Raw genomic sequence first — 65,236 nt, 5'->3', positions numbered from 1 at the left:
ATCTAGTCGGGTGCTCTGGAGAAAAATAAATCTCAGAAACATATATAAAGCTCCGGCACTCCTTAGAAGAAATAGCAAAAAAGTCTCGGGTGGTGCTGAATACGTTTTTTATTAAATCAAGAATGAAGTCTGTCCCATATAACGTTTCGGTCTACATCAGACCTTTATCAAGGGATCTATCAGACTAGAGTACTGTAGAAATGAATATGCACCAACGGACAATAAGCGTAATCATCAGTTGCGTCTGACAGTAGGATAGGATACTGTGATTATGTAACCCAGGTAGTTTTATCACGTTAATTCATGAGCAATAGGAAGAGACTCGTGTCTTACACCTTGGGGGCAAGATACTGTTTGTACTCTGCGCATGTGCTGGCGGGCAAAGAAAGGAGGAGGGGGAAACCCAATTCTATATGTAGGGTATTAAGCCCAAAGAAGTAGCCTGAATAATCAGGGTTGAAGTCACAATCACAGTCGTTCTTGGTCAGGGGTAAATCCCATATATTCCCAATCGAGCAATAAGGGATATTATATGGCTGTCATATCGAATGTATGAACTTATTATACTGTGGAAAGGCACAGTGGCAAGTCTTCAATAATATCAGATGAAGAATCATATGTTCTAGGTACTAGGCAACCGTGCCAGCTGCAGGCTTAAACAGGTTAAAAAACCGTGGAGATTCGTCCGGTGAGGGATAGTGGACATGTAGCCGGCATTGGACCGTGCCTGTGTCCTGGTGGATGTGAGTAAACCGGATACTCCATTATCCCTCACCGGACGAATCTCCACGTTTTTTTAACCTGTTTAAGCCTGCAGCTGGCACGGTTGCCTAGTACCTAGAACATATGATTCTTCATCTGATATTATTGAAGACTTGCCACTGTGCCTTTACACAGTATAATAAGTTCATACATTCGATATGACAGCCATATAATATCCCTTATTGCTCGATTGGGAACATATGGGATTTACCCCTGACCAAGAACGACTGTGATTGTGACTTCAACCCTGATTATTCAGGCTACTTCTTTAGGCTTAATACCCTACATATAGAATTGGGTTTCCCCCTCCTCCTTTCTTTGCCCGCCAGCACATGCGCAGAGTACAAACAGTATCTTGCCCCCAAGGTGTAAGACACGAGTCTCTTCCTATTGCTCATGAATTAACGTGATAAAACTACCTGGGTTACACAATCACAGTATCCTATCCTACTGTCAGACGCAACTGATGATTACGCTTATTGTCCGTTGGTGCATATTCATTTCTACAGTACTCTAGTCTGATAGATCCCTTGATAAAGGTCTGATGTAGACCGAAACGTTATATGGGACAGACTTCATTCTTGATTTAATAAAAAACGTATTCAGCACCACCCGAGACTTTTTTGCTATTTCTTCTAAGGAGTGCCAAAGCTTTATATATGTTTCTGTTTACCCAAGTTAGTCTAAAGGCCGCTTTACATGCTGCGATATCGTTACCGATATTGCTAGCATGCGTACCCGCCCCCATCAGTTGAGCGTAAAGGGCAAATTGCTGCCCGTGGCGCACAACATCACTCAGACCCGTCACACTACTTACCTGCCTAGCGACGTCGCTGTGACCGGTGAACCGCCTCCTTTTTAAGGGGGCGGTTCGTTCAGCGTCATAGCGACATCACTAAGCAGCCGCCCAGTAGAAGCGGAGGGGCGGAGATGAGCGGGACGTAACATCCTGCCCACCTCTTTCCGGTGAGGCCGCAGGTATGGTGAGGTTCCTCGTTCCGGCGGTGTTACACATAGCGATGTGTGCTGCCGCAGGAACGACGAACAACATCGTACCTGCAGCAGCAACGATAAATGGGAATAGGGGAACATGTCAACGAGCAACGATATGGTGAGTATTATCGCTCGTTAACGGTCGCTCCTGCGTGTCACACACAACGACGTCGCTAACGAGGCCGGATGTGCGTCACGAATTCCGTGACCGCAATGACATCTCTTTAGCGATGTCGTTGCGTGTAAAGCGGCTTTAGGCTCTTTTTACATAGGAGAAATTTCTCTGCTCATTATTTGCATTTAGTTTATTTTGTTATCTGTACTCTGTGATTAACCCCTTCACCCCCGGCCACTAAAACACCCTAATGACTGGGCCATTTTTTGCAATTCTGACCAGTGTCACTTTGACAGGTTATAACTCTGGAACGCTTCAACGGATCCTGGCGATTCTGAGATTGTTTTTTCGTGACATATTGTACTTCATGTCAGTGGTAAATTTAAACCGATAATTTTTGCATTTATTTGTGAAAATTTAGGAAATTTTACAAAAATTTTGAAAATTTCGCAATTTTCAAACTTTTAAAATTTATGCCCATAAATCTGAGAGATATGTCACACATAATAGTTACTAAATAAACTTTCCCACTTGTCTACTTTACATCAGCGCAATTTTTGAAACAAAATTTTTTTTCGTTAGGAAGTTAGAAGGGGTCAAAGGTCATCAGCGATTTCTCATTTTTGCAACAAAATTTAGAAAATAATTTTTTTTAGGGACCACATCACATTTGAAGTGACTTTGAGAGGCCTAGATGACAGAAAATACCCAAAAGTGACCGCATTCTAAAAACTGCACCCCTCACTCTGCTCAAAACCACATCCAAGAAGTTTATTAACCCTTTAGGTGCTTCACAGGAACCAAAGCAATGTGGAAGGAAAAAATGAAAATTTTACTTTTTAACACAAAAATGTTACTTTAGCCATTAAAATTTTCATTTTCACAAGGGAGAAAAGAGAAAGTGCACCCTACAATTTATAGTGCAATTTCTCCTGAGTACGCTGATACCCCATATGTGGTAAAAATCAATTGTTTGGGCGCACAGCGGAGCTCGGAAGGGAAGGCGCGCCATTTGAATTTTTGAACGCAAAATTAGCTGCACTCATTAGCGGACGCCATGTCGGGTTTGAAGACCCCCTGAGGTGCCTAAACAATAGAGCTCCCCCACAAGTGACCCCATTTTGGAAACTAGAGCCCTTAAATAATTTTTCTAGATGTTTGGTGAGCACTTTGAACACCTGGGGGCTTCACAGAAGTTTATAACGTTGAGCTGTGAAAAGAAAATTATTTTTTTTTTTACCACAAAACGGTTGCTTCAACTAGGTAGCTTTTTTTTCCACAAGGGTATCAGGAAAAAATGCACCATAAAATGTTTTGTGCATTTTCTCCTGAGTACGCAGATACCTCATATGTGGTGGAATTCAAATGTTTGGACACACGGCAGTGCTCGGAAGGCAAGGAGCGCCATTTGAATTTTTGAGTGCAAAATTAGCTACACTCATTAGCGGACGCCATGTCGGGTTTGAAGACCCCCTGAGGTGCCTAAACAATGGAGCTCCCCCACAAGTGACCCCATTTTGGAAAGTAGAACCCTCAAATAATATTTCTAGATGTTTGGTGAGCACTTTGAACACCTGGGGGCTTCACAGAAGTTTAGAACGTTGAGCCATGAAAAGAAAAAAAAATTTTTTTTACCAAAACGGTTGCTTCAACTAGGTAGCTTTTTTTTCCACAAGGGTATCAGGAAAAAATGCACCATAAAACGTATTGTGCAATTTCTTCTGAGTACGCAGATACCTCATATGTGGTGGAAAGTAATTGTTTGGGCGCATGGCAGGGCTCAGAAGAGAAGGAGCGCCATTTGACAGCAAAATTGGTTGGAATCATTAGCGGACGCCATGTCACGTTTAGAGACCCCCTGAGGTGCCTAAACAGTGGAGCTCCCCCACAAATTACCCCATTTCGGAACTAGACCCCTCAAGGAATTTATCTAGATGTTTGGTGAGCCCCTTGTACCCCCAGGGGCTCCACAGCAGTTGATAACGTTGTACCGTGAAAATTATTATTTTTTTTTTAACCACAAAATTTTTGTATCAACCAGGTAGCTTTTTTTTTTTACAACGGTATCAGGAAAAAATGTACCATAAAACATATTGTGCAATTTTTCCTGAGTACGTAGATACCTCATATGTGGTGGAAAGTAATTGTTTGGGCACATGGTGGGGTTGAGAAGAGAAGGAACGCCATTTAACTTTTCAAACGCACAGACGCGGTGCACTGATCGGCCGCTGCAGGACGCATGGTCGGATGAGATACAAAAAGCGTTGGGGATACGGAAAAAAAAAGGTCACGCCAAAAATTGAGCAGGGATGCCGATCCGTTATGTGCATCCCTGATCAGCGCTTGGCGGGACGCACGGACGGATGTGATACAAAAAGCGTCGCAAATACGGGAAAAAGTCACGCCAAAAATTGAGCAGGGATGCCGATCCGTTATGTGCATCCCTGATCAGCGCTCGGCAGGACGCACGGACGGATGCGATACAAAAAGCGTCGCGAATATGGAAAAAAGTCACGCCAAAAATTGAGCAGGGATGCCGATCCGTTATGTGCATCCCTGATCAGCGCTTGGCGGGACGCACGGATGGATGCGATACAAAAAGCATCGCGAATACGGAAAAAAGTCACGCCAAAAACTGACCACGGATGCAGATCCGTTATCTGCATCCCTGATCAGCGCTCGGCGGGACGCATGGACGGACGCGATACAAAAAGCGTCGCGAATACGGAAAAAAGTCACGCCAAAAATTGAGCAGGGATACAGATCCGTTATGTGCATCCCTGATCAGCGCTTGGCGGGACGCACGGACGGATGCGATACAAAAAGCATCGCGAATACGGAAAAAAGTCACGCCAAAAACTGACCACGGATGCAGATCCGTTATCTGCATCCCTGATCAGCGCTCGGCGGGACGCACGGACGGACGCGATACAAAAAGCGTCGCGAATACGGAAAAAAGTCACGCCAAAAATTGAGCAGGGATGCAGATCCGTTATGTGCATCCCTGATCAGCGCTTGGCGGGACGCACGGACGGATGCGATACAAAAAGCATCGCGAATACGGAAAAAAGTCACGCCAAAAACTGACCACTGATGCAGATCCGTTATCTGCATCCCTGATCAGCGCTCGGCGGGATGCACGGACGGACGCGATACAAAAAGCGTCGCGAATACGGAAAAAAGTCACGCCAAAAATTGAGCAGGGATGCAGATCCGTTATCTGCATCCCTGATCAGCGCTTGGCGGGACGCACGGACGGATGAAGTGTAAAAATGGACAGGATACAAGAAAAAAAAAAAAAAGTTATACTCACAGTACTAAGAGGATCACTGACCAGAAGAGCTGCAGAGGAACAAGAAGGCAGTGAGATGGACAGCTTTACACCAGCAGCAGGCAGGACGTTGGACAGATCAGCAGAAGGACCCAGCGATGGAGGCAGATGTGATCGGGCCAGTGAAGACCTCGGACGACCCGTGAAGGCAGGTAAGAGGACGTCGGGGGGGGCAGAAGGGGATGGGGAGAGGGGGGGACAGAGGGGGGGGCAGAGGGAGAGCAGAGGGGGCGGAGAAGCAAAGGCAGAAGGAAGGAACCTTGGAAGCAGAATAGAGATGACAGAGGAGGCAGGCAGATCGCGTGGGTAGCAGATCGGGATGCCGGGGGGCAGATCGGGGCGTAGGGGGCAGATCGGGGGGGGGGGGCACGGGCAGGGGCCTTCACGGGAGCGCGCAGGGGCCTTCACGGGAGCGCGCAGGGTCCATCGCGAGAGCGCGCAGGGAGCGGAATACTTACCATTGGAGCAGGAGCGGCGGTGACATCAGAGGCGGCGGCAGCAGCAGCGGTGGTGTGGTACCAAAAGTACCAGCCACTCCACGCTGCAGACATGTTGGGGGAGGGTCCCCAGACCAGGACAGGCCTGGGGAGGGCGGCCATCCGCAGATCAGACCGCCCCACTGCACACTGATTGGAGCGATTGCGCGTCATAGCACGATCGCTCCAATCAGTGCTGCAGGAGCTGGGGGGCGACATGTTGGAGATCCATCTATGATCTGCTGTAGCTGCTACAATAGATCATAGCAGGATCTCACAGTATCGCACTAATTCGGGCATTATTTTTGCCGAAATTAGTGCGAACGATGTGGTTGGCGGTTCAGATTTGAACAGCCAATCACATCGATCGCCTATGGGGGGTGGCGATGCCACCCCCCCTGGGGTCAAGCAACGGTCCCCTGCTGTAAGAAACAGCAGGGGACATCATTTGAAAGCCGTTGCTATGGCCACGGCAATCAAATGAAGTTTAGGCCGTAAAATTACGTCCCTGGTCGTTAAGTCACGTTAAAATAGGACGTAATTTTACTGCCCGCGGTCGTGAAGGGGTTAATTGATTGGTCATTATTGTTTTTTTCTCCTGTGTTTCCCATGATAGTGTATGGAATGTATTTTTAGCCTATTTGTATAGGACTACTCTTGTATAGCTATCATTTTCCATCTTTTCTCTGGAGGTTAGAATACGGGGCACTGCTTTATTGTATGCAACTCCCATATACTTTTTACATTTGTTATAGTGTTTTTAAATGTTTTAATCTGTGTTTGTGTTTTGTTGTCTTTTATTAATAAATAAAATATGTTGTTCTTTGATACTTTATCGGTGATCCCAAAAAATTATTGCACGCCACTTTTCTTTTTGTTTTGTTGAAATTATGTTTCCAATCTTCCACTGTCCACTTTTCGTACATTTTTTGCAAACTTAAGTCAACGCTTCTTATGATGATATTGAATTTAAAGTTTCTTCACCTGTTTTTGGGCCACCACTCAAGATTTGTGTGACGTGCACCACACAGTGCCTGCATGGACGTCTGTGATCTCACTATTACAAAGCATTTGAACACTTCCACTGTCGTATTTGTCGCGCCAGAACTGATAGAGCTTGTGATAAGCCAACTTGTTGACTCCAATATTTTGCCTGGACGTCCAACTCTTAGCTTTTGAACGGATGGATGGACTTTATTTCTTATTCAACCAACTGTCATAGCACCCACATGATGCAGTTTAGTATATTTCTTGGTTGAGAGACCGCTATCAATGAGCTGGATGATGCTGTTCCTCTTTTCTTGGGAAATCTTCATGGCTGCTCCTTGATTCGAACCAGTGACTTTCGCTTGGGAATCAACCTAATAACACACTGAGCTATTAGGAAATGTGAATAACTAATCATATGCTAAATAGTAGAAGTCAAATTTATGTATGAGATAGCCAAGATGATTGTCTATAAAATGAAGGTTGTCACACGCTCAAAGTTGATGGTGAAATATTGAGGCTGAAAGTCAAAAGTTCAAAACATTATTACCCTTTTGCTCTTCACTCTATAAAAGTTCACGTTGTCATGGTTATTGGGCTCACATGCATTGGTCAATACATAAGCTAACTATGTCGTAGTACATGCAGAAATTCCACAATGTCTTTACGCAGGGATGCGCACCAGTAATGTGAAATAAGAAGAGCAGTCTTCTTCTGCCCAGCCTGGCCAGCCAATTTAAACAAGTGACCCCACTTTAAAACTAGCTTCCTGTCGGCTTCTGCAAGAAGGTATTTCCTGATGGAACCCGAGATGAGCTCTCTGGAGCCACAGTAAACATCTTGGTGGGCGTTCAATATCATTAACTCGAAGTTGCTCACAGGCACATCATTAAATCTTCACCACCTGCAATAAAAAATATAAATAAATAATAGGCACAGATTTCTTTACATTTAATACGTACATTTTTCTTAATATTAGTGTGCCAAATCATTCTTATAGTTTAATCCAGCAGGTATGCGACAATTCATCTTAAGTATCCATTTAGCCATAAGGCCCATTTACACACAACGATATCGCTAACAAGATTCGTCGGGGGTCACGGTGTTAGTGATGCACATCCGGCCTCGTTAGCGATGTCGTTGTTTTTGACACCTTTTTGCGATCAGTAACAATCGCAAAAAGGTGTCAAATCGTTCGTCGTGTACACGTTCATTTTTTAAAAATCGTTCCTGATTTGGAACCCAGGTTGTTTGTCGTTCCTGCGGCAGAACACATCGCTATGTATGACACCGCAGGAACGAGGAACAACATCGTACCTGCGGCCGCCGGCAATGAGGAAGGAAGAAGGTGGGCGGGATGTTCCGGCCGCTCATCTCTGCCCCTCCTCTTCTATTGGGTGGCCGCTTAGTGATGCCGCTGTGACGCCGAACGAACCTCCCCCTTAAAGGAGAGATTGTTCGGCGGCCACAGCGACGTCGGTGAACAGGTAATTGCGTGTGACGCTGGCGTAGCAATATTGTTCGCTATGGCAGCGATCACCCCGTGACGCGCCACCGACATGGGCGGGTGCTTTCGCTCGCGACATCGCTAGCGATATCGCAGCGTGTAAAGCTTGCTTTACACTTCCTAACCAAATACGTCCAGTCACCCCCTCACAGGGGCAAATTAACCCTCTCAATGCCATGCACCATTAGTGTCTCAACATTACCTCCGTGTACATCATGGAAATGTCTAGATAAACCAGACATTGATCTTGATATTTCCTTTATTTTTGGTACCGCATCTTTAATATGTTCCGAAAAACGTACCTTTAACTTACTGATAGTAGATCCCACATAAATTAGATCACAAGCTATACATTTAGCAAGATACACTATGTGTGTAGAATTACAATTAATGAGGGTCTTAATCTCATACTTCCTAGATGAATTAGGGATAAAAAAAATCTAATATTCACCATATGTGTACACAAACCACATGGATGGTAGCCACATTTATAACTTCCAACTGTGCCTAGCCAAGTTGAAACATTAGTATCATTCTCTATAAAGAGACTGGAGAAAGTATGTTACCTATACTAGTAGCTTTCCTAGTGGAGAATCGTACACCCTTAGATAAAATATCTGATACAATATGGTCTTGATGCAATACAGGTAAATGTTTCCGAACAATGTTCCGAATAGTGGGAAAATCACTTATAAAAGCAGTAACAAAGGTAACAAAATCCTTATTCCTATCATTTCTACACTTAGATCTATTGCTATCCCCATAGACTAATTCATGTCGGTCTCTAGTAGCAACGATATCCCGAGCTCTATTAAGTAGCGCATTATTATAGCCCCGATTTTTTTAGTTTATTTGTAATGTTTACACTCTCCTGACCATAATCCATACATCGTGAGCACCCTCTTTTAGCCCTTATATATTCGCTCACTGGGATATTTTTATTACATGTGCAGGATGTAAACTCGCTGCATGTAAAAGGGATTTTCTACTCACTGGTTTTTGATACAATTTGGTATTAATTTTACCTGCATTACCATCCCCCTCCAAATTAATGTCAAGGAATGGTGTAGCATTTCCATGTGCAACAGAAACAAAATGAATAACAATAACAGTAACAATCTTGAGCGGAACATCCGACAGGGTTTCAAATGGGGAGTCTACAAGGGCATCAAGAACGAGATTTAAATCCCAGGGAGGCATACGAGGAGAGGGGACAGGGGCAGTTCTAGTACAGGACCTAATGAACCTGCTAATCTACATATTCTTTGTAAGGTTCTGATTATATAGTGCACCCAGGGCCGAAACTTGTACTTTCAAAGTGCTAGTAGAGAGGCCCAATTCCAACCCCTTTTGAAGGAATTCTAGGATAGCCGGGAAGGGAGGAGGGCCCCCTATTTGCGCTCCTGAAACTTCCTCCAAACACTGCCATAAATACCGGTGGTTACTGGCTTCCTACTCTTATACAGAATCTCTACTAGGTTCCCCGAGAATCCCTGAGCTAAGAGCAGCTGCCTTTCAAATGCTACGCTGTTAAGTGTGGGGCTGGATCCCTGGGGTGACACACTGGTCCCTGGACTAGGAGATCTGTCTCGTCTGGAAGTATACAGGGGTCTGATGTTGACAGCTTCTGAAGCCAATAAAACCAGGCCCTCTTCGGCCAGAAGGGAGCGATGAGGATGATGTGGGCTTTGTCTTCCCGAATCTTATGGAGCACAGCAGAGATGAGGATTAAAGGAGGAAAGGCATACAGAAGACCTTGGGACCAGGGAATCTGCATGGAATCTATAGCCAGGGGACAGTCTCTGGGATTGAGGGAACAGAACTTCTCCATCTTCCTGTTGGCCCTGGTCGCAAACAAGTCCAATACTGGAGTTCCCCATAGTTTCGTGATGAGACGGAACACCCGGGGGCTCAGAGCCCATTTCCCTTGATTTAAGTGATGTCTGCTGAAGAAATCGTCTTCCTCGTTGTCTTTTCCTCTGATGTGAAGCGCACTCAGGGAGAGAAGATGAGACTCTGCTAATTGAAAAATCTCCATTGTGAGAGAGAGGTTTTGGGGATCTGGTTCCCCCTTGGTGATTTAGGTAAGCCACCGTTACCTTGTTGTCGGAGAGAATACGAACATGCTGACCAGTCAGATAAGGCAGAAAGCCTCTGAGTGCCATCTTCACTGCTGTGAGCTGCCTGAAATTGGAGGACTGACTTCACAGATGGCCGTCCCATAATCCCTGTAAAAGGTGATGTCGCAGATGACCTCCCCAGCCTAAATGACTGGCGTCCGATGTGATGGTATCCGTGAGTCGGGTTTTCCACAATACCCCTGTGGATAAATGAGTCAAGTCCTGCCACCAGGTTAGGGAATGCAACATGTCTGGGTGTAAATGGATCTTGTGATCCAAAAAGCCGTCTGACTGCCGCTGCCAGGCTACGACGTCTATCTGACAGGATCGCACATGTAGTTGTGCCCAGAGAACAGCGGAGATGCAGGCTATAAGAGACCCCACTAGTGACATGGCTTGTCTGAGGGTCATGACCGGTTTTCGTATTGCCGAGGTGACCAGATCTTTTACCCTGTTCTTTTTCTCCTGTGGGAGAGAAGACAATTGTCTGACCGAATCCAGTATCAGGCCTAGGGAGGATTGACACTGCAGGGGTTGAAGTCTGGACTTCTCCTGATTGATGATCCACCCCAAGTCTTCAAATATGGACAACACCTTTCTGATATGCTGTCTGCAGAGATCCTCTGACCGACTCACCACCAACAGGTTGTCCAGGTAAGGGAAAATAAGGATCTGATGGACCCTGATATGTGCCATCACCTCTGCCATAAGTTTCGTAAAGATCCTGGGTGTCATGGAGAGACCGAATGGTAAGGCCCTGAATTGGTAATGCTGTAGGGTGTCTCCTTTCTGAAGAGGGAATCTCAGGAACTCTTGATACGCCTTGTAGATGGGGACATGGTAATAGGCGTCCTTTAAATCGAGTATCGCCGTGAAACACCCTGGATACAACAGTCTCACTGTGGATTTGATTGTCTCCATCTTGAAGGGGCGCTGCGCTAGGTGACGATTGAGACTTTTTAGGTTGATAATCGTCCTGAACGACAAGTCTGGTTTCCTTTTGAGGAATAGTGGGGAATAGAACCCCTGACCTGCGTCGTCCCCTGGGACCTCCTGTATCATTCTCTTTGAAAGGAGGGAGTCGATCTCTGACTCCAACGCTCTCCTTTTCTCTTCCAGGCACATGGATGTTACAATAAAATACCCCTGAGGGAGCGAGTCCAGATGTAATTTCAGACCGTCCGAGATGATCTGTAAAATCCATGGGCTGGAGGAAATCTTTTCCCAGGAGGGAAGGAAGAGAGAGAGCCTTCCCCCTACCGGGATGATGGCGTCCTTGGGGACCCTTTGGCTTGGTAGAAGAGAATGCCCTAAACATAAACCCTGAAGACTTCCTTCTATCCTTGCATGAATCCTGGTTTTTGGGAGGCTTCTTATGAAAAAATTGTCTTTTCCGAAAATGTCGGTTACGAGGGAATTGAGGTTGGATAGCCAGAAATCCTTGTTTCTTATCTGCTGCATTAGACAGATCATCCAGCTGTGAGCCGAATAAGTAGTTTCCCTCACAAGGCATCCCACACAACATGCTCTTGGATTGCACATCACCCTACTGGCTCTTCCCGCTGGCGTGATGCGGTGCCAGTCGGGGTAATAGCAGGATTAGCAGCGGCGCACAGCTGCTGTTAAACCCAAGGTTAGTGTGATGGTACAGGCGTCTATCAGATACCTGCATCACACAAACCTGTAAGTGACAGTAAATAAACACAGACACAGAAAACAATCCTTTATTTGGAATAAAGTACAAAACACGCCCTGCTTCACCTCTTTATTAACCCCAAACACCCTGCAGCTCCGACGTAATCCACAGGAGAAGTTCCACGCCGCTTCAGCTCTGCTACATCTGAACATCACAGAGAGCGGCACGACCGACCGCTCTCTGTGAGCTCCAGAGAATGAATGAGCTGTGCATTGAGCGGTGACGTCACTCAGGTCATTTGCGGTCACAGCTGGAGGTTCCCACGGTCCTTCATCTGTGATCGCAGGTAACCTGACCTCAGGTGGAGGTCACTGAGTTCACAGACCTGCATCTCCTAGCAGAAAAAGCGCAGTTTTTTTGGCCAAGAGATGCAGATTTTATGCTGAAATTTTTATACCATATTCCTGCATCCAATCTACACCTCCTAGCAAAAAAACGCGGTGTTTTGACGCAATTTATATGCCGCGGGTTTTTTTCCACGATTTTTGCTGTGGTTTCTTGCCAGGAGGTGCACATTTGGTGCTGAAATCGCCTGCACCAGCTTTCAGCACAAAATTTCCACCTGTGGCAGAATTTTTTTTATTTTTTTTTTATTTTGGGGGGCCAAGGGATGCAAATTTGATGCTGTGATTTTTACACCATATTCCTGCATCCAATCTACACCTCCTGGCAAAAAAGCGGTGTTTTGACGCAATTTTTATGCCGCGTTTTTTGCCGTGGTTATTTTTCCGCAATTTTTGCCGCGGATTCTTGCCAGGAGGTGCACATTTGGTGCCGAAATCGACTTTACCAGCTTTCAGTAACAAGTTTCCACCTGTGGCAGTATTTTTTTTAATTTTTTTTTCATTTTTGGGATCCAAGGGATGCAAATTTAGTGCAGGTCTGATATCACCCGGCACAGCTTGCTGCTGTCTGAACATGAGCGTGCATGTACCTAGAAACACATGCATGCTCCTGTCAGAAGTGTGCAGCAGTGCCGGTGATGCGCTGTCAGACTCGTTCGGGTCTGACATCACCCGGCACAGCCTGCTGCTGTCTGAACATGAGCGTGCATGTACCTAGAAACACATGCACGCTCCTGTCAGAAGTGTGCAACAGTGGCGGTGATGCGCTGTCAGATTCATGTGGGTCTGACATCACCCGGCACAGCCTGCTGCTGACTGAACATGAGCGTGCATGTACCTAGAAACACATGCACGCTCCTGTCAGAAATGTGCAGCAGTGCCGGTGATGCGCTGTCAGATTCGTGCGGGTCTGACATCACCCGGCACAGCCAGCTGCTGTCTGAACATGAGCGTGCATGTACCTAGAAACACATGCACGCTCCTGTCAGAAATGTGCAGCAGTGCCGGTGATGCGCTGTCAGACTCGTTCGGGTCTGACATCACCCGGCACAGCCTGCTGCTGTCTGAACATGAGCGTGCATGTACCTAGAAACACATGCACGCTCCTGTCAGAAGTGTGCAGCAGTGGCGGTGATGCGCTGTCAGATTCATGTGGGTCTGACATTACCCGGCACAGCCTGCTGCTGACTGAACATGAGCGTGCATGTACCTAGAAACACATGCACGCTCCTGTCAGAAATGTGCAGCAGTGCCGGTGATGCGCTGTCAGATTCGTGCGGGTCTGACATCACCCGGCACAGCCTGTTGCTGTCCGAACATGAGCATGCATGTACCTAGAAACACATGCACGCTCCTGTCAGATGTTTGCAGCTGTTCTGCAATGTCAGACTCGCGGGAGTTCCTCACAAGTGTAACTGCGGCGTAGAAAAGAAACGCTTGCTTTTTTTTTTTTTTAAATAAATAATAAAAAAAAACCCGACATGCGGTCCCCCCTAATTTTCATCCCCAGCCATAACGCCGGCTGAGGGCTGGTATATCCTCAGCGCGCAGCCGCCCGGTATTGCCGCATCTATTAGATGTGACCATACCGGTGTGCGATACCGGCTCTTCCCGCTGGTGTGATGTGGTGCCAGTCGGGGTAATAGCAGGGGTTAATCGCGGCGCACGGCTGCTGCTAAACCCTAGCTTTGTGTGATGGCACAGGCGTCTATCAGATACCTGCATCACACAAACCTGTAAGTGACAGTAAATAAACACAGACACAGAGAACAATCCTTTATTTGGAATAAAGTACAAAACGCTTCACCTCTTTATTAAGCCCAAACACCCTGCAGCTCTGATGTAATCCACAGGAGAAGTCCCACGGCGACACATACATCACTGCTACATGTCAGAGCGAGCAGCTATAGAGAAGACTGTCCGCTCTGAGTGTAGCCTATTACTGAGCCGCGATAAGCGATGACTGCGGCAGAGACTGTCACAGGCTGGGGGCGCGTCAGCCTGCAACCAATCACCGCTGAGAGGACGGCCGGTGGGCGGGGAAAACACGAAAGCTGTGTGATTGCGTGCATAGCACAGGATGTGAAAGCGCAACCCGGAAGCAGTGTGCCGCCATGACAGAGTCTCGGTAAGTATGAAACGCTAATTTATTTATTGGTTTTTTTTCATTTTTATTAATTGCCGATTCCGTATTGTGCAGCCGGAATCCCGCGCCCGAGTCGGGCCCGGAAATAGTGCTGAAACCGCGTGAATCCGGACATTTACAGTCCGGGCCCACTCAGCACTAACTGCTGACTGATTTTAACCAAACGGCAGCTGTATTCCAACCAAATGCATACAACTCAATGTATTACTTTGGCACAAGATTCTAATAGCAACAGCGCTGCTGCGCTTGCATAACAAACATATATATCCCCAAGGCACCTTTTCCATCTACTTCTATGCTTCAGTGCACATCATCCCTCACCCTTCAGTCACCCATTATACAGCAACTTGACTAAGACCCTGGTGGGTCGAAACGTCGTTGGATGTTGCTTGATCACCTGTTTAAAATAAATGATTTTTCACCTTCTTGAAAATTTACATATTGAGTGCAGTGAATCTATTATTATATTACTTTGGATGGCAGCCATAGCTAAAGTCGAACCAGTAGGATTACAAAAGTCACTGTAGCTCAGGCCTCATTATTGTCAAAAAACAAACATGATTAGCTATACCAATTCAAGGCCAGGCTACATGCAACATTATTTGCCAAGATGCATGTCAAAACCCTATTTGTTATCCTCTTTCAACATTAATATGTAAATTAACATTCTGGTAAGGGGTCTGCATGTGTGGAGGGCACCCAGGTTCTGAGCTCTGTGTGTGACTGATGCAGGCTATTAGTCAACCCCTTAACCTTGACGCGATCATGGGAACCAATGGGTTATGACAGTTTGACATCTGCTGTTGACCCCTGACACTTATCTCAGTACTCTTTGGAACTCATCTGTAGTCTGAGCTCCATGGGAGACAGATTTTCACTTTATACTGCAACAGTGGTATTGCAGTGTCTATATATATAATTGCCTTATTCTGTCTGTTTGTCTGTCTGTCTTGATCCAAAATGACGTCATTACAGTGACAACTGTCGCATTGGCCGCTTGGCCCGGCCCCGCCCCCCGCACGTTGCCCGCTCGGCCACGCCCCCCGCACACTTTGCCCGCTCGGACACGCCCCTGCACACTTTGCCCGCTTGGCCACTCCCCCACACACTTTGCCCGCTCGGCCACGCTTCCTGCACACATTGGGCACCTACACACCTCCCCCCAGGACTACTCCACCTATTAGACACTTCCCCCCCCCGGACTACTCCACCTATTAGACACTTCCCCCCAGGACTACTCCACCTATTAGACACCTCCCCCCTGGACTACTCCTCCTATTATACTCCTCTCCCCCCAGGACTACTCCTCCTATTATACTCCTCTCCCCCCAGGATTACTCCTCCTATTATACTCCTCTCCCCCCAGGACTACTCCTTCTATTTTACTCCTCTCCCCCCAGGACTACTCCTCCTATTATACTCCTCTCCCCCCAGGACTAATCCTCCTACTATACTCCTCTCCCCCCAGGACTACTCCTCCTATTATACTCCTCTCCCCCTAGGACTACTCCTCCTATTATACTCCTCTCCCCCCAGGACTACTCCTCCTAGTATACTCCTCTCCCCCCAGGACTACTCCTCCTATTATACTCCTCTCCCCCCAGGACTACTCCTCCTATTATACTCCTCTCCCCCCAGGACTACTCCTCCTATTATACTCCTCTCCCCCAGGACTACTTCTCCAACACACACACTGCAGAAAACATACCTCCCCCCAAAACACACACCCACACAAACCACGCAACACACACAGCACCACACACACACACACACACACACACACACACACACGCAACGCTGCAGACACACAGGTCTGCACAAAAAATGCAACACACACAACGCAACACACAAACAACACCGCTCTCACACACCCCCACACCCAGACAACACCCAGAACATTTACAGCGCCCTACACAAACACTTTGTCAACTACACACAACAACATATATATATATATATATATATATATATATATATATATATATATATAACAGAAATCATACATTAACTACATAATAAATTCTAGAATACCCGATGCATTAGAATCAGGCCACCTTCTAGTATAATTAGAGGAGGGATATTCCAAAATACCATAACAAAAGTAGGGGTGGGCCCAGATTTTTCTGGAACCCAGCCCTTTTAGCACAAACTCATTAGCTTATTAGAAAAAGAGAACAAGAGTTTTTATAGTGCAAATAACAAATTTTTATTCGACAATGGTGGGGAAACAATCCAAACAGTCATTAAAAACATATAAAAACATTAATGACGGTTTGCCCCTACATAGGACATGGTACAAAATTTAAGATGTAAGAGCATGAGGCGTATAAATGGCACGTACTCAGGTGCAGAAATAACCCTTGGGTATTATACCGACAGTCTACAGTGGTCTGCACTTAATGCCAGACTTCAGAATGCATATGTATAGGGCATGCAGATATAACACATTCATTTGTACAAAGACACTATATAAACGCCTTTAGCATGCTACCAGGCATTTGAAAGTCATGCTGTCAGACAAAATCACTGTGGTATGGAGTCACAACTGTGATTAAATATAATTCCCATTAGGAGCCTGCACATATAAATACCAGTGCCTGTAACGCCCGGTACCAGTCCAACCAAGTGAGGGGGGGCTCCGCCAGTAACTGCAGCCTCTGGAAGACCTACGTACGTTTCGATATTAAAGGTGATTAATCTTCATCAGGGAGGAGGCATCCTAATGGGAATTATATTTAATCACAGTTGTGACTCCATACCACAGTGATTTTGTCTGACAGCATGACTTTCAAATGCCTGGTAGCATGCTAAAGGCGTTTATATAGTGTCTTTGTACAAATGAATGTGTTATATCTGCATGCCCTATACATATGCATTCTGAAGTCTGGCATTAAGTGCAGACCACTGTAGACTGTCGGTATAATACCCAAGGGTTATTTCTGCACCTGAGTACGTGCCATTTATACGCCTCATGCTCTTACATCTTAAATTTTGTACCATGTCCTATGTAGGGGCAAACCGTCATTAATGTTTTTATATGTTTTTAATGACTGTTTGGATTGTTTCCCCACCATTGTCGAATAAAAATTTGTTATTTGCACTATAAAAACTCTTGTTCTCTTTTTCTAATCACCTTCTAGTATAGTATAAAGAGGGGACTTTTTTGTAGTAAGCAAAGCATCATGTGTATATGAAATTGGTATTAACTCATTACCAATATCCATCATACATGCACAGCACAAGTCGGTAGCGGGTGTATGGAGAGTGCTCATGGTGAGCTTGCCCCATACCCAGCAGATGATGGCTGTGAGTTACAGCCAAGACCTGCCTCTAACAATTGAGGGTGGAGCGAAATGCTGCCTACGATTGTTAACCTGTTAAATGCTGCTGTCAAAATCTGATTGCAGCATTAACAGCACATAGACATAGTGGTGCATCATTCCACGCGCCCATCGACGTGTCTGTGACATGATTGCAGGTCACCGATAGGTTGTTATAACAGCCAGAGGTCTGCAAAAGACTTCCGTGTTTGTCATTACGGAGCTAGAAACCCTGTGGAAAGGCTTCAAATGAGGCAGTGATTCTTACTATTTTTGATGCCTTGTGACTATTCATCTTCCTCTTGATTTCACTCCAGAGGTTTTCAATGTTTTCGAGGGCTTCCACCTTGGAGTGTGGTAGATGACACATCTGAGTGTTTGAGTCTCAAGTGAGTCCCAGAAACAGCTGAACCTTGGATGGGATTAACCTGGACTTTTCTGTGTTGATCAACCAGCCCAACTCCCGCTGGGAGGCTTGCACCTGCCGCAGAAGGGCTGCACAATGTCTGAAGTGCCCACAATCAAGAAGTCGTCCAGATAAGGAATTAGAAGGACTTCCCTCTGACGCAGATATGCGGATACTTCCAATATTAGCTTTGTAAATATTCTTGGGGCGATGGCCAGACCGAAGGGGAGGGCTTTGTATTGAAAATGGCAGACCCGACTGCCCATGTGTATGGCTACTCTGAGGAAGCATTGGAAGAGAGAGTGGATCGGGACATGATAGTATGCATCGCTTAAGTCTATGACTGCCATGTGACATTGGGGATACGGATATTTCACAATGGACCTCACGGACTCCATCTTGAAGCTGTCGATGCGAAGGAACTGGTTGAGGGTTTTCAGGTTTATGATGGTGCGATAGGACCAGTCGGGCTTCCTCACCAGAAAGAGGGTGGAGTGGAATCCGTCCCCTTGTTCTTGTGTGGGAACTTGCATCAGAACCTCCTTGAAGAGGAGGTGTTTGATCTCTGCTTCCAAAGCCAGCTGTTCCGCAGGAGAACGACATAGAGGGGTAACCAGGAATCGTTGAGGAGGAGGGTGATGGAAGGGGAGCCGGAGGCCTGATTTTATTAGGCCCAGGATCCATGAACTGGATGAAATCCTTTCCCAAGCCGGAAGGAACTGAGAGAGTCTCCCTCCGATCTGGGAAAGCGAGTCACTTGGATGACTTATGCTGATCTTTTGAGGGCCCCTTGAACATGAACCCCTTTCCCGGTTTCTTTCTCTCGGACCAGGTATTCTGATCCCTTGGCTGGGTATTCCAGCGAACTGGCTTCTTCCGAAAGGACCGCCTTGATGACGGAAAGGGAAAGCCACTTTTCTTGTCGCTAACCTTCTCCAGGATGTCATCCAGGACCGGCCCAAACAGATATTCCCCCTCACAAGGGATATTGCAAAGTTTAGACTTAGTTTGCATATCCCCCGGCCAGCATTTCAACCAAAGAGCTCTTCTAGCCGCATTAGAGAGGGACGCTGACTTAGTGGAGCCCGCCGCTCCTAGTAATTAGGAGAGGGAGGAAGCAATCTCTTCCTTAGGTGCCCTTGATCTAAACTGGTCTTCCAGGTAATCTATCCATATAGTCAGGGATCTAGCCGTACACGTAGCAGCAATGGCGGGTCTCAGTCCTCCAGCAAAAGCTTCCCAGGTATTCTTCAGGAAGTGATCCGCCTTTTTATCCAAAGGGTCTTTCAATGAACCCATGTCCTCAAATGGTAAGGCAAATTTTCTAGACGCCTTAGCGACCGCAACATCCAATTTTGGAGCCTTATCCCAGGTGGAGCAGGAGGCCTCCTCAAACGGATATTTCCTTTTAAAGGCGCCTGGAAGGGAACGCTTACCAGGCTTCTTCCATTCCCTGGTAATTAAAGCTTGTACTCTATCCACCACTGGGAAGGAGCGCTGTTTTTTCTGCTCCATGCCCCCGAACATCCAATCCTGTATAGATTTTTCAGGTTTCTCATCTGGGATGCCCATAGTGGTTTGTACCGCCTTTACCAATTTCTTCATATTTTCGATCGGGAAGCACTGTTGACCTCCTGAGTCGCTATCTGAAGAGGAGCGGGAAGTAGAGCCAGGGGAAATCACATTCCCCATCAGAATCCTCGTGGGTAAGCGAAGGGGGTTTAGAAGCCCCAGAGCTCTGCGCCCCAGACAGGGATTTGAGGGAATCCCTGACCTCTTCCCGTATGATGGAATGGAGATCGGAGGTAAATCCCGGCTGTTCCTCTGACAGTCTGCTGAATGCAGCCCCTGCACAGCCTCTTAGTCCAGGAACCGGATAATTCCTTACTACACAAGGCACATTCATTATGCCTAGACTTGGATTGACATTTCTTAGGTCTATCAGGATCCTAGGAAAAACACAGAGAAGACAACTGTCGTTTAGAAGCGGGAATCAGGAGCCATCACTCACCCACAGATACTATACTGGGTCAGCAGGGACATCATCTGACTTCCCTCCTTTAGAGGGTCTTTTTCTGTCAGGGTCCTTCCGCTTGCAGGACCGATCCTCAGTCATCCCACACTTGGCTCCAGTGCCGGTAACACTGCCATCCCGGCTACCTTGTCTACTGCCGCTTCTGGGAGGCAGTATCTGGATCAGAGGTAGGCTTTGGAGAGGAGGGTGGATCCCCTCTCTCGTGGTGCCATCATGTGCGCTGGAAAAATAAAATCTTTAGAAATCCTATGCTAATGAGCAAGGGCACTAGTCCCCTGGAAGTTAGTTCCCATGGCTTATCTGCTCCATTAGCATGTTAGTTCGACCCTGAATGTCCAGTGTCACAGCATGATCTCACTCACCTCTCTGCCGCTGCATGCGCATGAGCCCGGAGTTCCAGTCATGCGCACTATGAAGCCAGGTGTACGTGTCCTGGCTTCAAACTGAAGTAATGCGCATGACCCAAACTCCAGGGTCCAGTGACAATGGCAACAGAGGTGAGTGAAATCATCCTCTGACACTGCACATTCATTAGCATTATGCTTATGGGTGCATATTGCACCTGACAGGTTCTCTTTAAATTTAAGAGATGCAGTATATGAAAGGACTGCACAATTCACTTTTGGTAAAGTATTAATATTTATGAAAAGATATTTACACTTATGGCTTTGCATGCAAGCTAGGATGTCATTTGGAAGACATGCTATAAACTTACTCTCTACGAGTATGGACAAAGGGGAGATCTTCCCTTATAACCAGGCAAATGTTAAAAGGGAACATCATTTTGTTACCTGATCTGAGATCAGCATAATGTAGGGGCAGCGATCCTGATTCCAGTGGTTTAGGACTTACTGGACTGCTGAGTAGTTTGGATAACATTGATCAGCAGTATAGCATTAGATTACTATTTGGCATGCTGCCTTGTATTCCAGTATATTTATGAGCTCTGTACAACTGCAGCAGAGAAAACAGATTTTAATCAAAATAAACAGCTCAGTAAGTGACATGTTAGTATTTGGGTCTCTATTATGCTGCTCTCAGATGAGGTAGCAAACACCCACTGACAGATTCCCTTTAAGTGAACAATGACAGTTCATCACCTGTTATGCTTGCTGAGTATCAGTGGAGTCTGTCCTTATACACCTATCACCAGTGGTGAAACAGCAGGTTACAGGCTCAATGCAGAGTCTTTACAGATCCAGAGAAGGACCTGTAGACTTGAGCCTGCTGAGCTCTGCTTGCACAGCCCATGCTGGAGCTACAGACTTCTGAGTAGTATCATGCATGCCATGTGTGGGGGTTGGGTCTCAGGAACCAAGCCTCCCTCAGTCATTAAAACTATAGCTACAATCTCACTGGCTAAAGTAGCATGTCATGAGTAACATTACACACTGCTAATTCAAATAAAGACATTGTATTTCTAAGTCTCTTGCAAGTGTAAAGGGTGCAAAGTTTATTTTTTTTGGTATTTTACAAAATTTGATCCCCTGGTTGCTTCAGATGTAAGCTTTTAGAGTCTGAAATGGAGATCTCCAAGCTCCTGTATGAAGATTTCCCATTCCTCCCACCATGTTTAGATCTCTAGTCATTCGCTAGGTTTTATTACCCACAGATTGCTATAGGAGCACCATTTTAGGGAGTCAAGTCACAATGAGTGCAAGTTAAAACCAGATCTTACATTTGAGCAACTAATGTTTGTACACGACAGACAAGTCAATGCAGCATTTTATTAATACAAAAGTAGACAATATAAAGTTAGTGTACATAGTGTAACATTGATACCATATTTGTGAAGATACAAAAAACATCCAAGAGTAAGACAAAAGTCCAATGTTAGAGACAACTCCTTTCACATTTGACAATCTGAGGACCAGTAACTGGCATAGACCAAGGTGGAAGATGCAAACTAAGGCAAGTAATTTAGTGGTATTTGCCCATTAGGCACTTCATTTTTAGTCCTCTTTAACTGAATCTCCCCCATCTTCTTGCTCCCCATGTTGGCTACTTGCCAGTTTGGGATAAAATGGACCTACCAGCCAATTTAGTGGAGTGTTGTTTATGAAGTAGTCCATAACATCATCCATGCCATCCTTTATTTTAGTGAACATGTCCTTAGTGGCGGTTAAGAGGCTGTCCGATATTTCTCTGAAGGAAGAAGCAGAGTGGAAGTTTTGATAGATATCTGCAGCCATGGCACTAATACTCTGAGCCTTGCTCTGAATATTTTGTGGAAGTCCTTGGACACTGGAGACCAGAGACAGACATGTGCTTTGCAGGTGATGAGTGAGACTACGGGCAATAGTCAGTGTGCGGGATTCCATTTGCTGTAATGAGAAGACGACATGTTATATTTCCAGTATACAGATGATGCCTAGCATAAGACTCGAGTGTCATTACCTCTGCACCCTCAGTTTCCCCACCAGCATCTTCTCCAGTTCCTTTCGTCCACTCCACCCACTTGCTGAACATCTTCTCTTGAGCATCATGGATCTTCTGATTTGCACCATTCATGTTTTTTCTTGCATATTCAATCTGAAAAGAAAGTTATTTATGTTCATGGAAGACAGGTGTGATTATATGCACTACATCTGGTTTTACACCAGTATGCATTTTCCCCCTCAGGAAGTACATGTGGGTGTAAAGCCCTATTAGTACTTCATGTCAACAATAAGGGAGCTTTGCCTATGACAGGCTTTTTGTACATGCCTACAGAAAGTAGGAGAGTCCCAATTTGATGCTTTATACCTGGAGATAAGGTTAAAGCATTGTAGGCTTTACAGTCCTTTATTTCTAGAACCCGCTACTCCTGTACATGGTGGTGGCCTCTAAAATTCAAATTAGGGGCTGATCTGCAATACAACCTGTAGAAATGGTGTCTTCTGGTGGCAGGGAAAAGATTTTCTGAACATATGAATGAGTGAATCTAGGCTTGTATTGCAATGCTTCGTCCTAAATACTGCAAGATATCTAATCTGCAATGTATAGCTTTTTGGCTCAATTAAAGTTTGTCACTCCACGAAAGTTAGTGACGATGTTTACAAGTACATGTACTAACCAGGTCAAGTGTGTTCTGGAGCTGAGCAATGGCTTCCTGACTCCTGCATTTGGCATCCTTCATCCTAGTCAGGGCCTGTTGGTAGACACGCTTGCGGGCCTTTGTAGAGAGGGATCCCAAGCGCACATAGTAGCCAGGCTTATCTTGGGACACAAAGCCTTCTGTTTCAGTTGCTTCCTTGGCTATAATAAGAGAACTTTGTTATGCTCATATTTAACAGCTTGGATACACTTTGTGGAGTCAGCAATATAAACCTTGTGGTTTACTACTTGTCAGGACACCCTTAGCTTCTTCAGCAGAGTTGAACTATAATGCAGTTGCTTAAAGTAAGCCAGGTGAGCTAGTATTTTGGCTACGCCAGCAAATGCGGCTTATTCTGTGCATACAAGTTAAGCAGTTTGGCTTACCAAGTTCTTCATCTGTTGGTGGCAGGAATTGTTCCAGAAGACATTCAGACCTAGTTAGTGCAGAGTCCACACGGTCGCTCATGATCTTCACTACACAGCTTCCAAGAACAGTATTAATGCCGCCATTTACAACAGCCTTAGTCATCTCCACACTGTCCTGCACAGCTCCCTTGGTTTTATCCACTACTCCTGTGATACTATGGATAACAGCATCTCTGGCACCAACAACTGCTTCTGAGGCAATAGCCACAACCTAAAAATATACAAGATGGGACCTCTGTAATCTGACAGTAGGTGAAGGGAAATTTAAGGCTCTGCATGATTTTATCTGCTTACCTTTTCAGGAGGCTGATACAGAATAGGCAACCTTTCCTCAATCTTGTCCAGTCCAATACAGCCAATGTTGTTTGCCAGAGCAACTGAGGAAATTAGATTTAATACAACAGTCATTGTATATAAAAGCTAGCAAAGCTCTTGTGGGAAATACTAGGTATATGGTGATATTTGGCCTACTTGCCACACTAGGAGAAAATTACTGACATGTCTAGAATGGCACACCTCTATGCACTAATGCCACCTAGTTATACACATCTCCTGATATTACTACAAAATACCTGGGATTGTATTGTCCCATGTCATCCCTCTGAAACTCAACCACAACTCCCATGATTGCTGTTTTGGCAGGGGGGTGGTGGTCTATATTGCAACCATCCTTACTATATTGCCAATCATGTTTACCTGCATCTTAAACATTAATAAATCCATATGGTATAGATTTTAGTCCCAAATACTGTATATACATTAGGGGTTTACCCAATCCCACCAAGTAAAAAACCACCATCAAAACGCTAAACCTACTTTGAGGCTCAAGTTTCTGCAGGATTGGCATGGCGCTGGTGATGGCCACCGAAGTGATGCTCTTCACACTTTTCTCTGCGATGTCACATACAGATTTCAGGTAGTGATGGTTGTCTTTAGTGGTCACATAGGTGGAGGACACCATGTCATATGTAGAGCTCACAAATGGGAGGTTTATCAGCCTTACCACCACATTCTAGGGATGGAACATGGGAGAATAAAAGAAAAACACAGACTGGTCATGTAAAACAAACATTTACTAGCAATTGTACTTTGAGAAATTCAGAATTGCTCATTTTCAACCTTTGCCACAACACAAAATGGTTCATGGCAGAAAAGAATATAAAAAAATGTTCCTGTGCTGAGAGCCTTACAAATGTATGCCTGCCATGTACTGTGTAAGTCCCTGTGCGCACTAGAAAATGGACCTTCATCCTCTGAAAGATTACTGCACCTGTGGCAAAAAACTGCAGCAAGCCGCAACCGAAAACCGCGTGTGGTTTTACCCGGAATGTCCCTGCGTTATTTTGATAGCACGGGGAGATGCTCACCTGTCCCTGCTCTGTCCGTGGTGCTGAAGTCTCCAGCGATGCTTGTCCCATGTGGCTGTCTTTGGCGCTCTGCTACTTATGACCCGACCCAGCTGAGCATAACTGTATAGACATGAGCCAGTCTGGAAGCAGGAGACCAGCATCCAGAGGCAGCCTCGCTTGAGAAGGCGAGTACAAGATCAGCAGTGACTTCAGTCAGCTGATGTGCAGTGACAGCTGGAGTCCTGCACCTGTCAGCGCAAAGCGCATGAGTGAAGCGACAGCTGATCTCATGCGGCTCACTTCACTTGCAGCCTGACCCTCACAGTGAGCAGTCACGGTCTATGGCGCTCTGTGAGTGTTAGGTGTAGCAGAGCTGGAGGAGTCATGGGACCTTGTGTGGATTACGTTGGACCCGGAGGGCTGTTATTGGTGGGGTTAATAAAGAGGTCAAAGAGGGGGCTTTATTGTCTTTTCACATAAAGGATTTTTTCATGCACAGCGTTGACCTCACCAGCACCATGCTAGTACCCACCCATAATCTTGTGCCTGCACATTTAGCTCACTGGCACGAGCAGCTATGTTTTCTGCTCTGGCCGCAATATGGCAAAGCAAGCTGCACGAGCAGATCTAACTGCACAGGCACAAGATATGAAAATGTGACGAGGAGGAAGACTGAGGGAGTCATCCCATCAAAGAAGGACGACAATCAGCAGCAAGTGGGGGATAAAGAAACAGAAAATGAGCCCGCCCATCTGGGCTACCAAGGTAATTAGTATACCTAACAGCCAAGTTTTATAAAGTTATTTTTGGGGGTCTAGAAGGGGAGGGGGGGGGGGGAGAGGGGGGGGGTTTGGGGGGAGTCAGGGCCAAGGTGCACCTTCATAGAATGCAGCCCAGGAGCTGCAGAAGGTGATTTTTAGTTTAAAGGGAACCTGTAAACACTTTTTGGCATATAAGCTACGGCCACCACCACCAGGCTCTTATATACAGCATGTTAGAATGCTGAATATAAGAGCCCAGGCCACTGTGAAAACAAAAACACTTTATAATACTCAGTCATACGGTGGGCCATATGGGAGTCTCCGTTCCCCGGTGCCACCTCTTTTGGCCATCTTTGTCCCCTGTCTGAAGCCTGTGTGCATGACGCGTCTACATCATAGACACTCACCGATCCTGTGCAGGCGCACTAAAGTACTTTGATCTGCCCTGCTCAGGACCTGAATGCCGGCGAGTGTGGATGACGGACGCATCATGGCTAGAGAAGGACAAAGATGGCTGAAAGAGGCAGCCCCGGTACTGGAGAAGCCCGTATGGCTCACCACACGACTGTTAGGAAAGTAGTGTTTTTTTATGTTGTCACAGCGGCCTGAGCCTTTATATATACAGCATGTTAGAATGCTGTATGCAAGTCCGGTGGTGGTGGCCGCAGCTTATACACCAAAAAAGTGGTGACAGGTTCCCTTTAATAAAGCTCCTACTATTACAATAGGTGGCCTGGACAGCACTATATGAGTGTACACCACATGGATAAGTATTGTAGTTTACAAGGACATTCAGGGATGGCTGCAACCTGCACAAGTGTAAGGAGTGCACAATGTAACTGTACAGTCTTCACTTATGCAGTAAGAAAAACCCATGGACACTGGCTTTGTAAAATAGGGTCTCCATCCCAGTGGGATGTACTTCTAGTGCTGGGCAGTCCACCTGATCTGGTAGTATGGGCACCAACAATAGGCTGTAAGCCAGACACTGCACCCGTGTGTGGCAGGCCCAATTCTAATACCCAGCAGCAATGCCCTCCAAGATCTGCTAGGTTGTGAGGGGCCTGTCATCTGTATGTTGCACCAGAGTTGACTATGCCCTTTATCATGGGGGTCTGCAGCACCCTACAGTGGTTTAGCTTACTGATCTGTATTTACAGTTACAGCTGCCTTTTCCCTCTGCTAGTTTTGAGATATGGTCAGTGAGTTTCCATTAGCTGCATAGATGTATAATGGACAATTTATATACACACACTTCTGTAGAGCCCATTACATCTCCAAAACCAGCCATAAAGTCAGTCACTGAAAGCAAACCGCACTGAAAGCTACATATCTGCAACATCCCCTGCCAGAAGTGGCCACTCCAACAGATCCTGTGCACCCGGGACAAGCACCAGCAGATGGCAGATACCAGAGAGCCAGTGCCTCGCACAGTGCATATACCAGGGAGACTGAGGAGCCACCTACTGCTGCACTAATAGTGAGGGGCTCAGACCCCACAGTAAGGGGCAGAGTATAAGCTCCACTACATCTGCCCCCTCCATGCCCAATATATACCAGGGTGGAAACATTACCTGCTGCTGCTGCTGTTCCACTGTCTCAGCCATGTTGCTAGGAAAATACCTACAAAAAGTAAAGCACACGGTCATCGCCGAGAAAGAGCAAACACCACCAGAGATCTCTCCTCTAATCCCAGCACGGGCTGAAGCCGCCACCCACCTGCTCACTACAGCCACTGCCTGCCAGAGAGGAATGAGTCAATGAGCGCTCCTCGGGCGTCTGCGCTCTTATAGGCGGATAACCACGCCCACCTGACTATGCGCGGTCTCCGGAGGCTCCCTGCAGTCAGCTGACTGGTGACGTCACAGTCTGCTCTCCTGACTGAGGGCGGCTGTGCGCGGCGTGCAGGGGTCACGGTGTGACTGACAGTTGTGTGGTGAGGCCGGTAACGGGGGCGTGTTATGTGCTGGAGGAGCCTGTACACACGGCAGTTATTGTGGGGATAGTGGGAGTGGGGTCTGGTGTAATGTATGTATCACTTCTCCCTGCACACAGGGCATTAGAGCCCCATACACAGGGCAGTTATTGTGGGGATAGTGGGGATAGTGGGAGTGGGGTCTGGTGTAATGTATGTATCACTTCTCCCTGCACACAGGGCATTAGAGCCCATACACAGGGCAGTTATTGTGGGGATAGTGGGAGTGGGGTCTGGTGTAATGTATGTATCACTTCTTCCTGCACACAGGGCATTAGAGCCCCATACACAGGGCAGTTATTGTTCCCACAGTGGGGATAATGGGAGTGGGGTCTGGTGTAATGTATGTATCACTTCTCCCTGCACACAGGGCATTAGAGCCCCATACACAGGGCAGTTATTGTGGGGATAATGGGAGTGGGCTCTGGTGTAATGTATGTATCACTTCTCCCTGCACACAGGGCATTAGAGCCCCATACACACGGCAGTTATTGTGGGGATAGTGGGAGTGGGGTCTGGTGTAATGTATGTATCACTTCTCCCTGCACACAGGGCATTAGAGCCCATACACAGGGCAGTTATTGTGGGGATAGTGGGAGTGGGGTCTGGTGTAATGTATGTATCACTTCTCCCTGCACACAGGGCATTAGACCCCCATACACAGGGCAGTTATTGTTCCCACAATGGGGATAATGGGAGTGGAGTCTGGTGTAATGTATGTATCACTTCTCCCTGCACACAGGGCATTAGAGCCCATACACAGGGCAGTTATTGTGGGGAGAATGGGAGTGGGGTCTGGTGTAATGTATGTATCACTTCTCCCTGCACACAGGGCATTAGAGCCCCATACACAGGGCAGTTATTGTGGGGAGAATGGGAGTGGGGTCTGGTGTAATGTATGTATCACTTCTCCCTGCACACAGGGCATTAGAGCCCCATACACAGGGCAGTTATTGTGGGGAGAATGGGAGTGGGGTCTGGTGTAATGTATGTGTACCGCCCCCGTGCGAGCAGCCGGGCCGCTGCCGCTGCTCGGATTCGGATCCGCGGTCGCTCGAGGGGTCTCCGGACCCGAGTGTAGCGCGGCCACCTGATTAAAAGAAGGGGGGGGGAGCTATGTACAGGGGTTTTTTGTAAAGTTCGTGACACCACCCACGGTGCGTGGTAATGTGAGGGACTGCCGCTGGGGAGCCCGGTGACGATGGTGTGGCAGCCTGATGTTTAACCCCTCCGTGGGTAGGGGGTTTGTGTCCCGAGGCCTGTTGATGATGGATGGTGTTTGGGTGCCGTTGGGGGATAGGTACAGGGGTTTTCAATGTACTCAATCAGTCCCAAATTAACCACACCGACAGCTTGTAAACCAAGGTTCTGAGTACCACTGTAGCCAGCGGAGAGCACGCCTGGATCCGTGCCCTTGGTGTTGCTGTTGGTCTGTGGCCCTATCCCTGGCACCTTAGTGTCGATTGGACCCGTTGGTTTGAAACTCTCCGAGTCCCGTTCACCCTTTTGGCTAACGGAGTGAGCTTGCTCTCAGGGTACATGCGTAGGATTTCTTTGGACTGTAGTGGGAAAGTCCTATCCCATCGGTGCGCTAGTACCCCGATTTTGGAGCGGATTGGGGATGACACTTGAAGTCTTCACCCCCGTCGGGTAAATTACCGAAACGCGTGAAGCTACTTTCCGGCCTTGGGTCCACGTACCCCGTTGTGCCCTGGCCCCTGCCCGGTGACAGCTCAAGGCCGCCTGCTGCTCTCCTCGGCAGTTCGTGCCCCTTGATACTGTCCCCTGCGACCGTTCTAGCTCCTACCAGGTCCAGACCAACGTCTGCCACCTAGTATACAGGAGCTCTCCTCCGTGGCCTCTCCTCATGAGAGCCACTTCACCTCCTCTCTCCTTCACTCTGAACTCTCAACTGTCACTGTCCTCACTTTCTCCTTACCAACCCCCCATGTGGGCGGCCCTATTTCCTTCAGGCTCCCCAATGGTGTGTCTGGTAGGTTCAAGTGGGAAGTGTTCCTAGGATTTTGGTTGTCCAAGCTGTTAGCACCACCAAAGGACCAGGATACGTAACCAAGGAGGGTGGATACTGTGCAAAAGGGCAGATTGCACAATACCCTGTGACAACCTGATAGGCCAGGGCGTCACATTCCCCCTTGGTTAATCATAGCTCGTCCGCGAGCTACAGAATGACAGAGGTTTACTTTGTTTTGCTGGAACTGCAAAGAAAAACATAAATTAACATACTTTTATTTAACGGGTCCATCCCACACAGGGGAGGTAATGCACTTAACGTTACTAAAATACTACTTTACTTAGAGTTCATCGCCCAACGTTGGGACGCTACCGGTTTTTATGGTAACGGAGTCTCAACCTACTCCGTTGCAGCCCCTTCCTGCAATAGTCCAGTCCCAACGTCTCGGATCCCAATAACCCGCCACCCAAATAACCTGTTCACCCTGGAAACCTAAAGTGTGTCTGTGTCCGGGTTAAGGTCCCGAGTGTTGTGATGTTGACGACTCTGGCTAGCACAGGAGGTGCAACTATTATACAAGACACAAGTTTGTGTTGGTCACGCCAGTCCTGTGACCGTGGTCCATTTTTACTTAAAATATATATCAACTGAACAGAGTCCATGTACTGGTGTACATATTTTGACATTTTTTCTAGAAAATATGGTAACTTTCACTCTTTTCATTAAAAACTGGTTGATTCACTAACATTTTCTATATGAAAAATAAACTGTGGAAAATAACAAACGAAACACCGATACCTAACATTCTATGGCATCGCAACTGTTAGTACTGTAACATGTAGTTCTCTATCACGGGCGGCAAGCTCCCGTCGTCGCCGGTCTCGGGTTGCAACTTCGGATTGTAATTGGTACTGCTGTCGTTCACAGTAGGGGGCATCAGCATCCGGTCTCAGCTCTCTATCTGGCTCTGGTTTGATTTGAACTCTGGCGGTCCCAACAGCCGTTGGAATGCTGCGCGGTAGCGGAACAGGCAGGCATCTTGGTTCCGCTGCCGCTGGTGTAGACAGATTAACTGACTGCTCCACAGCCTGGGTTGCAGGGTCTGGGTGCTCCGCCTCTGAGGACGGACCCGGTGATGCGGCCGGGTCCGGTCTGGCCGGTATCTGGGGGACTTCTGCCATGCCTGGAATGAGGGCCTTGCTCTGGATCTCTGCAGCTGGAGACTCTGGTAAACATACTGAAGGCTCCGCTGTCGGGGTTGGTGGGGGCAGCTCGGCGTCCGCCGAGGACGGGGTAATCGGCTGTGGAGCGCTCACCGTGAGCGGGGACGGTCCGGATCCCTCAGCCACTTTGGCCGGATTTGTGCAATCAGCAGGGACTGGGTAACCGCTTACCCTCTCTTCACGTGGGATTTTAATCTAACGGGCTCGCACCGCCAACGCCAGGCTCCTCATTTCTTCCCTCCAGTGGTTCAGAATGAAGAGGAATTGCATCCGCATCTTCTGGCACAGCTGCTCTGTTTCCTGCTGTATCCATGCCGCAGTCCCGGGGTCAGCACACTCCGCGGACCAGTCTCGCTCTGCCATCTTGCCACTGCATCTTCCAGGAACGTTGTGACAGAGTCCTGGCGTTCCTGCTCCACTTCCGCTAGTAACACATTCTGGCCCGCCCCCTCGGTCTTTTCGCAGCACTCTCTTGCTGACCGTGGCCCTCTGGGAACTTCCAGTTCCGGCGGGGCTTAATCTTCGTGTGCTTTCTCGAAGAAGACGGGTTTTGCGTGGAAAAATGGCGGAATTGGCGGGAAACAGAATTTTGACTCGCGGTCTTCGGCTTTCAAGGCACACGTCACCCAGATATGTGGGTCCTGCTCGTATCCTGTTCGCCAGGTTTGTTGAGGTGTACCGCCTCCGTGCGAGCAGCCGGGCCGCTGCAGCTGCTCGGATCCGGATCCGCAGTGGCTCGAGGGGTCTATGGACCCGGGGGTCGCGCGGCCACCCGATTAAAAGAAGGGGGAGCTATGTACAGGGGTTTTTGGAAAGTTCGTGACGCCACCCACGGTGCGTGGTAATGTGAGGGACCACCGCTGCCGTTGAGGAGCCCGGTGACGATGGTGTGGCAGCCTGATGTTTAACCCCTCCGTGGGTAGGGGGTTTGTGTCGCGGGGCCCTTTGATGATGGGTGGTGTTTGGGTTCCATTGGGGGATAGGTACAGGAGTTTCCAATGTACTCACTCAGTCCCAGATTAACCACACTGACTTGTAAACCAAAGTTCTGAGCAACAATGTAGCCAGCGAAGAGCACACCTGGATCCGTGCCCTTGGTGTTGTTGTTGGTCTGTGGCCCTATCCCTGGCATCTTAGTCTCAATTGGACCCGTTGGTATGAAACTCTCCGGGTCCCGCTCACCCATATGGCTAATGGAGTGAGCTTGCTCTCAGGGTTCACGCGTAGTATTTCTTTGGACTGTAGTGGGAAAGTCCTATCCCATCGGTGCGCTAGTACCCCGATTTTGGAGCAGGTTGGGGATGACACTTGTAGTCTTCACCCCCATCAGGTAAATTACCGGAACACGTGAAGCTACTTTCCTGCCTGGGGTCCATGTACCCCGTCGTGCCCTGGCCCCTGCCCGGTGATAGCTCAAGGCCGCCGGCTGCCCTCGGCAGTCCGTGCCCCTTGACACTGTCCCCTGAGACCGGGTTCCAGCTCCTACGAGGCCCAGACCAACGTCTGCCACCTAGTATACAGGAGCTCTCCTCCGTGGCCTCTCCTCACGAGAGCCACTTCACCTCCTCTCTCCTTCACTCTCAACTCTCAACTGTCACTGTTCTCACTTTCTCCTCACCAACCCCCCATGTGGGCGGCCCTATTCCCTTCAGGCCCCCCAATGGTGTGTCTGGTAGGTTCAAGTGGAAAAGTGTTCCTAGGATTTTGATTGGCCAAGCTGTTAGCAACACCAAAGGACCAGGATCCGTAACCATGGAGGTTGGATACTGTTCAGAAGGGCAGATTGCACAATACCCTGTGATGACCTGATAGGCCAGGGCATAACATTTGTATCACTTCTCCCTGCACACAGGGCATTAGAGCCCCATACACAGGGCAGTTATAGTTCCCCACAGTGGAGATAATGGGAGTGGGTTCTGGTGTAATGTATGTATCACTTCTCACTGCACACAGGGCTTTACAGTCCCATACACATTAGATAGCTGTAGTGATGGGCGAGCGTGCTTGATCGAGTATTCGGGTGCTCAGGCACGTTTGTTACTTGTCTGAGTATCGCAGATTCTTGAGCACCCTACTCCAGTCCCTGCCCAGCATGTTTCTCGGCTGCTAGACAGCTAATAAACATGCATTGATTGTCTGCCATTATCAGTAATGCCGTAGCCATGTTAGCTACTGGCATTACTGTGATTTGCCGGCTGCATTTTGTCATCTGGTTGTATTTGACACCCGGGGGCTCAATGCTTGGCACACTCTCCTTTGGAAGTAGTTTAAGGAGAGATTGTCTACGAGAAAGGTTAGATTAGAGCAGGGTGTGTAAGCATGTACCCTTTAGTCCCCTTTCATGTGGCAAAATGGGCGTTTTTAGCCTTGGTTAACCTAAAAAACAATGTGGGGTCCTCTCTATTTTTGGTAAGTAGCAAAGGTAAAGCAGACAGCTGGGGGTTGGTATTATCCGGCTGGGAAGGTCCATGGTTATTGGGCCCTTCCCAGCCTAATAATATTAGCACACAGCTGCACCAGAATTGGTGCATCACATTAGATGCAGCAGTTCTGGTGCTTTACCTCAGCTCTTCCCGAGTGCCCTGTTGCCGTGTCAATCTCAGTAATGGTTTATGGGGCTGATGACAGCTGTGTAGTGTCAGTTGGCATCAAGCCCTGGTGTTAATAATGGAGATATATCTTTCAGACACCCCCATTATGAACCCAGTAAGTAAAAAGAGCAAAAAAACACACAAATATTTTATTTTAAAAAAACATTCCTGACTTTTGCCCTGGTTCACCAAATTATTAACATTAAAAAAAAAAGCCATGCAGCGCCGAAGCTGTCCACCGAATCCAACGTAGTCCACAAATTGGAGCAGAGAGCAAGTTTTTATTTTTTACATCAACTTCTGAATTTTTTTTCACCAATTAAATAAAAGTAAAAGTATACATATTTGGTACCTATGTACTCGTACTGACCTTGAGAATAATACTGCCTGGTTATTTTACCAAATAGTAAACATGGTAAAAAAAACAGCAAAAAACAATTGTGAAATTGAACTTATGTGCAATTTTACCGCACTTGAATTTTTTTTTCATATTTTCTAGTACACTATATGGAAAAATTAACCCATTACTGACATACGATGTACTAAGTGTGTTGATTGTCAGTGCCTTAATGACACTTGATGTACCCAGTATATCATAGCAACTGTTGGGGTTCCAGCGCTGTACCCCTGTGATCGCCCCCAAGTCTGCGGCTTATCTTGTAGCTGAGAACCGGCTCTCCCTGCGCCGCTCCTGCATTTTAACTTCCTAAATGCTGCAATCAATCATGATTACAGCATTCATGAGGCAGGAAGAGAATTGCGCTCTTCTCCAAAGCGATCGGGTCCCTGTAACATAATTCCAATAAATAAGTAAATTTATGTAAAAAGTAAATAAACAAAAAAGTACACATATTACTGCTTCCGTAACAACCCAATCTATAGAACTGCCACAGTAGTTAACCCCTTCAGTGAATATGTAAAAAAAATAATAGCAAAAACTGTCTTTTCATCATAAAAAACTTGCAGAAACTATTTTTCTTTCTATAAAATAGTTTTTATGGTGTAAAAGCGGCAAAACATAAAAAAACTATATAAATGTGGTATTGCTGTAATTGTATTGACCTGAACAATAAATTTAGTAACCACAAAATACCTTTTTGAATACATAAATACGGCCAAAAAGTAATATCATATAAACAACATGAAACGCAAAGTATAGGGCCAAAAATATTACAAATTTATTGAACAAAATTTATTTGCAAATTAGAATACATAAAATTACACGGTGCCAACAGATATTGGGAGAGGACAGAGGATAAAAATTGCAATAAATTAGGATGAAAAAAAATCAAACAAAGACATCCAAGGGTCTATAGATATTAAAGTGCGAAGTGCCTATTCCATGAATAAATATGTATGATTAGTCCATCCTAACTGCCATCCAAAGGAGATATAAAGTACGATATGCAAGCTCTAGCAGCAGATAACCAGCAGGGGGAGCTCAGATAATTTATACATATGTAAATCTGAGTGGAGTGGGATAAATAGAAATGCAGAGCAAATAGGAAGAGAATATAGCTGCTGCAGTGGGCAGAAAATACATAAGAAGGCTGGTAACCACTGGGCAGAGCAAGCAAAGAAAATTCAAAGGTTTAATACAATGGAGATTGCAGCAAGAGCTTATGAGTAACATATATTACCTCTGTCCACACACCCACGCTTCCAACGTACGTTTCGTGTGAACTTCTTCAGGGAGGGTGTGGTGGAAGGGTAGGGGGATGGTATTTAAGCACATCGGCGGCCAGTGAATAGCTGAGCACAAATCAGCTGACATGTCGGGTGAGTCACAGCGCCGCGCATGCGTCCTCCACACAGGCCGTGATCAGGGAGGACATGGCAGCGGGCAGCGGAGAGAGAGCGTCGGCTGCCATCATGGAGATGGCGCCTGCGCTCCAGCTCCTATAGCCGCCAACATGACCACCCACGACCGTGCTTTGGAGCATGCGCACAGACTCAGGATTGGGACTTAGTCAATGCAGTATAACAATCCATATTGTCTCAATCAGGAAGATTATGATAGAGGGATTTAGGCTATGTGCACACGTTGCTTTTTTTTCAGCGCATTTTTCATGCGTTTTTCTAGGTGCGTTTTTTAAGACTTGTCAGTGTTAATAAAGTTGGTTGAACACAGACCTTTGGAAAAAAAAACCTGTGATGTCATTTCCTTCTCCATATTCTATTTGGATAAATGGGAGGGCTTGGAATGTAAGGAGCACCATTTGAATTTTGGAAAAGTTGAAATAAACTTTGCGCACCGAGCCCCTTGGGTACCTATACGTCAGAAAACCCCCACAAGTGACCCCATTTTGGAATCTGCACCCCTCAAGGATTTTATTCAGGAGTATATTAAGCATTTTGAATCCACAGCTACTTCACCCAAAATGTTGCTGTAGCAACAATATTCTCACTTTTAGGCCCGTTTCACACGTCAGTGAAAAACACGCACATGTCCCTCCGTGTGCCGTGAATCACGGCACACATGGGTTGTCTAAGTGCAATTCGGGCTCCGTTCTCTGTGGCCCGTGATTGCACTTAGAGATTAACTCACCTGTGCCCGCTCCCACTCTCCATGGTGCTGATCGCTCCCGCGGTGCAGCATCCGGCTGGCGCTGACTCCCGCAGCAGCTGCTTCCGGGTCGGCTGTGTCGCACATCATGAATATGCGCGACAATAATGAGCCGGCTCAGAAGCAGCAGGCAGCACGGGCTGCAGAGGACATCGCTGGACGCCGGGTGAGTTAAAATGATTTTTATTTTAAAAGCACGTTTTTTTCTGGCACGTGTTTCACGGACCACACCACTGCGTGGTCCATGGAACATCAGTGATGCCAGAAAAAAATGGACATGTCTCCGTGCGGCAATCACGCACACGCGGGTACGCCGCACGGAGACACGTGCAGTGAAAAATCACTGACGTGTGAGCAGACCCATTCATTACAATGGGTCTGCGTATGTCAGTGATCCTGGTACGTTTAAAAAAAAGCACAAATGTACCAGAATCACTGACGTGTGAAAGAGGCCTAAGGCTATGTGGCCATGATCCAGCGACACGGCGTCTAGTACACAGTGTCAGCCTTCCTGCAGAGATGTGAGTGTTGTCCACGGGAGAACGCAGCTGCCCATGCCCACGATTTGGGTTCAGGCTGCTGTGGACTTTAGCTCTATGCTACCTGCAGAGAACACTCTCGTCTCCGCAGCATAAATTGACATGCTGAGGCTCGGGAAGCTGCGCCACCGGTCAGTTTATGCTGCGGAGAAAAGAAGCACAGTGGGCATGGGATCTCCAAAAATCCTTCCACTGTGCTTCTACTGCACAACGCAGCGTTATGGACGCAGGGAAAACACTCAGTGCCCATAACGCTGCAAACCCTGATTGTGGGCACACAACCTAAAAAGCGTCAATGGCTGAATGGATATCAAATATATATAACGTCCCACCCCCGCCTGCATATTCTAAGCTGGCACCTTTAGTACCTTTCATGTGGCACTAAAGGGTGCCTAGCTTAGTATTTATCCAATAAAAAAAAAAAATGAAAAAAATGGCGTTGGGTCCCCCCTATTTTTGATAGCCAGTCAGGGTAAAGCAGACAGCTGTAGCCTGCAAACCACAGCTGGCAGCTTCATCTTGGCTGGTGATCAATTTGGAGGGCTCCCCAGGCTTTTTTTTTTTTATTTATAAATAAAGAATTAAAAAAAAAATAACGTGGGGTCCCCCCAAATTAGATCACCAGCCAAGGTGAAGCTGACAGCTGGGGTCTGGAATTCTCAGGGTGGGAAGAGCCATGGTTATTGGACTCTTCCCAGCCTAAAAATAGCAGGCCGCAGCCGCCCCAGAAGTGGCGCATCCATTAGATGCGCCAATCCTGGCGCTTCGCCCCAACTCATCCCGCGCCCTGGTGCGTTGGCAAACGAGGTAATAAATGGGGTTGATACCAGATGTGTAATGTCACCTGGCATCAAGCCCAGCAATTAGTGATGTCACGGCGTCTATTAGATACCCGACATAACTAATTGACAGTAAACAAAAGCAAAAAAAATGACAAAAAATTTTTTATTAGAAAAAACACTCCCCAAATCATTCCCTTGTTCTCCAATTTAATAAAAAAATTTGAAAAAAATGGGTCCGCAGAAATCCATATGGACGTCCCACGTCGCCTCTGGACCTTCTAGAATATGGGGGCACGTTCAGGGAACGTAGCCCCCATTTTCTAGGAGGGCAGACCCTCCATTTGAGGAGAGTGGGTGCCAAAAATCTGCACCCACTCTCCCCGGGTCACAGCTGCAGAGTGCGAGCAGCCAGCACAGCTCTCTGAACACTGTGCTGTCTGTAAGCTGCTCTGCTCATGTGACCGGCCGGCGTCTGCTGTGAAGGAGGAGGGGGCCGCGGGGGATCAGCGCTGCGACCGGACAGGTGAGGGGGAATACCGGGGGAATAGGGGGTGACCGGGCAGGGCCTGGGGGGCATTTTTCTGTCGCATGTGTTATTGCACATGCGACAGAAATCATAGGAGCAGGGCGGCCGGTGCGCTACTGTGCGCGCGGCCATGTTGGATTTTCGGGAGGGGGGGGTCGGGGCGGGCACTTCAGCGACACCGGGGGCTTTCCTGGACTTTGCCAGGAAGTGAGGTCAACAGGAAACCTCTTGACCTCACTTCCAGGTAAATGCCTGCGTTCTGGCGTGCCGACAAAGGCCGCGGACCGCAACAAATAAGCAGCTCACTGCGGTGTAGCTGCGTTCTGACCTCACATCATTGATTCAATGGGGGAGAGAACGCAGCCACACCGCACAAAAGAAGTGACATGCTGCTTTTCTTTCCGCACCGATTTTTGGCATCCAAAACGCTGCGTTTAGAAAAGCAGCGTGTGCACTGATTTTTCGGCTTTCTCATACACTTTGCTGGGAAAGCTGAAAGCATGCAATTTGCCACTGAAACGCTGCGGTTCTAAACGCAGCGTTTCCGCGGTAAAAAACGCAACGTGTGCACACAGCCTTAAAATAGAAAAGAAACAAAAAAACAGGGGCCCACATAAAAATATGTGAAGTAAACATGTATAAGTGTTTTGCAAAACAGAGAATTATGTGTATATATATATATATATATATATATATATATACAGTTAGGTCCAGAAATATTTGGACAGTGACACAATTTTCGCGAGTTAGGCTCTGCATGCCACCACATTGGATTTGAAATGAAACCTCTACAACAGAATTCAAGTGCAGATTGTAACGTTTAATTTGAAGGTTTGAACAAAAATATCTGATAGAAATTGTAGGAATTGTACACATTTCTTAACAAACACTCCACATTTTAGGAGGTCAAAAGTAATTGGACAAATAAACCAAACCCCAAAAAAAATGTTTATTTTCAATATTTTGTTGCGAATCCTTTGGAGGCAATCACTGCCTTAAGTCTGGAACCCATGGACATCACCAAACGCTGGGTTTCCTCCTTCTTAATGCTTTGCCAGGCCTTTTCAGCCGCAGCCTTCAGGTCTTGCTTGTTTGTGGGTCTTTCCGTCTTAAGTCTGGATTTGAGCAAGTGAAATGCATGCTCAATTGGGTTAAGATCTGGTGATTGACTTGGCCATTGCAGAATGTTCCACTTTTTTGCACTCATGAACTCCTGGGTAGCTTTGGCTGTATGCTTGGGGTCATTGTCCATCTGTACTATGAAGCGCCGTCCGATCAACTTTGCGGCATTTGGCTGAATCTGGGCTGAAAGTATATCCCGGTACACTTCAGAATTCATCCGGCTACTCTTGTCTGCTGTTATGTCATCAATAAACACAAGTGACCCAGTGCCATTGAAAGCCATGCATGCCCATGCCATCACGTTGCCTCCACCATGTTTTACAGAGCATGTGGTTTGCCTTGGATCATGTGCCGTTCCCTTTCTTCTCCAAACTTTTTTCTTCCCATCATTCTGGTACAGGTTGATCTTGGTCTCATCTGTCCATAGAATACTTTTCCAGAACTGAGCTGGCTTCATGAGGTGTTTTTCAGCAAATTTAACTCTGGCCTTTCTATTTCTGGAATTGATGAATGGTTTGCATATAGATGTGAACCCTTTGTATTTACTTTCATGGAGTCTTCTCTCTACTGTTGACTTAGAGACAGATACACATACTTCACTGAGAGTGTTCTGGACTTCAGTTGATGTTGTGAACGGGTTCTTCTTCACCAAAGAAAGTATGCGGCGATCATCCACCACTGTTGTCATCCGTGGACGCCCAGGCCTTTTTGAGTTCCCAAGCTCACCAGTCAATTCCTTTTTTCTCAGAATACACCCGACTGTTGATTTTGCTACTCCAAGCATGTCTGCTATCTCTCTGATGGATTTTTTCTTTTTTTTCAGCCTCAGGATGTTCTGCTTCACCTCAATTGAGAGTTCCTTAGACCGCATGTTGTCTGGTCACAGCAACAGCTTCCAAATGCAAAACCACACACCTGTAATCAACCCCAGACCTTTTAACTACTTCATTGATTACAGGTTAACGAGGGACACGCCTTCAGAGTTAATTGCAGCCCTTAGAGTCCCTTGTCCAATTACTTTTGGTCCCTTGAAAAAGAGGAGGCTATGCATTACAGAGCTATGATTCCTAAACCCTTTCTCCGATTTGGATGTGAAAACTCTCATATTGCAGCTGGGAGTGTGCACTTTCAGCCCATATTATATATATAATTGTATTTCTGAACATGTTTTTGTAAACAGCTAAAATAACAAAACTTGTGTCACTGTCCAAATATTTCTGGACCCAACTGTATAGGTGAATGATAAGATAATAATACATATATACACTATATATGAGGAAGTGCAAAAGCATAAAATGTATTGACAAACAATTCAAAATGTGTAAAGTGCGCTTGGCTGAAAAAAGTGTAAAAATATAAAATATAAAAAATATAAGATAATGTGATACATATTAGTCATATAAGTATATGAAAATATGTATATAAATATATACCATATTTTTCGGACTATAAGACGCACTTTTTCCCCCCCAAATGTTGGGGGAAAGTGGGGGGTGCGTCTTATGGTCTGAATATAGGGCTGCGGGGAATGAGGGTTCTGCGGTGGAGCGGGTCATCGGCGGCACGAGCAGGCTGCAGCAGCTGACCACGTGGGCCCGCTCATTCCATATGCACACCCAGTCTCCCGCCTATCTCTCAGCGCTGAAGCCGGCGCCACAGGTCGGCGGGGTGATGGTCGGGGACGCGCGCATAGTAAACAGCCAGCTCGCGTGATCACCCCTGGCAACTACAGCCTGGAGTGATCATGTGCGGCTGTATTCACTGCTCCCCGTGCATCATCATCAGCGTGGGGTGCAGTGAATCATTGTACTCATCGTTCCCCTGCAGCACTGTGATGTCCTCCTGTCTGCCGGCCACGGCTGTGTGGAAACTAGCGGTGCTCACAGCGATGACGTCATCGCTGTGCGCACGTGTCCACACAGTCGTGCCGGCAGACAGGAGGACATCGCGATGCTGCAGGGATTGTGGCCGGCTCAACGCGTGGAGCGAGGAAAGGTAAGTGTAAACGTTTATTTTTTTTGTGTGTGTCACAGGATGCAGGACATAGCAGGATGATGGGGGTATATGAGCATGATGATGGGGTATATGAGCAGGATGATGGGGGTATATGAGCAGGATGATGGGGGTATATGAGCAGGATGATAGGGGTATATGAGCAGGATGATGGGGGTATATGAGCAGGATGATGGGGCTATTTGAGCTGGATGGGGCCATATAGCAGGATGATGGGAGTATTTGAACAGGATGATGGCATATAGCAGGATGATGTGGGTGTTAAGGATGGGATACAAGTGATCCCTTTCGATCTGACCGTTGTTCCCAATTAAAATGTCGTTTGTGCACAGCGAAAAAGAATAATAATTAATTGGAATCAATTATGACTCTTCCTCTCACGACAGGATCTGAGGCAAAACTGAAATCTTTATTCTAGGACAGCTAGACCATGAAGTAAAAGGAGTGTAAATAAAAGTTTTAGTCCAATCAAGTATCGCAGGGCAGGGCTTCATGACGTAGAGAGATCTACACATCCTCCTTGGATTAGTCAGTCCGGGCTCCAGGAATTTCTTTTGTATATCACCTCAGGTGTAGACAGGAAATGGCAGCCATCTTCAAGCTGTATACATATATATATATATATATATATACATATATATATATATATATACACACACCCACCAGTATATACTGCGTCTTAAGGAAAAATCACTGAATATGCAATATACATATATACATGTTAGTAAGAAACAAAAGCATTCACAAATATGTGTGTTAGTTCACATCTACTGAACTATATAACTGAGTCTATGAAATGGCTGAATTAAGTATTTTTGGATACTCAATTCTTTATCCTCAACAGTCCCCCCTAAAGACTTAGGGGCACTTTGCACACTGCGACATCGCAGGTGCGATGTCGGTGGGGTCAAATTGAAAGTGACGCACTTCCGGCATCGCATGCGACATCGCAGTGTGTAAAGGCTGGATGATACGATTAACGAGCGCAAAAGCGTCGTAATCGTATCATCGGTATAGCGTCGGCGTAATTCATAATTACGCCGACGCAATGGTCCGATGTTGTTCCTCGCTCCTGCGGCAGCACACATCGCTGTGTGTGAAGTCGCAGGAGCGAGGAACGTCTCCTACCGGCCTCACTGCGGCTTCCGTAGGATATGCGGAAGGAAGGAGGTGGGCAGGATGTTTACATCCTGCTCATCTCCGCCCCTCCGCTCCGATTGGCCGCCTGCCGTGTGACGTCACAATGACGCCACACGACCCGCCCCCTTAACAAGGAGGCGGGTCGCCGGCCACAGGGACGTCGCACGGCAGGTGAGTGTGTGTGTGAAGCTGGCGTAGCGATAATTTTCGCTACGCCAGCTATCACCACATATCGCTGCTGCGACGGTGGCGGGGACTATCACACTCGGCATCACAGCATCGGCCTGCGATGTCGTAGTGTGCAAACCCCGCCTTACTTCTGCCATTTCTAAATTCTAAGGGTACTGTGTTCCCTTAGGAAGAGAGGTAGAAAGATCTGTTGAACAACCTGCCTAACTGAACGTTGAAACATGGGCGGAAAGGGGAAAAGGGTTTTCTTCACCGGTTTGAGACCAAGGACTCCTAAGTGAGTCCTCACCCTTTGTAGTTGGACTTTCCCATGTCTCAAGGTTCTCTAAGTCCTCTCTTCTTTTTTTTTTTTTAAATTCTTTATTTTAAAGACCGACTCGAGAACATACAAAATAACAACTGCGCCACAAAGAGCAGAATAACAGATTTCAAATATTTAACATTGACATGTAGCCCACTCTTCCTCTCCCCTGTACATATCCAGTTACTGCAACTGCTCGAGTCAGGCCCAGTTTAATCCTTTTATGAACCAACCCAACAAGGGTAGAATACAGAACATACATAGAAAGAGAAAGCAAAGCCCAAAAGAATTTAGAACAGGATAAGAGAAAGAGGAAGAAAGGGGAATGCAGGGGAGGGGAGAATAGGAGAAGATAGGGGACAAAGAAATGAGAGGAAGGGAAAGCGAGAGAAGAGAGGAGAAAGAGAAGAGAAGAAGAAAAAAAAAAAAAAAAAAAAAAAAAAAGGGGGGAGGAGGGGGGGGAGAGTGCTCCTCCAGAGCCTCACAGCAGCCGTGGAGGAGCGAGTAATCTGGCGTAATCCGCCGAGTAAGTGAACTCCAACCATGGGAACCAGGTCCTACGAAAACCTTCCTGACTGTCATTGAGAGAGGATGTCAGGTCCTCCATGTGCCTTAGGTCGTTAACCCTTGAAACCCACTGTGCCAATGTGGGGGGGGTAGAGGACTTCCAGCCCAGCGGGATGCACGACCTGGCGGCCATTACCAGAAATCTAAGCAAAGAACGCTTGTATCTATGAGCCGGGAGTTCCGAAAGCTGTAAAATAAACAGTTCCGGACCCAGTGTCTCAGCCGTGCCGGTCACCAGTCTAATTACCTCCCTCACTCCTGACCAAAACCGCTGCAAGGAAGGGCAAGACCAAAAGATGTGCACGTAATCACCCTCCCCCGAGCCACACCTCCAGCAAACGGGATCGACTGAGGGGAATATCCTATGAAGTCTGGTCGGGACTCTATACCACCTAGTCAACAGTTTGAAGTTGGCCTCCAACATTCTGGAACTGATCGAAGTTTTATGTGCCATCATTAGGACGTTGTTTCGTTGCGTGTCTGATAGGGCCGTCCCAAGGTCCCTTTCCCACTGCCGCAAATAAACCGGGGTGGGCAAATCTCCCGGGTCTGATAGCAAATTGTATGCCAGGGAAAGTGAGTGCCGCAGGGCCCCCTCTCCCAAGCACAATTTTTCGAATCTTGTGAGAGGCCCAGCATACCGGGCGAAGCAGGGAAGGGAGCTCAAGAAATGCCTCAACTGCATGGCCCTCCATCTCCCCAGGGGGTCCGGAGGCAGGAGACCACATATATCCGAAAGAGATAGCCAGTCACCCTCCTCTCCCATCTGGTAAGCTCTGAATCTGCCCCCCTGTACCCAACTCCGAAAAACTGGGTCCGAGAGGCCAGGACGGAAATCCGGATCTCCTATAATTGGTGACATGGGGGAAGGCAACGGCAGGAGGAGGCGCCGAACCTCTCCCCTCGAACAGCATTCCAGAGTAGCGCCAATGGTGGGGTGAGATCTCAGAGAGGCCGGGGAAAAACTCCCGACCCAAGGCATGGCCGGTAAATGCACCGCCGAGAAACTCTGTTCCAGGGCGACCCATGGTTTCATCCTAGAGTGACGGCACCAGTCCAGAACCCTAACCATATGTGTGGCCCAGTAATATTTTTTCATATCAGGTATTCCCAGCCCTCCCCTACGCTTAGGTCTGCACAATAGGGAACGGGAAAGTCTCGCCGGCTTATTCGCCCAGATAAATTTGGTATATAGTGAGGCCAATTCCTTGAAAAAAGAGCTCGGGATCTTAATTGGCAGGGCCTGGAAGAGGTAAAGTAGTCGTGGTAATATGTTCATCTTCAATATTGCACACCTCCCAAACCATGTGAAAAGACCCCTCGCCCAGTTTGCGCAGTCTGTTCTAATGGACTGCAGGAGAGGAAGATAGTTCAGCTTATATAGTTGGCTGTTATCCGCTGCCAGCTGGACCCCCAGGTACCTCAGAGAGTGATTAGCCCACTTAAACCCGAACGCCGATTGAAGCGAAATAACATGATTTTGGGGGAGAGATACATTCATAGCCTCCGATTTTGACATGTTAATTCTAAAATTAGAAAGAGAGGAGTATGTTTCCAGCTCTCTCAGTAAATTGGGCAGGGAGACCCGAGGATTGGTAATAAAGAAAAGTAAATCGTCCGCGTACGCCGCGATTTTGTAGGTGGAACCCGCAACTGTAGGGCCAGATATGTCAATGTTACCTCTAATTCGGCTAAGCAGGGGTTCCAGGGTCAGGATAAAGATCAGGGGTGAAAGGGGGCATCCCTGCCTTGTGCCGTTAAGAATGGAAAATCTATCTGAAAGGAGACCGTTCACCCTGACCGCGGCAGAGGGGTTGCTATACAGAGAGCATATCCACCTGAGCATCATCCTCCCCAACCCCACCTCCCGCAGAACCTCCTCCATGAATATCCAATTGACTCTGTCGAACGCTTTTTCTGCGTCGGTCGACAAGAGCATCAGGGGCAACCCTTCCGAATTAGCCCTGTGGATTAAATTCAGCGCCTTAGTGGTGTTGTCCCTCGCTTCCCTTCCCATCATGAACCCAGCCTGGTCAGGGTGGACAATCCCCCCCAGCAATGGAGAGAGTCTCTCTGATAATATTCTGGTGAAGAGCTTCAAGTCTGTGTTGAGGAGGGAGATGGGTCGGTAACTAGAACAAGAGGTAGGGTCTTTACCCTCTTTAGGAATGACTACTATATTAGCGGCCAGAGAGTCTCTCGGCAAGTGGACTTTTTCGGAGAGTGAGATATTGTTAAAGGCCGAGAGAAATGGGGGGAGCAGCATGGAGCCCATCTTTTTGTAGTAAAGCAGGGGGAAACCATCTGGGCCAGGGGCCTTACCAGTGGGGGAATTTTTAATTGCAGCCCAGTACTCCTCCTCTGAAATGGGTCTTTCCATGGCGTCCGCATCCTCCGGTTTAAGGTGTTTCAAACCGGAGTTTGAAATGTACTTCTGGATACGCTGCCGTAGTTCCGTCCTGGCCCTCTCCGACCGCCCCCCATCTATTGAGTAGAGAGAGGAGTAAAAGTCTTTAAAGGCGGAGGCTATGTCTTTTGGAAGAGTGGCCCACCTGTCGCCAGAAATGTGCACTCTAGGAACATAGCCCCTCGCCCTCTGGATCCGGAGGGCCCTAGCCAGGGTCCTGCCACTTTTATTGCCATATTCATAGAAATGCCGCCTGCACTTAGCTAGCACTCCCTTGGCCTTTTGATATAACAGGGACCTGAGTTCCTCCCTCTTCCTAGCCAGATTGACACCCACGTTCCCTCCCAGAGACCCCTTGTGCACTGCTTCCAACTCCCTTATGTCTGCTAGGAGAGATGTAACCTCAGCTTCCCGTTCTCTTTTCAGACGGGCCCCATGTTTAATGAATAATCCCCTCACAACACATTTGTGAGCTTCCCACACAATGTTGGGGGACATCCCCTCCCCCCCACTACAGTCAAAATATTCAGTCAGGGCCTCCCTTATTTCTTGCATTGTCACCGGCTCATTGAGTAGCGAGGTGTTCAATATCCACTGACCCTGCCTCCCGATGGGACATTCAAGGGACAGAGTGACCGTGATCAGCGCGTGATCAGAGAAAGATATGCACTCAATTGAAGCATCCACCAGAGAGTGTAGGTCCCCATGTTTAATAAAAAAGAGGTCCAACCTAGAATAGCAGTCGTGCGCTGCAGAATAAAATGAAAAGTCTTTGATGGGTGCAGCAATCGCCAAGTGTCTATCAGTTGGTGGTCATGTAGTCCCCGTCTCATCCGCCGCAGCGTCATGTGTGGCATACCGGACACCCCTTTTGAACTGTCTCTCAATGGTTCCAACACTACATTAAAGTCACCCCCGAGAACCAGAGTGCCCTCCGAGAATTCCTCTATCTTCTCAAGGTACCGCAACAAGGTGGGACATTGGCCCGCATTTGGCAAGTATACTGCCACGAATGTGAATAACTGAGTAGCTATGCGTCCCTTGAGCATCATAAGCCTACCCAGGTCGTCTGTCTGAGAGTCTAACAATTCCCAAGGGAGCGTACTGGACATGAGGATGCTCGTTCCCCTAGATCTAGGATCAGGGGAGGGTGAGTGGTGCACAATGGGGTACCTTCTGTCCGAGAGTCTGTAAGGTTTAGCTTCACAGTAATGTGTCTCTTGTAGGAAGGCTACCTGGATTCGGTTTTTCCAAAGAAGGTTCAGCAGGATAGACCGTTTCTCCGGGCTATGAAGGCCCTTGACATTCAGTGAGCCCACCCGCAGATCGGCCTGCCTCTGTTTCGCCATTCTCTGTCGCGAGACCCTAGAGGAGCAAACCAAAAGAAGAAGAGGGGAAGGGGGAAGGAGAGAAGAGAAAAAAGAAAAAAAAAAAAAAAAAAAAGAGGGAAAGCTGGTAAAAAGAGAGGAGGGGTAGAAAAAGTAGGAAGTAGCTGAGACCCTTTAGCAGGGGGAAGAGAGAAAGGCAAATAGTTCAGAGAAGAGAACAAGAAAGTGGAAAAGCAGCAGGACTGCCGCTCGCAGAACCAGGGACCAGCCCAGGGACTACTAAGGAAAAGATAGGGACAAGAACTGACATGCGACCAGAGCGCATACCCGCGCCCCTCTTATTAGCACTAAATGACCCCTCTCCCCGACGGAGAGGAAGGGTCAGCCGGTTAACCACCCACACACCCCACCACCCAGGATGAACTCGGTAAAGAAAAACATCCCCCCCCCCACCCCCGAACCTAAACTAGACATTGCCATAGAAATAGAATTTTCAAAAACTTTAGACAATAAACTATGTCCAGAGAAAACTAGCCCAAGGCCAGGACTCCTGCTTAGGAGTCGTAGAGACGAAAGAGAGCCTCCCAGCTCCCCGTACTTTGACTCCGTCTCCCGTTGAAAGCACCTTCGTCTCACGTCTTGGACCACTCCTTCCTCCCAGCAGCATCCGGTACATGCCAAGTCCCTCAAGGGACCCCGCTTTGAGCAGAGCGGTTGCCTCCCTTCCTCCTCCGCAACCCCGGGGGTGCCTGGGGTTCCCACTCCAACCAGTCCGGAATTGAGCAGTCTGGTATTCCCAGGAAGGCAAAAAGATTAGGAAGCTCTGAGTGCCTCCTCAGCAAAAACACAGAGTCCCCCTTGCGTACTATCAAATGGAAGGGATGGCCCCATCTGTATGAGGCGTTTGCTTCTTTGATGCCAAGCAGGAGAGGATGAAGCAGGCGTCTCATATATAGTGTGCGGCTGGAGACATCAGGAAATAACTTCACCATGGCCCCATCCATCTCCACCGGTCCATATGACCAAGCTCCCTGTAGGATCCTCTCTCTGTCTCCATAATAGTGCAAACGACATAGTACATCTCTAGAGGAGGGGACTGATCTAGGGCCCGACCTTGCGACTCTGTGAATTCTGTCAAAGAGGTAGGTAGCCTCCAAGGGGCGATCAGTGACCCGGTTGAAGATGTTTAAGACTTTAGTACGCAGGAGTTCCTGGGGCCAGTCCTCCGGTATACCCTTTAGCCTGATATTATTTCTTCTGCCCCTGTTCTCTTGATCATCCAAGAGCAGGGCAAGGTCTCTGATGCGGGCATTGGATGACTCACAGTCTCTCTCAATCCTCTCCATTCTGCTCTCCAGGGACTCCTGAGCCTGCTCTGTGGCCTCAATTCTGTCCTCCAGTACCACCATTTCCTCCCTCAAGGCAGACAGCGCCATCTGCTGGGAGGATTCAATTCTAGCAACAACGTCCTCCAAATCTTTCTTGCTGGGGAGGGCCAAAATAAGCTCTCTCAGGGCTTGTGTGTCCCCCTGTGGGGGGCCAGCATGCATGTTGTTTAGTGTAGCCTGAGGTTCCGTGTGCCCCGTGAGCGGGGGGGTCCCCTGTGTGCAGAGCATGGCTGGTATCCCCGGGTCTGGTGATCCCCCCAGGGCCCCCTCACTATCCACAGCAGCGTGCTGCGAGGTAGGCTGAGCAGCCTCCCCCCTCCTCCAGTCCTCTGTACCTGGGCCCGCTCCGTCCAGTGCCACCGCCGCCTCTGTCCTCCGATTCTCTGCACCGCTGATCCCCTGCACTGCTGCACAGGCTGTGGGAGAACGCCGAGCGGCTCCTGGGGAATCCCCAGCTGGAGGACGCCACGCGCCCGCCGGCGCCATCTTGCTCCGGACCGCCTGCGGAGGTTCAGAGCCCGGCGCCGTCAGGAACCTTATGAGGCTCCCCTGGGGTCTCTGACTCGTCACCGGGGAGGCAGAAGCGGGCGCTACCCCCGGTTTCTTCTTGGGGGCCATCCTGGGTAAGTGGGGGCTGCAGAATATAATAGTATTAGGCTGTGGGCGCAGGAGCTCTGGGATCCAGCGTCCTCACGCTTCCATGTCAGGACACGCCCCCAAGTCCTCTCTTCTAACTGTTCTGGCAATGCTGGTGTAAGACTGTACAGGGTTTTCTGAAAAGGATAAGTATGAGCAGAACGCTCAGTGCAGCTCTGGTTGATCAACCCTTCTGCAATGCGAGGTGTGGATCCATAGATTTTTCTGCGGTTGGATCGGCTCCTCTAGTGTTGACTCATGGCTCTTTCTCGCTTGTCGTTTAGGATCAATCAGTCTCCTGACTGAAGACCATATGCTAATAGCTCTGATTTAAGATCTGGAATTGGAGAATACACCTGATTATCACACTATTCAGTCAATTATATAAAAATTGTACATGCCTGTGTTAAACCAAAAACATCTTACATAAAGACCTGTTTATTACGGAAAGAAAACAAAACATATACATTTTATACACGATTTACTAGTTTCCACTTTTCTAAAAAAAAAAAAAAAAAAAAAAAAAATATACACTTTTTGTAAACACATACCACCTTCATGTGCTTCTCAACAATAATGTCGTTTTCTGCACTGGAATGCCTCTGACCAAACCTGGAGAGAAATTTACACAACACGCACAGACTTGCATACAACGTGCTCATGATATACATCTATAATCAGTCTGCAGTCTCTAGAAATGGGTAGAGTAGGTGCAGGGTGTTTCTGCGGATTCTTTACAGTTTTTTTTTTCTCACTTCGTTCTAGGCACCTATCTTACAAGGCTGTGTGAATCTGCCCACCTGGGTACTGAACCCTAGTGTCACCAAAGCACACACTGACAATTGTCTTTCACAGATGTTACCTGGGCCATCATTAAGAAGAGATCTCATGGCAGAGAAAGCTTACCGCCCTTCATCCACAGACCTTCCTCACTCAGCTGGCTCCCTGCATGTCACACTCCATTCCTTGTTGATTTGCTTGTTCCTGTAGGGATTTAAGAACACAAGGAGTGACAGAAGTCACTGACGTGACCGGTGTCACCGAGGCATGGTCTTTATGCATGGTAAAGGACTCCTCAACTCTAGGTCCGTTCACTGCTTCTTGGTCAGCTGCACCTGTGCGGGGATCTCCATCCAATTCCATCAGCTCAGATCTAGACTTTCTCTTCAGCATACCTAATTCATTTGACTACAGGAAAAAATCTACAACCTACAAACACATCTAAAAACTCTTACCCACTCCTGTTCTACCCATCTTTTGAGGCATTTAATACGTCACTGCCGCCTGTATCGATAGGAGGGGAGGGAGTGGTATGAATTTAGACTACCTCATGTGGTGTAAACAGCAGCATATCCAGTGCAGAATCGACCAACATCTTGTTCCATCTATAAAAACAAAACTAAAAGAAATATAGATTAGATCATTCTTATAACATTAACTCTGGCCACAATACAGTTAGTGGTCATCTATACTTCACATGACTGAGAATACTAAATAAATAAACAAACAAATAAACAAATAAATATATAAGACAAGACTTTCCTATTTCAATTAACAGATATACCTCATAGTAATCTAATAAACATAACCTGTGGGAAAAAGGTCAGCTTCAAAACCTGTCTAATATGCCTGCTGCGCCCTCGAAGAAACTGGAGAATATAATTAATACCTTATTCCCCCCTTGTTTAATTGTTTATTTACCAATATGGCAAAATTCAGAGTTTTTATACTGGTATTCCCTAAAAGAAAAATAATACAGTAGGTAATAAATTAGCTACATACTAAAACCTAAAATGAACAAACACTGAAAATAACGTATATCTTACAACAATATACATTGCTGGGGAATTTTAAAACCTTACGATAAACAACACTGTATCCATAAAGAAAAAAAAAAAAAAACCTTTGATAGTAGAAATAACTGAGACATGACTGACAGCTGTGACTGGGCAACTAACCTGCAAAAATATATAAATTGTTTAGAAATAATCATAAAAACAGAAAAGGTGATAGAGTCACAAAGTAAAAATATATTGTTCAAATAAATCGCCATTAAAAAAACAAAACAACACAGAAATTAAATCGCACATCCCATGAAATCTAATATTCCCTATTCAGGTATAAACAGTAAACTGAAAATGGGAAATCCTGAACTCTAAGGGTTAAACCAAACTTACATCACTATTGGGGAAAGACACATTCCATACTTATCTCTGACTATTTATCAATTCAGTAAAAATTTCACTTACTTATCTTTGACTTGCATGTATGGGATAGCTGAGTAAACAAATATACTATTTATACTTATTGAAATGTGTTAGTTATATATACCAGAGAACACCTCCCACCGGGGATGGGTGGAGAGCTTTGAACAAAGAGCCATTGCGAGGGGTGTGGCTTATGAGGTGTACTGCCATCAGTGGGTGTAGCAAGACGGCTGCCACAGGAAGTTCCAGGCACCTGACTTCCGGGTGTAGCATCCATGTTGTGACTCCCTGGGTGTACTGGGAGTGGCTGGAACTACGTAGTAAACCAGGGATACTTTTAGTGCCTGTAAGTTTGCATTCCAACATAAAAAGAGAGACTTGATTAATACCAGATATAATAACTTCTAGAGAAGAACAATGAGGCACAGCTAGAGAAAAACATTTAGTAATTCTACAAACAGCAACACACAGTGAATAGGGTCTTTGTCCTCCAGTATACCCTCACTGGAGATTAATCTGAACTTCAATACATGGGTTGCAGCCTGCCATCTAGTGGTAGTCCAACGATTTTACACAACTTTTTACAATCTTTTATATATTTTCCCGCTTTTTATTTATTTTATTTTTTTTGTAACTAGGGCGACAGCATTCTCAGCTCCCACTAAAAACAATCTTGAATAGAGTATACAGTGCTCTAATTGGACCGGCCGGTTCCAACTGAACCCTTTTTCCCTCCTCCCTGTTATGCAATAAGGACACACTTAGACGTCCAACGTAGAATACAAACCGTTCCTTGTACGTTCCTTTTTCTGGCATCTCACATAGCAGTGCATGAGTTAATACTCAGGGGAAATACGCTGATTCAAAACACTTATTTACCACCACCGGAATCCCTCCCCCTCTTTCCCGTGTATAGAGGACGCACATTTCGGCGTCCAACACGTGGATACTAATACCGTTCTTCACGTGTTCCTATTACCAGCTATAAACACAAGAATCGATGTGTTAAAAAAAACACTGGGGGAAACGCCGATTCCCTTATCTCTCTGTTCCAAAAACAAACCAACAATTACAAAATGCTGAAAAACGCATAAACCCGTTAGTTTCTGTTCCAATCCAAACCAAAATAGCACTTGTCTTTCTTTCAAATCATTACAACTCCTTCGTTTGCTTTACTACACAAAGGCTGCATCTACCTCCTGTATGTTAGCCCACTGACCCCTCCTTTCTCCCTTTCAATGCAAAGACCACGGCAGTGGGGGATTGTTAACACACACTGACCCCCCTTCTCCTCCACAGAACAAAGACAGCAGCTGCGTCTGTGTGGGCTCCGTTTCCTCTCCCTTTCTGCTGGGCACATGACCCCCCTTCTTCCTTGCTTCCTGCTCTCTTCTGTTCTCAGTGAAAGAATGTAGGCTGCGTAATTCGATCTCCGCTCTGTCTCTGTCTCAAGCAGCCGGTGGGCAATGGCCAACACACACTGACCCCCCTTAATGCTGCCCTCTCAGCTAAAGAATGTTGCTGCGTGAGCGAGTGACCCCCACCTTTTTCTTGCTTTCCTCTTAGTGGAGAAATGCAGGGACGTAGAATTGCAGTCTGTCCCTGCTCAAGTAGCCAGTGGGGGACTGACCCCCCTCCTTTTTGTGTAAGAGACTGCAGGCACGCTGGGCTTCTCTCCACCATCTCTATAGCTAGCAACAGACAATTAACTCTTTGGAAACTAAGTTAGAGCAAAGAATTTACACTTTTACTATGAAGCCAAAACCTCCGTTCACAACTAGCAATAAAAAAAAACAAAACGGTCAGATCGTATGACCCACGGACCCTATGACGCTATGGGGTCTGGGTCCGTCCCTTTGTTCTTAAACTACCGGCGAAAGATTCAGGCCCGCTAAGGGTCAATAGCGTCAACCCCTTCCTCAGTTCAGAGATCATACCTCTCGCCACAGATCGCCGAAATCACAGGTAGTACTCATATACATTATATATGACACTTACCTGCGATTTTGAGTGATCAGCTCCTGTTTTGGCGGCCTGTGGGTACTAGGAAATGATCCCCTGGATCCGAGATAGAAGTTCGGCCAATCTTTCTTACGGTGGATCTCAGCAGTGCCTCCAAGTGTTAAGGATGGGATACAAGTGATCCCTTTCGATCTGACCGTTGTTCCCAATTAAAATGTCGTTTGTGCACAGCGAAAAAGAATAATAATTAATTGGAATCAATTATGACTCTTCCTCTCACGACAGGAGCTGAGGCAAAACTGAAATCTTTATTCTTGGACAGCTAGACCACGAAGTAAAAGGGGTGTAAACAAAAGTTTTAGTCCAATCAAGTATCGCAGGGCAGGGCTTCATGATGTAGAGAGATCTACACATCCTCCTTGAATTGGTCAGTCCAGGCTCCAGGAATTTCTTTTGTATATCACCTCGGGTGTAGACAGGAAATGGCAGCCATCTTCAAGCTGTATACATATATATATATATATATATATATATATATATATATATATATACACATACATATATATATATATATATATACATATATATATATATACATACACACACACCAGTATATACTGCGTCTTTGTTAGGGCCAGATGGATGGGCAGACCCGGGAGGTGGATCCACTGGACCGAACTCCCCGATGAGGAAAAGGAGTCCGGTAGCCGGAACACTTTAGGTAGCAGGACAGTCCGTGCACTAGAGAACAATGGAGAAGTCCCTGGGACCACGGGGTCACTGATGGTGGTCCGGGTGACGGAGCTCAGGTTCGGAAGCCGGGATGAAGTCAGGCGGGGTCCGGAACCGTTGGAGCGAGATGACGGGTCACCGCAGGGAACAGAGATGGTACGGACTGTCAGGATGGCAGATAGGCAGCGTTCGGGGTTCGAGATACAGCAGGACCGGATGGCAATGCAGGATCGGCTCTAGAAGAGAGAGAGGTAAGTATCTCACAGGAACACAAGGAGACCTGACTCCTAGCTTGGGAAACACGAAGAACAGGCCCCGCCCCCTTGGACATTAAACCCCTTTATACCCTGTACCTGTGTGCATCATTTCCTGTCAGTGGACACTGGCCCTTTAAGAAAGGGTCAGTGACCGCGCGCGCGCCCTAATGCGCATGTGCGCGGCCCGGGTGCCAGAAGCCAGGGCAGGAAGCTGAGAGGAGGAAGCAGCAGAGCCGGGCAGGGGCTGGGAAGCCGACGGGCGCCGGGAGCGGGGACCAGGAGGCCTGGGAAGCGCGCGCAACGGAGGCTGGAGAGCGGGGAGCGTGGCAGGTGAGCCGGGGAGCGGAGCAGAGGACCCGGGGAGCGTGACAGTCTTAAGGAAAAATCACTGAATATGCAATATACATATATACATGTTAGAAACAAAAGCATTCACAAATATGTGTGTTAGTTCACATCTACTGAACTATATAACTGAGTCTATGAAATGGCTGAATTAAGTATTTTTGCATACTCAATTCTTTATCCTCAACATGGGTATATAGCATGATCATGTGAGTATATGAGCAGGATGATGGGGGTATATGAGCAGGATGATGGGGGTATGTAGCAGGATGATGGGGTATATGAGCAGGATAATGAGGGTATATGAGCAGGATGATGGGGGTATATGAGCAGGATAATGGGGGTATATGAGCAGGATAATGGGGGTATATGAGCAGGATAATGGGGGTATGTGAGCAGGATAATGGGGGTATATGAGCAGGATGATGGGGGTATATGAGCAGGATGATAGCGTATATGATCAGGCTGATGGCGTATATAGTAGGATGATGGCGTATATAGCAGGATGGGAGCACATACCAGGATGGCAGTATATAGCAAGATGGGGCTATACCAGGATAAGGAACATATATATATATACACAAGGCAGGAGGATCATTACCAGGATGAGATACCTTAGAAGAGAATTTGGGGACATTACCCCCATAATAGTGTCAACAGCAGATACTCGCCCCATAACAACATGTCAAGACCACATTTTTTGCTTAAAATTTTATTTTCCTATTTTCCTTCTCTAAAACCAGGGTGTGTCTTATAGTCCCGAAAAATACGGTATATAAAAAAAAAAAATATGTAAAAAAATGCAAAGTGAGGTGTGAGGAAAGTTGTGTGTAAAAGACTACATAGAAAAATAGATGAATAAATACATATAAAATTCATATAATATAAAATATAACAATATGGAATGAAGATCATCTCAAGTTTGACATCCAGAGATCCTCGTCCAGGATTACCCGACAATATCAAGATAGCAAAAACGGCCACAACTATACTCCTTGGTTGCCACCGTGTAATTTTATGTATTCTAATGTCCAAAAAAATTTTGTTCAATAAATTTATTATATTTTTGGCCCTATACTTAGCTGAACAATAAATTTGTCATGACTTTTATGGCAATGGCGGAAAAAAAATGTTCTTGAATTGCTGTTTTTTTATGCTTCTGCCTGACAAAAAGTGGATTAAAAAGCGATAATAAAATATTATGTGGCCCAAAATGGTACTAAAAACTGCATCTCATCCTGCAAAAAACAAGCCCTCACATGACTCTTTCGGCAGAAAAATATAAAATCTATAGTCTTAAAAATTCAGTGATGCAAAAAACCTTTTTTTTGTGAAAAAGTCTTGACAGGAGTCAAACCTAAAAAACGAAATAAACCTGGTATCGCTGTAATCATACTAACCAGAGGAAGAAAGCTTCCTAATCATTTATACTGCATGGTAAACAGTGTAAAAATATACGGTATGGCATGGCTCATATTCATCCTGCTCTCTACGTTGAGCACTTATACAAGCGATTACGTGTAAAACTCTGATATTTTCACAAACAAATGCACAAGATATCCTCTTAATTTTAGCACTATCATGAAGTACAATATGTCATGAAAAAACAATGTCAGAATCATCAGGATCCGTTGAAGCGTTCCAGAGTTATAACCTGTCAAAGTGACACTGGTCTTTATTCAAAAGTACAACTCTGCCCCCCAAAAATAAACCCTCATATGGCTATGTTGATTGAAAAATAAAAAAGTTTTGGTTCTTGGAGGAAGGGGAGGAAAAAAATGGAAAATCATGTGGTGTTGAAGGGGTTAAGGACCTAGCCACTTTGTACATTAATGACCAAGGGTAATTTTTAAAATCTGACCAGTGTCACTTTATGAGTTAATTGGATTCGGATGAAGAAATCGGGTTTCTCGCCGCGCTATCACCAAACTAGTCGATGTAGATAAATTATTCCATGTCTTTATTCACTAGACCTGTGCAAATTGAATAAAGACATGGAATAATTTATCGACATCGACTGGTTCGGTGATAGTGCGGCAATACACCTGGTTTCTTCTTCTGAATCCATTTAGCTTCCTCAGGGCTGCAGCTGTTCACCTGTGTACTACGCTATTATAGGAGTTGTGACTTTCACAACCCCTCTAGGTGAGTTCTCTACGTCTCACTTGCCTGTTGTTTGCCTGGTAAGACCCTCTTGCGCTATTCTGCACAGCTCTATTCTCCTTGGACCTTAAGAGATAATAACTCTGGAACGCTTCAACCTATCCCAGTGATTCTTTTTTTTTATAACTGATTATTTTATTACATTTTTCAAAGCAAACATAGAATAATATGTAGACATGTCCCACAAGCATGTGAGCAGTAACTTTAAACCATTAATCAGGGCACATATCTTATTTTCCACTGATAGATTAGAAACAGGGGATGTGACAAGACAAACAATACAATACTAGACGGGGAAACATAGGGAGGGAACAGAGTAGGGAGGGTGAGTATATCAGACTTCCATCCAAGCCATGCCGAGCTATTGTTCATTATTGGCCCAATGAGTGTCCCAGAGTGACCAAACACCCTCAAAGTGATCCACCGTGTTATTTGACATGGCTGACAAATACTCCATCCTCCTCACATCTTGGATTCGCGAATTGAGATCATTAAGTGAGGGCGGATGGGCTAACCTCCAATTACGGGCAATTAGACACCTGGCTGCTGTGGTTATATGTAGCAGTAACTGCTTCACTCTCCTCCCCAACTGGACAGGTGGGACATTTAATAAATAGAACTTGGGATCCAGGGGTATCTGGAGATCAGTTACTCTGTAAATAAGAGATTGCACCAACTTCCAGAAGCTCTGGATATTGGGGCACACCCAGAATATGTGCGGTATGTCCCCTCCCGCAGCCCCACATCTCCAACAATTATCGGGTAAGGCTGGATTTAGCTTATGTAGTAGTGATGGGGTGTGATACCAATACATGAGTAATTTGTACTGATTTTCCTTATAAACATAACATGAGGAAGTTTTTGAGGCCGTATCCCAGATGCGTCTCCACACACATAGGGGAATGGTCTCACCAAGAAAGTCTTCCCATTTGCTAATATATGTATGAATCGGCTTGTCTTCTGGGTAGGGGGTAGTTAAGATGCGATATATGTCCGAGATAAGGCCCTTGGTAGAGACCCCAGCTCTGCATAATCTTTCAAAAAGTGTAGGAGAAGAGACTTCCAGGGAGGAAAAGAGGGAGTGCATCAGGTGTCGAACTTGTAGGTACCGATACTGGGATCTGCCAGGGAGGTTAAATCTAGCAGATATGGTGGCGTAGGGAAGAAGGGTCCTGGAGTGCGCGTCCACTATGTCCGCGAAACAAAAGAGCTTCCTGTCAAACCATGTCTTAGTCGCTGTACCCTGCATACCGTCTGGCATCCTGGGGTTAAAAAGAAAGGAAGTCAACGGAGAGTGTTCAGATTTAAGTGGAAACTTTTTTATACAGCAATCCCAGATCCTCTTGGTGAAAGCTATGGGGCCTAAAGTATGTGGATCAGGCTTGTTAGATGAGGTACCCCATAGGTAAGAGTTGGGGTGTATTGGGGCTAGCCATAACTTCTCTATTTCCATCCATCTAGAGAAGGCACTGCGGTTAGACCATGCAGGGATGTGACGTAGATGTACTGCCCAGTAGTACTTAGTAATATCAGGGACCCCCAAACCTCCTCTCAGTTTACTGTCTAGCAAAGTCATTTTTTTAATTCTATGTCTCTTATGGGCCCAAACGAATTGAAGTATAATGGACTGTATATTGCGTAACTCTCTGTATGGTACACACACCGGAAGGGTCTCAAATAAATAAAGTAGCTTTGGCAAAACAGACATTTTGACCGCAGAGATTCTTCCGAATAAAGACAGTGGGAGCTTGTTCCAATTGAGTAGGAGTCTTTTTAGTTCAGTGAATAAGCTAGGATAGTTATGTTGATATAAGAGCTTATACTGAGATGTTAATTTTATCCCCAGATATGTCAAGGATATATTTTTCCATTTATAATTGTAGTTTTCTTGTAAGGAGGAAACCCGCCCCTGTGGAATATTAAGAGGCAAAGCCTCCGTTTTGCTCTGGTTGACCTTATACCCTGATAACTTTCCAAATTGCAGTAATAGGGTATGCAAGTTCGAGAGAGTGATATGTGGCTGGGACAATATCAATAAGACATCGTCCGCATATAAAGATAGCTTAAACTCTTTGTCTCGCACCATTACTCCATGTATATTAGGGTCAATACGAATAGCAGCAGCCAACGGCTCAATGCACATAACAAAGAGAAGGGGGGACAAAGGGCATCCCTGACGAGTGCCATTATGTATCTGAAAAGGTTGAGATGTGGCATAAGGAAGTTTGACCGAGGCTGAGGGGCATGAATATAGACTTTTCAGGGCAGTAATAAATGCACCCGAAATTCCAAAATGACGTAACGTCTCAAACATGAATGGCCACCCCAGGCGGTCAAACGCCTTCTCCGCATCCAAACTAAGGAGGATTGCCTCCTTCTCCGTCTTATTGACAACCTCCACTAAGTCAATAATCTTCCTGGTATTGTCCCCCCCCATCTACATGGAACAAAACCCACCTGATCTTTGTGTATAAGGTGAGGGAGTAGGACCGAGAGGCGTAGAGCCAATAACTTAGTAAAAATTTTTAAGTCAGCATTAAGGAGTGCTATAGGCCTGTAATTGGCACAATCCATTGCATCCTTCCCTGGTTTGGGTATAAGCGTAATATATGAATGTAACATACTCGTAGGTATAGGGGAGCCCGTGAGGAAGCCATTAAATAATTTGACCAGATAGGGATTGAGTTGATCTGCGAATGTCTTGTAATAGAAATATGTCAGCCCGTCTGGACCCGGTGACTTCCCATTAGGAAGTAATTTAAGCACCTCTCCAATCTCTTCGCCTGTGATTTCTTTGTTTAGAGTATTTACAGCACTCTTAGTAAGAGTGGGCAGCTTACATTGCTCAAGAAAAGAGTGAATCAGTTCCCTCTGTTTTCCTGGGTCTGTGGGAAGAGAGCTAGGTAAGGAATACAATCTTGACAGATAATCCTGAAAGATCTTTGCAACTTTAGTAGGGTCATAGAAGATACTCCCCCCTGCATCTTTCAAGGCATAAACAGATGAGTTCCCCCTATCCTCTCTAAGTTGGCCAGCTAATAGAGAATGGGATTTATTTCCTTTGTCATAGTATTTATGCCTGCTATAAAGCAGTAATTTTTCTGTTGTATTAACCGCTAGGTCCTTCAGTTGGGTACGGGTCTTTACTATTTCTCTGAGGGTACGTATTAATGGGTTAAGGGCCATCTTTTTTTTCTAAGTCTCTGAGACTTCGGAGGAGCTGATCCCTCTGATATTGTCTGTCTTTTTTAATGCGGGAACTTAATGCTATACATTGCCCTCTAAAGACGGCCTTATGGGCTTCCCAAATAGTAGAAAAATTAGACACTGACCCCTCGTTATTCTCGAAGTATTCTATCAGCCCCGCTTCCAATTTATCTCTGTAGGGTGCTCTCTTGAGGAGGGACTCATTGAGCCTCCAGTGGCAGACTCTTGTATGCAAAGTTGTCTGATCCAGGGTGAGAGTCATTGGCGCGTGGTCTGACCATGTTATTGCACCAATATCCACATTGCTCGTCAATCTAAGGGCTTGAATGTTGCAAAAAAAAAAATCAATCCTGGTGTGTGTACCATGAGGGGGAGAGTAGAAAGTAAAGTTTTTTTCTAAGGGATGCTTAATACGCCACAAGTCAAATAAAGCAAACCTGCGAATCAGTTTTCGAAAGGAAGCTGTCAATTTATGTTGAGACAGGCCTGACAGTTGATTGTTGATGGTTAGTCTGTCGAGAGAGTCAGAAAAAATGGTGTTAAAATCTCCTCCCACAATCCACGCTGAGGGGGGAAGACGTGTTAGTTTGAGGAATACCCGATTTAAGAAGAAGATTTGGGAGGTATTAGGGGCGTAAACATTACACAGAGTGACCGGGATGTCCTTATATGTCCCTTGCAGGATGAGGTATCTACCCTGTGGGTCGGCCAGGGAGGTAGTAATTTGAATGGGGCAAGTCCTTGATATCAAAATCGCCACACCTGCTTTTTTCCTTACTTGGGAGGCTAAAAAAATTGTAGGGTATAGGTGTTTAGCAAAGTTGCAGTTACCATTGAGATTCAGGTGTGTTTCTTGCAAAAAAACCACATCAGCTCGCTGGGTCCGCATCTCAGCAAGCGCCATACGCCTCTTAATGTTTGAGTTTAAACCCTTGACATTTAACGTTAAAATTTTAACCATATTTTAAGTTGAAACAGTATAAAGCGGAAATAGCATTACATACGAAGGTTAACCCAATACCCTCCATCTCGATATTGCTCAAAGGCCCATAATCTGTCTCAGAGTTGCGCAAAGGCCCGTGATGGGTCCAAATGCTTTTCTCACCTCGGCTGGGGCAGACACATGAGGAATGAGGGAAAACAATGACGAAACATATAACATATAAAGCATAACATTTACATGTCTCAAATGGTACCGGAGAGGAGGGAGGGAGGACACCGGCGAAGACCTTCACCCCCGCCGCCCTCCTCTTCGACCAGGGTCAAAGAAGAAAAACGTTGCATAATATCAAACTTTATCAATATCTTCACCCTAACCTCCTATACCGACTCTTCCGTAGGAGGAACCAGGGTAACTCTAACCCTAACAAGGGGTTGGCAGCTATAGACACTGTGTGGCCACAGCAAGGGTCGAAAACTAACTGCAAGGTAACAAAGAAAGGGGAGTAGGCAATCCCCACCGCCCTAGTAGCAAACCAATATAATTATTAAGAGGTGACATAAACCAGATATGTTAGTAACGAAAATGCGGACAGCTACGTATAGAAAAGAGGGCAAACCAGAGTCCCTGCGATAAACTGGGGAGGACACAGAATGTGCACCCCATTACCCCAAAGGGGTTTCAGCTCAAAACCAGAGTTTCAGACAGAGGGCCCTGGTGCCCAGAGGATAGATGTCTCAGGTTGAAGTCGGTCGCGCCTTAGACCGGGATGAAGGAGATCCTCCCCTGGAGTCCACTTGATGCCAGACCGGACGGGGTGGATTGGATGGTAGCTCTAAGTCCCAATCTACCAGGGAAGGAGGAGAAAGTCCCATATCGGAGCAGAAGGTCGGGAGATCCCGGGCAGAACGCAGCACAGCAGTATGTCCATCTTTTGAAGCTATGAGGGCAAATGGAAACCCCCAGCGGTACCGAATGCCCCGGTCTTTTAGGGAGGCAAGGAGGGGCTGCAGATGTCTCCTTTTCTGTAGGGTAATCCATGACAGGTCAGGGAATAATTGAATCCGAGTCCCTTGATATTCAACTTTCTCCAATGTGCGGGCTTTAGCCATAATGGATTCTTTCAATTGGAAGTCGTGGACACAGCATATGATATCACGAGGTTTATTTTGAGGTCCCCTAGGGCGTAATGCTCTATGTGCTCTGTCCAATTTTATCTTTTGAGTTGCAGGGCGTTCCAATACAGTATTGAATATTATTTTAAGCATGGCGTGAACATCTTCATTGCCTGTGGTCTCCGGGACACCTCTCACTCGGATATTATTACGGCGTCCTCTGTTGTCTAGGTCTTCCAGATGTTTATTAGTGTCGCTTAAAGCTTGGGAATAAGAAGACACACTTTTCTGTAGTTTGATAATATATTGTCTGGTGACATCATGATCTCTTTCCACAGAGTCCACTCTATCTGCCAGCAGCTTGACATCCTGGCGAATTGAGTTAATTTCTGCCCTACAGGTTTCTTTCACCTCTGATATCAGTGATTTGAAGTCTTCTTTAGTTGGAAGAAGATCCAGATATTTTTTCAATTTTTTTTGGTTGGAGTAGTGTTCCATATCTCCTGATTCAGCCTCTGATGGGGCATCACGTGACTCCCCCCCGTCCTCCTGTTGAGACACTAGAGCGGATATAGAGGGTGTAGAGTCTAAGTCCATGTCCGCTGGGTCTGCCCACGCAGATTTATTTCTCGCCTGATTGCCTTTATGGGATGACTGTCTTTGTGACTTTGGTGGCATAGGGTCTCGCACAGCACAGTCCCTTTTAGTAAGAAACTTGTCCAGAGGAGTCACAAGTGGCTGTCCCTTTCTCAATCTGTATGACCAGCCTGGTCCTCTTCTCCTCCTTAGCCCAGCCAGAGCGTCACCCAGTCAGTGCGGCGTATTATGTCTCTCTCCAATATTGCTAGTTTATGCGAGACTATTAAAGTCGTAGCTGTCTACTTTATGCCACCTATATGGGCAGTAAGGTGAGCCTCTCCTCTACGCAGCCATTATACAGGGACGCATATCACCTTCACAGCTCTCTCCTGTGCACCCTTTATAGCAGGCTATTATCACAATAACCACAAGGTGGCAGCAAAGTACTATACAGAGAAAGAGGAGTTTTGTATATAATAATGGCGGGCCCTGAGTAATGCTTCAGATGCTATGCCCCGAGGTTTTCCTCCCTCTCTTCTCCACTCCCGTGGTAGGGGGAAGGGAACCGAAGCACCTCCACCTCCTGCCGCCCAAAACAATGTCTGAGCTTCTGGGCTAGACCCACATGTGACAGCGTTATCACTCCTCTTCGCCTCGCTCAGGGCTGCTGCTGCTGCACTCAGGGCACTCGCTCATCCCCCTCCCCAGATGCACTGTACCAGTCTCTGCAGGAGCCCCGATCACCGCAGCCACGCTCCAGTACTGTCTCTCTGCCGCACGTGTGTACTAAGAGACCAGGCCTTCCGGGGGTGAGTGATCTCAGAGTTCTCCCTCTCTCTCCTCAGCAGTTAAAGTTCCCGTTCTGTGTCTCCTGTCAGCAGTAGGTCTTCTAGGTGTTGCTGGTTGCTGTTCTCAGGTCCAGGGATATCGCAGAGGCCACTAAACCGGCGGTATCTGCAGGAGCCGAGCCACCATGCGTCTGCTCCACTTGGCGTCCAGGCCACGCCCCTATCCCAGTGATTCTCATATTCTTTTTCGTGAGAGGGTGTACTTCATGATAGTGGTAAATACTGCTCAATATTATTTGTATATTTTTATGAAAATTTCAAACATTTGGCAAAAAATGTGAAAATCTCACAATTTTCAATCTCTGAATTTTTATGCACTTAAATACTGCACAAAACAGTTAACAAATAACATTTGCCACATGTCTACTTTACATCAGCATGATTATTGAAACATAAACTTTAAACTTCTCTCACTTGCTAACAAAAAAATGAGCAGCAAATTTTCCTTTTTCCAACAAAATTAACAAAAATAATTTCTGGAAAACTACTCTGGCTGCAATAGATAGCAGACGCCATGTTACATTTGAAGAGCCCCTGAAGTGCCTAAAGAGGAATCCCGTGCATGCCCAAAGATAACGGACAATATGAGTGGTGCACACATCCCCTGGCACATGCTGCACATGTGCGCGGGAGCAATTGGATTGTATCCAGCTCTAAGTACTCGCGCATGCGCAGGACTATTGATGCGCACATCCGGGCTGTGCAGCTTGTGGGGTCCGTACAATCCAATCGCTCCCGCGCCCATTCACAGCATGTGTCAGGGGATGTGTGCACCACTCATATTGTCCCTTATCTTTGTGCACGCCCGGAACTCTTCTTTACGGGTACACACTTCCCGGCCGTGCAGTGTTTTGTGGATGCGCTGTGGCATTAAGGCTATACTTTCGGTCGTCGCTGCTTGTGGCCTCTCCAAATTTACCCACATCTGGTATTTATTTCATTATGACTCATTGTATAGACCGCATATAAGAAACATGTTTTGCCAACTATCACACACACACACCACCTCCCCTAAGGAAGCCACTATTTTGCGTGGTGATACACGTGGGTTTTTTTTTTCCACCTCCTAGATGACTGTTTACCCAAGTTAGTCTAAAGGCCGCTTTACACGCTGCGATATCGTTACCGATATCGCTAGCATGCGTACCCGCCCCCATCGGTTGTGCGTCACAGGCAAAACGCTGCCCGTGGTGCACAACATCACTCAGACCTGTCACACTACTTACCTGCCTAGCGACGTCGCTGTGACCGGCAAACCACCTCCTTTCTAAGGGGGCTTTTCGTTCGGCATCACAGCGACGTCAATAAGCGGCCGCCCAGTAGAAGCGAAGGGGCGGAGATGAGCGTGACATAACATCCTGCCCACCTTCTTCCTTCCTCATTGCCGGTGGCCGCAGGTACGGTGAGGTTCCTCGTTCCTGCGGTGTTACACATAGCGATGTGTGCTGCCGCAGGAACGACGAACAACATCGTACCTGCAGCAGCAACGATAATTGGGAATAGGGGAACATGTCAACGAGCAACGATATGGTGAGTATTATCGCTCGTTAACAGTTGCTCCTTCGTGTCACACGCAACGACGTCACTAACGAGGCCGGATGTGCGTCACGAATTCCGTGACCCCCAATGACATCTCTTTAGCGATGTCGTTGCGTGTAAAGCAAATTTTTCTACTCATTATTTGCATTTAGTTTATTTTGTTATCTGCACTCTGTGATTTATTGATTGGTCATTGTTGTTTTTTTCTCCTGTGTTTCCCATGAT

At 46.6% G+C, this 65,236-nt stretch overlaps 1 protein-coding gene across 1 annotated transcript; it reads right to left on the bottom strand.

Moving 5' to 3' along the window:
* Positions 1-21,951: 21,951 nt before the first annotated feature.
* On the bottom strand, positions 21,952-27,656 carry LOC142295976 (perilipin-2-like). The gene is made up of 8 exons (XM_075339134.1): positions 27,572-27,656; positions 27,427-27,475; positions 24,559-24,754; positions 24,037-24,119; positions 23,701-23,953; positions 23,294-23,475; positions 22,636-22,770; positions 21,952-22,562 (listed from the first exon to the last, which is right to left on the bottom strand). Exons 2-8 carry the CDS (start codon positions 27,457-27,459, stop codon positions 22,191-22,193), a joined length of 1,254 nt encoding a protein of 417 aa, XP_075195249.1. The 5' UTR covers positions 27,460-27,475; positions 27,572-27,656; the 3' UTR covers positions 21,952-22,190.
* Positions 27,657-65,236: the final 37,580 nt, after the last annotated feature.

The sequence above is a fragment of the Anomaloglossus baeobatrachus genome, chromosome 1, assembly GCF_048569485.1.
Source record: "Anomaloglossus baeobatrachus isolate aAnoBae1 chromosome 1, aAnoBae1.hap1, whole genome shotgun sequence".
NCBI lineage: Eukaryota > Metazoa > Chordata > Amphibia > Anura > Aromobatidae > Anomaloglossus > Anomaloglossus baeobatrachus.
The sequence above is the reverse complement of the archived record's forward strand: the minus strand, read 5'-3'. Positions and strand labels throughout refer to the sequence as shown.

Bases quoted from the DNA above. Each gene is read 5' to 3' on its own strand.
- LOC142295976 (XM_075339134.1), bottom strand. From the start codon at position 27,459: ATGGCTGAGACAGTGGAACAGCAGCAGCAGCAG. The intron at 24,755-27,426 runs GTAATGTTTCCA...TTCCATCCCTAG, and splicing joins TGGAACAGCAGCAGCAGCAG to AATGTGGTGGTAAGGCTGAT. The intron at 23,476-23,700 runs GTAAGCCAAACT...CTCTTATTATAG, and splicing joins ACCAACAGATGAAGAACTTG to CCAAGGAAGCAACTGAAACA.